At 39.4% G+C, this 72,089-nt stretch overlaps 1 protein-coding gene across 1 annotated transcript; it reads left to right on the top strand.

Annotated features, from left to right (window-relative positions):
* The first annotated feature begins 25,276 nt into the window (after window positions 1–25,276).
* Window positions 25,277–55,228, top strand: LOC127660975 (E3 ubiquitin-protein ligase FANCL-like). The gene is made up of 14 exons (XM_052151488.1): window positions 25,277–25,573; window positions 25,702–25,760; window positions 25,881–25,941; window positions 26,248–26,304; window positions 26,508–26,605; window positions 32,146–32,242; window positions 36,454–36,522; window positions 41,484–41,634; window positions 41,814–41,897; window positions 43,277–43,322; window positions 43,707–43,788; window positions 44,718–44,834; window positions 47,274–47,345; window positions 53,755–55,228. The coding sequence occupies exons 1-14, from the start codon at window positions 25,484–25,486 to the stop codon at window positions 53,788–53,790; spliced, it is 1,119 nt and encodes a 372-aa protein (XP_052007448.1). The 5' UTR covers window positions 25,277–25,483; the 3' UTR covers window positions 53,791–55,228.
* Window positions 55,229–72,089: the final 16,861 nt, after the last annotated feature.

Here is a 72,089-nt window from a genome sequence, read left to right as displayed (position 1 = left end):
TTGTTTATCCTTTTGATCTTTCATTCAAAATATTCAATGGATGTGAAATGATTGCAAACACAATACAAGTTTTATAAAAAAAAGACAAATATTATTTGTCAAATATATGAGCGCCACAATTATTGGCACCCTTTTATTCAATACTTTGCAACTTCCTTTACCAAGATAACAGCTCTGACTCTTCTCCAATAATGCATAATGAGGTTAGCGAACACATGGCAAGGGATCTGAAACAATTTCTCCAAACAGAATCTCACTGATCCTTCAAATTCCGCTGGTGAACTCTCCTCTTCAGTTCACCCCACAGGTTTTCTATGGTGTTCAGGTCAGGAGACTGGGATGGCCATGGCAGAACCTTGACATTGTTTGATGTGTTTTAGATCATAGTACTTCTAAAAAGCTAAATTTTTGTTGTATCTGACCATAGAACCTGGTCCCATTTGAAGTTCCTGTAGTGTCTGGAAATAAATGCCACACATATATTTGACAAAAATATTTGTTTTGTGATAAAAACTTGTGTTGTATTTGCAATTGTTTGATATCCATATATTATTTTTTTGTGAATATTTTGAATGAAAAATCTAAAGGATAAACAATAAAGACATATTTTTCACAGCCTTCTTTGATCATATTTACCAAAGGTGCCAATATTTTTGGCCACCACTGTATAATTGCTATAACACAGTAACTAATGAATTTGACAACGTTCTCAACACCAAGCGCTTTTGATAAAAAAAATAAGCTAAAAAGCTATCATTATTATTATTTATCTTAATACATTATTATTGTATTATTATTAGCTGTTTTCACAATCAGTCAAGCAAATGTGTGAATCTCACAAAACCATGCCAGGGATATATTTCACCCCATGATGAAAAAATAAATAAAACCAAAATTTTATTTTGCTATAAAAAGAAACTTTTTTAACGGCCATTTAGATGTACTTTTGCATTGTGACATTATTTTCAAAACTATTTTCACCCACCATCAATCCTCATCAATGTAATGCAAAACATTATCATTACAGTAATGTGAATAATTTTTATTGTAAAGTATCTGTATATCATGGTATTTGTTGGTACTTTTAATTTATGTTGATTTAAACACAAATAAAATCATTACACTATATTGTACAGTAGAACGTTATTGTGTTACAGTAATAAGAATCTAATCAGAATCACCTTTGAGAATAATGAGAATTACATACACACTCGGCGCATTAAGATATTGACACTTTGGGGGATATGTGCTTAACTGTCAAAATCTCTTCTAAAAAATCTTAATGGTTCTAAAAATAGGCTTCATTTTCTTTACGAAAAACATAATGTCTTATTCATTCCATTTTGGAGTGATACTGTACGTGGTATGGATATGTTTCCATGAAATTCAGTCATTCTTATGTCTTTCTAATGTTCTTTGAATCCAATGTCCATAATCCATTATTGAGATCAGTTTAATTCAGACAATTGAGTTAAGAAATTAATGATTTCTATATCTATTTTAAAATTTGCATTCACTTTAAACTTTGTTCATGCATTCCTGAATGTTGAATGTGAGCATGGAAATACACCTTGCAGAGAGTCATTTGGGATAATGTAGATCCTCCCTATAGCTCTTGTCATTAACTCTATAACAGCTGCGGTTAAATGCACTAAATTATACTATAATGATCAAGTGAATTGCAAGCAATTACACATTTATATTGAATAAATCCTCAGAGAAATAAATTGTCCTTTCTCTTTACATCAGATTTAATTGACGCATATCCTTATTGATGCATATTCTTATTGAGACCCACATATAATTATCATGGAAACAAAGGTATGCGTCTTCAACTTTCAATGTAGCAATCTGTATAAATTTCAAATACCTTAAGCCATACCATACACATCATCGACTGACATAATTAATATATTGAGCATATACATTCACAGATTCCCTGTTTTAAAGGTGTCACATCAAAAAAAAAAAATACATATATATATATATACATATATATATATATATATATATATATATATATATATATATATATATATATATAGAATGTTTGTTAAATAGTTGAACAGTTTAAGTCAGAAGTTTACATACACCTTATCCAAATACATTTAAACTCAGTTTTTCACAATTCCTGACATTTAATCGAAGAAAAAATTCCCTATCTTAGGTCAGGATCACAAATTTATTTTAAGAATGTGAAATGTAAGAATAATAGATAATTATTTATTTCAGCTTTTATTTCTTTCATCACATTCCAAGTGGGTCAGAAGTTTACATACACTTTGTTAGTATTTGGTAGCATTGCCTTTAAATTGTTTAACTTGGGTCAAACTTTTTAGCCTTACACAAGCTTCTCACAATAATTTGCTGGAATTTTTTCCCATTCCACCAGACAGAACTGGTGTAACCGAGTCAGGTTTGTAGGCCTCCTTGCTCACAAAAAGCTTTTTCAGTTCTGCCCACAAATGTTCTATCGGATTGAGGTCAGGGCTTTGTGATTGATCCAAGATGGCGGCGCGGTAGCACGCAGCGGCCACTCCGGATCCACAATGGTGCTATTTTTGTTAAAAAAGCCCGACTTTTGCAACACATGGACATCGGAGCAACCGGTGTTCGTGTCTACCATCGCCAGACACTACTGAAATATAAGACTCATGCAAAAACCAAGCTGAATGATGACCTGCAGGAGGCGCTACGCGTACTCATCTTGCTGCGGAGACCAGGCCTCCAGCCCTCGGCGTTGCCTGATGCCGGTGGCCGGGGGAGAGGACGTCGTAAGCGGTGTGCAAGAAAGCGGAAGCGCGGAAAGAGGGTGGGGGTCCATGCTAGGCTAAAAACAAACCCTAGCCGGCCGGCTCTCCCGTCTATCCTGCTCTCAAATGTTTGCTCCCTGGACAATAAACTGGACTATATCCGACTCCAGCAGGCTACGCAGCGTGAGTTTAGAGACTGCTGCGTCTTTGTTTTCACGGAGACGTGGCTCAGCGACAGAGTTCCGGATGCCGCCATTCAGCTAGATGGGCTCGCCTCGTTTCGTGCCGACAGAAATACAGCTCTCTGCTGTAAGACTCGCGGTGGTGGCTTGTGTGTTTACATCAACACGGAATGGTGCAAGAACTCTATGCTAGTCTCTAGTTACTGTTCATCGCTGTTGGAGCTTGTGACTGTTAGATGCAGACCTTTTGATCTACCATGGGAATTCACCACTGTTTGCATAACCGGAGTTTACATTCCCCCCAGCGCTAACGCTAAGGAAGCGCTCTGTGAACTGTATGGGGCTATGAGTGAACTGCAGAACGCTCACCCCGACGGACTGTTTATTGTCGCCGGAGATTTCAACCGGAGATTTTCTCAAGACAGTGCTCCCTAAATTCCATCAGTATGTGGACTTTGCAACGAGAGGGGCGAACGCGCTTGATCTTGTTTACACAAACATCCCAGGCGCGTACCGGGCGGAGCCCCGCCCCCACCTCGGCTACTCAGACCACATCTCTGTTATGTTAATTCCAGCATACAGACCGCTCGTCAGACGCACAAAACCGCTTCAGAAGCAGGTGAAAACCTGGCCAGCAGGAGCCATCTCTGCTCTTCAGGACTGTTTTGAGTGTACTGACTGGCACATGTTCAGGGAGGCTGCAACATATGGCGATTCTACCAACTTGGAGGAATACACAGCATCAGTGACCAGCTACATCAGCAAGTGCATTGATGATGTCACTTTCTCCAAGACCATCACCACACGCTCCAACCAGAAGCCGTGGATGACTGCGGAGGTGCGCACGCTGCTGAGGTCCCGAGACTCCGCCTTCAGAGCAGGCGATAAGGCAGCCCTAAGAACAGCTAGGGCCAAACTGTCACGGGCAATCAGAGAGGCAAAGCGCGACACACCCAGAGAATCCACAGTCACTTCCAGGACAGCGGTGACACGCGGCGCATGTGGCAGGGCATCCAGGCCATCACCAACTACAGGACAACATCAGTTGCCTGTGACAAAGATGCCTCCCTTCCAGATGCGCTGAACGACTTCTACGCCGGTTTGAAGTGCAGAACGACGTGATGGCGAGGAAGTCCACCCTCCTCCCAACGACCAGGTGCTCTGTCTTACCACGGCAGATGTGAGGAAAACTCTACGTAGAGTCAACCCACGGAAGGCTGCTGGACCAGACAACATTCCTGGCAGAGTGCTCAGAGGATGTGCAGACCAGCTAGCAGATGTTCTTACCGACATCTTCAACATCTCTCTGAGCAGCCCGCCGCTCCAACGTGCTTCAAGGCCACCACCATCATCCCCATGCCAAAGAAGTCTTCAGTGTCCTGCCTCAACGACTACCGTCCCGTCGCGACTTACACCCATCATCATGAAGTGCTTCGAGAGGCTCGCCATGAGGCAGATTAAGACCCAGCTGCCCCCTCACTAGACCCACTGCAGTTTGCGTGATCGCTCAAACCGCTCAACGGATCGATGCCATCACCACAACCCTCCATCTGGCCCTCACCCACCTAGACAATAAGGACTCATACGCTCGAATGCTGTTCATAGATTTCAGCTCAGCATTCAACACAATCATTCCCCAGCACCTGATTGGAAAGCTGAACCTGCTGGGCCTGGACGCCTCCCTCTGCAACTGGATCCTGGACTTCCTGACTGGGAGACCTCAGTCAGTCCGGATCGGGAACAGCATCTCCACCACCACCACACTGAGCACTGGGGCCCCCAGGGCTGTGTGCTCAGTCCACTGCTGTTCACTCTGCTGACTCACGACTGTGCAGCAATGCACAGCTCGAATCACATCATCAAGTTCGCCGATGACACGACCGTGGTGGGTCTCATCAGCAAGAACGACGAGTCAGCATACAGAGAGGAGGTGCAGCGGCTGACGAACTGGTGTAGAGCCAACAACCTGTCCCTGAATGTCGACAAAACAAAAGAGATGGTTGTTGACTTTAGGAGAGCACAAGGCGAACACACTCCGCTGAACATCGACGGCTCCTCTGTGGAGATCGTCAAAGCACCAAATTCCTTGGTGTTCACTTGGCGGAGAACCTCACCTGGTCCCTCAACACCAGCTCTATCACCAAGAAAGCCCAGCAGCGTCTCTACTTTCTTCGAAGGCTGAGGAAAGCACATCTCCCAACCCCCATCCTCACTACATTCTATAGAGGGACTATTGAGAGCATCCTGAGCAGCTGCATCACTGCCTGGTTTGGGACTTGCACCGCTTCAGACCACAGAAGCCCTGCAGAGGATAGTGAGGACAGCTGAGAAGATCATTGGGGTCTCTCTTCCTCCATCAAAGACATTTACAAAAAACACTGTATCCACAAAGCAACCAGCATTGTGGACTGACCCCACACACCCCTCACACAAACTCTTTACCCTCCTCCCGCCTGGCAAGAGGTACCGAAGCATTCGGGCCCTCACGGCCAGACTGTGTAACAGCTTCTTCCCCAAGCCATCAGACTCCTCAATACTCAGAGACTGGTTTGACACACACGTGTCCTGAATTGCACTTTAATTACTGTCACTTTATAACTGTCTGCTACCTCAATAACTGCTATGTGCATAGAACATTATCTCATAGTATGTTATGTTTACATTTTTAGAAACTGTCATCTTTTTGCACTACTGAGTACTGGTCGGCGCTGCACTGTCTATTGTCCTGTTCATTGTCAGAAATTTGTTGTACTGTCCTGTACTTTTTGCACATGTTTGCACGTGCACTTTATATAGGTATATGTAGGTTTTTTTTTATATAGGTATTTTATTTCGTTGTGTTGTCTCATGTGGTCCTGTGTTGGTCCTTTGTTGTTTTTATGTAGCACCATGGTCCTGGAGGAACGTTGTCTCGTTTTGCTGTGTACTGTACTAACTGTATATGGTTGAAACGACAATAAAAACCACTTGACTTGACTTGACTCCAGTACCTTGACTTTGTTGTCCTTAAGCAATTTGTCCACAACTTTGGAGGTATGCTTGGGTTCATTGACCATTTGGAAGACCCATTTGCAAACGAGCTGTAACTTCCTGTGAGAAGTTGCTTCAATATATGCAGATAATTATCCATCTATTTTGTGAAATGCACCAGTCCCTCCTGCAGCAAAGTACCCCCACAACATGAAGCTGCCACCCCATGCTTCACGGTTGGGATGAAAGTTTGTCTGCTTGCAAGATTTACCCTTTTTATTCCAAATATTACAATGGTCATTATGGTCAAACAGTTCAATTTGTGTTTCATTAGACCAGAGGACATTTCTCCAAAAAGTAAGATTTTTGTCCCCATGAGCACTTACAAACTGTAAGTTTTGGAGCAGTTGCATCTTCCTAGCTGAGCAGCCTTTCAGGTTATATTGATATAGGATTTGTTTTACTGTGGATATAGATACTTGTCTACATGTTTCCTCCAGCATCTTCACAAGGTCTTTTGCTGTTGTTCTGGGATTGATTTGCACTTTTCGCACCAAACAATGTTCATCTCTAGAAGACCGAATGCGTCTCCTTCCTGAATGGTATGATGGCTGAGTGGTCCCATGGTGTTTATAATTGTGTACTATTGTTTGGACAGATGAACATGGTAACAAAACTTGTGGAGGTCCACTTTTTTGTTTTTATTCCTGAGGTCTTGGCTGATTTATTATGATTTCCCCATTATGTCAAGCAAAGAGGCATTTATTTTGAAGGTTTCACTATATATTATTGTGGAGCGAAGGGGGCGGGGATAAAGGCGGCCGGTGATTCGATGGTTCGAGAGAGAGAGAATTATGGGCATGTCCGTCATGTGTGTGTTTATGTTGTCTTTTAAGTTTATCATTAAAACTATTATTTATATGGTTAAGCCGGTTCTCGCCTCCTCCTTGCCCATCATTAACAGTGTTTCATTGGTGCCTAAACCCGGGAAGGAGGAGGTATGCCCGTTGCAGAGTCCTCGACACTGCCGTCTACCCAGGGGAGCGCCGCTGCCATCTGCCGGGTGACGGAGTAGCCCGACCGCCCGGATGTGGGGAACGGCCGCCGTCTTTGGGGCAAGTGGGGACTGGATACCCCGACCGCCTGGAGCGGGAGAGCCGCTGCCAGGGGCGGAGGAGTGCCCTGCCGTCCCCAGTCGAGGGAAACCGCCGTCTGCGAGGGGAGGAGGGATGAAACTCCCCGACCCGGAGCATTAGGGCCGCTGCCAGGTTCGGAGGAGTGTCCCCATTTGCTGCCAGAAAAGCGGAGGGGCGTTCTGCCCGCTGGGGGTCGAAGGTTTGACTCCGGTTCGCCGGGGTTGGAGCGGCTGTCGTCCCCCTGAGTGTGGAGGAGTGTTCGAGGACCACGCGACGGAACAACAGAACCGGTGAGTGAGCTTTTTCTCTCTTTCGCACCGTGTTGGCCTTTTCCCTCGCCTATTTTATTTTTTTGTTGTTGTCGTTGTCTTCCCCTCCTGTCTCCTCCCAGTGCGAGGAAGGCGGGGATGACCACACGGGACGCAGGATACACCCCGGGTCGGAATATTGCACGCCCGGTCCCCAATTGGCCTGATGAGGCGCCAGAGGGATAAAGGCGGCCGGTGACGATGGTTCGAGAGAGAGAGAATTACGGGCATGTCCGTCATGTGTGTGTTTATGTTGTCTTAAGTTTATCATTAAAACTATTATTTATATCGTCAAGCCGATTCTCGCCTCCTCCTTGCCCATCATTAACAGTGTTACAATTATATATTTAAGTGGACAGACTTTCACATATACATATATACACATATATACACATATATATATATATATATATATATATATATATATATATATATATATATATATATATATACTACACACACACACACACACACACACACACACACACATACACATTACTGTGCATAAGCACATAAAATGTTTCACAAAAGCATTTGTCTTCAGATGGTTATTTATATCTTCAGCTTTAGTGTGTCAATAGGAAATATAAATGTTAAACTCCCAAACATTACTTTGAAACAAAAAATCACTGGTGCGATTCAATGTGATTTAAATAAGACAAATGTAATGAACAAGAGCACTGATTTGAAAAGTTCAGTTCATAAAAAGTAGCTTCCCAGCAATCTTTCATGTACATTCTTTTCTAACTCTTCTCCCGAATTCATCTTGTTTAAACTATCTCTCTCCCAAACGCATACAGAGAGAGAGAGAGAGAGAGGAGCTTATAATGTATTGTATTCCCTGGCTCTGATTCTGTGTAAGGGACAAACTATGTTATGTGTGTAATGGGGAGTGTTGTGCACCTGAAGGCACTTGTCAACAAGGGATCCCAGGAGCTGGAAGCAGCCTGGGGCCCAAGCACCACACATCTGCTGTACCAACTTCCACTGGGCGCACATATCAAACACACAATCCATTCAGACACACAGACATGTGCAAACACATAACCTCTCTTTTTGCCAGTGTGAAAGATAACATGGCATAAAAACTATACTGTTTTCTATCGCAGGTGAATTTACTCAAGTACAACACCAAAGGTCACACAAAACCATACTCAAAAATTATTTATATATATATATATATATATATATATATATATATATATATATATATATATATATATATATATATATATAGGTAACTTCTGGCACTTCATTTAAACATTTACTTAATCTACTTGCAAATGTCCAACATGTGCATACACCACAGGAGGTTTGTCTTATTTTATTTTTTTTCTGAGAGCAATGGAAATTCCTATCACAGTGTCATTTCCACCACATCAAAAAATCTGTATTTTGTTTAATACAGAAATCATCCAGAACAATTAATCAGCCGATATTTGGCCATATCACGATTATCAGCATCAGCTGATAACTGTGTTTACTTGGCCAATTAACAGAAGTGTTAACTTTAAAAATCTACCAATATAGGACAGAAGTTTTTTATTTCAATGTCAAGTGAATGATTAAATGTTGTATAAAATAAGTGTTCATTTCACTCATAAATTTTGGCTTTTAATATTTATTTTTTTATTTTACAAAATGACTAGGTCTTACTAAGGCAAATTTTATAGCTAAAATTTTTTGGTTCAAACCGTTCCATCTTTTGGTTCAAACCGTTCCATCACAGGCCCCATTTACAACATGCGTTTCACATCCGGATAGTATCTATTCTTTAGATGGATTGCATTTATATATTGCAGTCAAATGTGTCTCCACTGTGATCGAATAGAGATTTGATCAAAGTTACACACGCAAAATTGAAAACGCTACTAACATATTACAACAGAGGCTGTGGTAACTGAAAATTGGATATGACATCTATTATATCTATTATGATATAACGTCTGATTTCTATTGAATATTTCTGTCTATTAGAAAGTTTTGAAAACATTGATGGATAATTCAAAAGCTTTCCACACTTTGACATTTTTTCTTAAATGTAAAATAATTTGAGGGCCGCCAAATCTTAATTTGTGCAAAATTAATTACTTATGTAATTGTATGCAAATAACACCCATATGCACTTTCTTTGAATGTGGTCAGAATTCATCCCATACCTACCTCCGAATGTAGTTTCAGTGATCCGATCACAATGCTTCTTGGGAGCATTTACACCTGGCATTTAATGTGGACAAGTGCTATCCGATAGCTATCTGATCAATGAAAATGTATGTTAATGCAAGGTGTAAATGGGGCCTAACACCTTGTCCTAACCAAATGGCCACAATATTCATAGACTAAAATGATGGTAAATGACAAAAAACTTTTCTTACTGAATCTGCATATAGGCAAATGCTTTCTGGGATGAGACACGTGTAAGAGATTTTGATATTGACTGAATTTTGACAAAATGCGTAGTTACTGTGTTTTGTATTTGCAAGGAAGTACAGAGAAGCAGAGAAGCGGCAGTCATATTAATAAGCATGTGCTGAATAACCATTAGCATTTTTTATATGTGTGTAACAGGGACATGCTTGGCTGCAGCTCTCACCGGCTGAACATGTAGCATTTAACACAGCATGGGTGCGCGTTTGCACATCTCAACACCTTACATTACTCTGCTCATCTGTGCAATTGCATTCCTGAGACAGCTGCAAGTTCCTGCACATTTTTGCTTGTGCACATCCCAGTTAACTTTCTCTCTCCTTCATTGTCACCACAATTACACAACAACACAGGAGCGGGCCAGGTCCAGTCTGCATGAGGTAATAATTGGGTTGTATTTTATGGTTTGTGTATTTTAAGATTGTGAGAAATGGCTCTGCTGAATAAATCATTCATACATTTAGAGTGATTACCGGAGCGAGAAGGGGGAAGCTGGATCGCACAAGATAGATTACCCATAATGCATTTCAAGAAGGCAACTAATTAGCAGAAGAAAGGTCAAGTAAAACCAGAAAGTGATTAGAGAGAGAAGACAGAAAAAGAGAGAGAGAGAGAGAGTTCTCATCTCACATACATTTAGCCACTTTTGGAATGTAGCCAAAATGCCCCCCTCCTCCTTCCATCTTTGCCTCTGTAACTGAAAGCAGTTGCTTCAATATTTAATGAAATGCTTATGTTGTGGCACCTGGACATATCTGCATCCATGGCGACCCGTTGCCTCCCAAGTGGGCCATTACTGTAGCCATTTGCAAAGGGCACAGGCCTCTCTCTGCCTGCAATGATGCCAGTCTTCAGGAATCTGCAACAAAACAGCAAGGGATGTGGGGGCGGTGCTCTAACTAACAACTGAGAGGACAGAAAAACTGCATAGAAAAACAACAGCCCAGCACTGCACCCAGAGCAAAGCTACTCCCACAGAGCCCTGCAACACTACAGCCTGCAGCCAGGCTTCTGCTGCCTTCTACATCCAGAGATTACAGCGTACTGCCAACACAGACACAGCGGATGCACTTCTTCTGGCGCATCTCTCCTGTCAACACCAAAACACAGCCTTTCACTGGCAACATCCACTAACCGCCCCACTGTCCCCCACCTCACCCTTAATGATCTAATGCATCAATACCTTCAGCCATCAACATGAAGCAGATGTCCTACGCTACAGTATCCTTGGCTGGGATTGGGAGTGCTGCTTTAAAAAGCATTCATTTCTGAGTCCTAGATGGCTGTCTCACCGTGGCCTGCCACCCGCTTCCACTGGCAAGTGATCCCAGGGCTTAATGGAATTTAATTACTTCAGCTACATTAATCACGGCTACAGTGAAGCACCCACTATTTCATCTCCACTCTTAGGGGTTATTAGTACAAATACACAGTCAAACTACATTGTGGAAGCAGCATTTTAGGTGTCATCACCAGTACATTTATTAAAACCTATCAATATCTTTTGGCGGGCATGGTTCTCTCCCCCGGTCATCTCCCGTGTGCATTAGGGTTTTAGACAAAGTTTCCTGGCATCAAGTGACATGGGGCCTGAAAAAGTTTTCCTTCATTAATTCTTCCCTGCCACTCTTGCCTGTCATATGACGATTGATTGGATGTGGCTGGCAAGGACAGGAGAGCAGCACTCTGAAATAGAGACTTCATGCCCTGATTCTACAGAGGTGTCAAAATCATTACTCAATTCATTATATTATTAATGGTCCAACAGAGAAAATCTTTTCTTTTCTTTTTTTCTTACAATGGTACAGTTAATGTTCCATAGATGGCGTCTTGTCATGTTTTTACTTTGAAATACAAAAAAAGAATATTAGTGGTACTATGGTACTGTGATGGTTTCACAATATACCATGGCACTTATATATCAATGCACTAGGGCATTTATATTGTACTCCAAGGTACTTTCAAGAATATCATGATACTATCATGGTACAGTACATGTCTAAAAAACATGGACAAAATATATATGTTAATACCATGGTACCATGTTAAATGCAATAAATTGTATACTGAGCAAGTGAATTGTAAGCAATTACAGAGTTAAATACAAAAAAAAATCTTCAAAGCAATAAATGGATTCTCTAAAAATCAAAGATTTAATTGATGCATTTTCTTATGAAAACCCACACATACCATTTATGGTGGGGTTTTTTTTTGTACTGTAAATGTAAACCCTAAAAATAAAACTTATTTTTTAAAAAATATTTTCAAATTTTAAGTCTCATTCTGTAGAAAGGCTCAAATAAAGCTGTTATTAAACTTGGAAGAAAATAAGAACTTTGTTACATTCACAATAGTGTTTCATTACAGTTCTAAATTACTATGATGGATGAATACTGCAAAACAGGTATGAGTTTTACCACCTTCACACGTAAACCCATCAGCAAACCAGTACATGTTCATTCTAACAGGGCAACTGAAATAGCACTTTAAACATACATTTATTTCTGAATGCCACTGACCCAAGGACCAGGTCCTAGTTTGTTCTGTATTAATGATTATTTCTAGCCTTGAAATAAAAAAATCAATAAGCAGATTCCCTGAGCCCTCATTATGCTGTTTTATGCATTTCATAGTATGTATAAAAGAATAGCCACAATAGCAAAATTTGGAAATTGAACCCTTCTGCTCTGGGTACTCAAAGGTCAGGGAAATTAATTGACTGTTGAGGTGATGAGGGAGAAAAAAGCATAAACACAAAATAAAACTCCTGCTCTACAAATTATTTCAACAGCAGGTTATTACATTTTTTGTTCCAACATCTTCCAATTTTACTACTCAGCAAAGTAAACACTGCATTTGAAAGTTTGAGTGTTGCAGAGACAGATGAATTAGAAGACTATTGTAATGGCAGGTTCACCTTCCTAAACAAGTTCACAATCTGAAGCCCATTCTTTCTTTTCCAGCAACTTTCCGGTTTTATATGTTATGTATGTCACAAACTCTTTTAAAATTGCCAAGCAGATGAATCCATACCTGAAAAATGTCAAACATATTATTTTGTAGACATGCTGTGATTCATAAATAACACCAGCTATCACAGCACAAAGTCCACTACATATGCACATATGAGGATTAAAATAAAAATGGGCATTTTAAGTTTGAAATATAAAAAGATTTTTAACACATAAAATATGTCTGCAATCAAAGGAAATGCAGACCAAAAAAAGAGCCTAAAGCTCTGCTTTGATTAGGATACCCCTATCAATAAAAACACATAATATGATGTGGATCCGAGATCAACAAGACAATGCACTAGTTTTAAGCCTATGGCATCAAAAAGACAGTGTAGGCGCCTTTAACAACGGCATATGAACAGTTAGGTGTTGGGGTATATAGATTACTATAGATTACTAGAGCCTTTGCATGTGTATGTGTGATGTTGTTGGGGTTGTTCATGCTCAGGTGTGAGAATGTGAGTGAGTGGTGGAACCCTCTGGATCGCTGGCACTCATCTGGCCACTTTCCTAAGCAGGGCATAAAATCAAACAAGTAGGAAAGAATTAAATAAAAGCGAGGAGAAAAATGATTTCTTATAAATAGCAGGCTTCGCCAGAAGGCATAGGAAATGAGAGCAGTGAGGCGCAGGAGAGGAGCTTGAGCTTGACATGGGTCTTAAAATTGAGAGGAGGCGGAATCGGGGACCTATTGCGCAAAATGGCTCCAACCAAAGCAAGGATTAGTGTTTCTGCCTCCACAGCCAAGATTCTCCAGAACAACTAATCACCTTCAAGTTCTCTATTTTTTTCCCTCACTGTCTCTCTCTCGCTCTCTCTCTCTCTCCTTCTCAATCCCTTCTCTCTCTCTCTCTCTATCCTCTTTAAAGTATCATTTTACCCCTCACCACCATTATGGCTAAAATTAAGCAGAGAATGTTCTGCCAGTCCCGATTAGACCCATCCATGATCCATAGAGGAGAAGGTGTCATGTCAGTTACGGCTCTGAGAAGAGAGTATTCATTGGCAGATTGGAAACATGACACACATCTATGCCACACCCAGCTAAAAAGGCTGGTGTCAAGAATTGTTTTGATGTGGTTTAGAAGACTAAAATAATGGTCAGCAATTAGAAACAAGAAGTAATGTCGTAGAAAGACTCAGAAAACAAAGCTCACATATTGTTTCATGTGAATGTGCTAATAGATGCCTAGCCTTTAACTTGACTGAAGATGTGTTATACAACTATAAATAAAGATAGATTAAGTACTTTCAAGTAAGCACAATTAAAGCTGCACTGCAATAATAAGAATTTACATATGTTTACGACCATATGAATAGTCTACTTGAATTAATTTACAACACAACAACAGTTTGCATATCAGTCAAAAACATGCAGTGATCAATTAGCTAAATGCAAAGAAACAAACAAGCACTTCTTTGTTGTTGCTTTTAAAATAAAAAATGCAGGCATCAGCAAATCTCCTCACCAAACATTCACACTTTAACTCAGTTACATTACAACAAAAAAGGCAGTTCTGTTTTTTAATTAGTTAATCACAGAGCTGCACAAAATAATGCATGTTTACGTGGCTTCTTAAGCAGACAGAGTGTTTGCACACACCTGTTTAATGTGACATTCTGCAAAGAGATCTCCATCTCACAAGCACGACTGCACCCTCAAAGGGCAGAGATGATATTGATAAAATGGTAATTTCGTAATCAGAATGATCTTGAGAACTGCACCGGCACAGTAAGTTAAAACGAGGCTCAAATAGGTCACCTTCATCTTTAAGAGTTTTGTCTGGCCTTTATTTCTTTAATGTCAAGCCACCGATATCAGGCAAAAAAAAAAAAAGCAAATAAAGAAAAAGACGGATAGATGTACGATTTCTCTAAAGTCCTTTCAGAGAGAAATGAAATGGGCCTTGCATACTTGCAAATGACTGAGAAATATGCAAGTAATTTACCGTTAAATTCCATAACAGAAAAACCTAATTGTACAGCATGTCCAGCCTAATTTAATTATTCTACAAGAGCATTACTGTTATGGAAATAATACTGACAGGAGTGATAAGAGATTTAAAGCAGAGACACTGAATGGATAAAATAAAAAAGGAGCACACACACACACATGCAGAAAGTAATTCAGTAAAATGTAACAAACAAATTAAAAAAATTAATAAACAGTAATATAAATTATTATTAAGTATAATAATCATGATTATCCTAATTTTAACTAACAACAAAGATCATATTTTAATAAAAAAGGCATCCACATTAGCACCAACATTAAGATATCAATCATGTAATCTGTTTTCTGAAATATTTGTTCTAATAACAACCATATTTATAAACTAAAAAAAAATTATAATAATTTTAATAATGTGCTTATATGCAAAAAACAAACAACAGTTCCACACACACACACGCGCACACACAACCGCGCGCACACACAGGCACGCACACGCACACAAAGCGCTCTTGAATGGCAAAACTACAAAGTCCTCCCCCTCTGCTGGTCAGAGACTGAAGTGTGAAATATACACTTATTTCTTCTACACTTTCCTGCAGTGGCCTCGGGCAACTAACAAAGTCTGTCTCGAACTAGGCTGTCAATTTTGTAAAAAGAAAGGTGTGTCTGTAAGTGAGATGTGGATGGCATGGGGTAAACACATATAAAAACAAATCTGCATTCACGCTTACATGCAGCCCCATACAAACATGCCACAATGTGTCCTCTTTCTCTCTCACAAACAAGCATGCAAATATGCATATATATGTAAGAATTTATATGGTTGTAATATATTTATGTGTATGACTATATGCACACCAATGCAAATAATAGAAGACTTAGCAACATATCTACAGATCACTAATATTCTATCAAAATAATCAGAGGAAATTTGAGGTTTAGAAGCATTAAGAAAAAGGACAGCCTTGCCCTAAACATTTTGCAGTGAATATGATATTTTCCTTTTGATTGATGCTGAGCACATATCCCATCATTTTGAAAAGCTTGTGAGTGATAATATGGAATCAGGAATGTAATATCGCCAATGTTTCCAAGAATTTCTAAATCAACATTTTTCTTACACTGACTAAATAGAAAAAAATCTAATTAAATCGCATCACTCTGAAACACTGGAATAGCCTAAATATAATGAACCTTATGATCTCTGGCTATCTCTTGACAGCACGTTGTTTCAGCAATGATAGGTTAATGTAATTTCTCTTTTGTTTTCATTCAGTCATCATGGTGGCGAGATCCTTTCATGATGACACTCTGATGGTGAGGAACTTCATTTCAGACTGGAATATCTCACAGATGTGACAACACCCTCCTTTGTTGCCAAGAGTGTTGAACTGCTTTGAACTGCAGACTGACAGAGTAGGGAATCCATTCCAAACGCAAATGTAAATTATTATTACTTACACATTTAACCCTCTAGCCACTATGCTGTCCTAGTAAGTGGAGGAATTCTGAAATCATGTTGCCCTCTTTTGGCTGGCATGTGACACTGCAGATTGTTTTCTGAAATAATTGAAAACATTTCATGTGCAAGAGTATGAAGATTTATTTATTTATTTTTTATTTTATTTAAGGTACATATCGTATATACAGATGCTAGAGAATTTATGAATACATTTGACCTTGTGGTGGCCCTGCAAATTATGGAACAAATATAACTAACTGGATTTTAGAAGATTCATTTCACTATCAATGAAACCTGGAGAAAACACCTGGAGAGCAACTACACAAGATTAAAGCCTAAAGTATCAAGGCTAAAATAGTAAGTGACTCAGATGCCTACAGTATATAACACATAAAGCCCTGTAAGTGCCTTACTAGTTCAACCTACCTTGCAAAGGTCTTTTATTTTTATTCTTACTTTTAATATATACTGTGTGGACATATTTATATTGCTTATATTTTAATACTTGTTTCTCTTAACTTTCTTATATTTAGACACGTGCCTACAACACCAAAACAAATTCCTTGTATGTGTAAAAAACGTACTTGGCAATAAAGCTTTTTTCTGATTCTGATTCTGATTCTAATGAATGTTTCTAAAAAAAAACTCTAACACACATTTCTAACACATTCCCTTCTGTCTTCTGTTTGTTACCTTCTCATTTAATACTCACTCTCTCCACCTTCTCTCTACCTCTCCCTCTCTCCACAGATGTGCAGGTCACTCCATCGGGCACAGGATGTATCCGTCTCCTCCGTTCCAGACCTCACCCCTCCATCAGTTTCCTCAGCTTTCTCCCAGCATTCCAATCTTTGATTTCCCACTCGTCTGCAAAAGATAAGAAACAAACCCCAGCAATGGGAACTTTCACTGAATATCCTTTTCAGCCTCCACACCTATCATTTTTGCTTTCTCTTTTTATTTTTTCCCTCCCTCGTTCATCTCCGAGCTTGGGGAAGTGAAGAGGTGGGTAGTTTACTCAGTAAATGCAGAATGGTTGATCTAAATAAAGATGCTCTTCAAATTCCATTGTATGTCTAATGGTCTATCACATAGGGGAGGATTACTGATCTGATTTAAACTCAAAACAATGCTGAGTGGAAAGGAGGTGTAGAAAAAAACAGACTTTTTGTTGTGACAGATCCACTATCGAGGATTTTGTCGGCTCATATTTCAAGCTGTTAAAATAGACTTGTTTAAACTGCCTGTACTGCTCAATATATGGCGGTAAATAACCGATCAGAGTGCAGCGATAAGCAACACTGCCTTGCGTATACACGCAAGCTCTCTCTCCCCTGAGCTGAATCAATACGGCCAATGCCGTCATCATTCATCTCATAAGTATGAGTACTTGTGTTATTAATCTCATCTTTATACAGGGGTAATATGATAGTTAATTCAGCTCAGTTGAAATGAATGAAAATAAGTTAATCACAAATGCATCGCTTAGGAAAATCAATTTTTGCCAAGATATTCTAATAACAATATGTATAGGCAACGAGCGCTAATTCTATCATGCAAAGAAACCGATATTTCACTCTGTTCCTCTGACTAACATATAAATTGTATATTTCACACTCTTTTCTTTAGTGAAAACAATATAGATTTTGATTTGCTTGCGCACAATTTTAATAAAAACTATTGATAGGATATCGATTGGTTAGCTCGTAGCACAGCTCGTGAGCCCAGTGTGCAACAATCATTACATGCTAAGCTTTTGGGTTCATTTGAACTCATATGGTCAATGAAAACTCCATATGCTCTTGGAATTTTAAACACATCAGGGCATTTTATCTACACCATTTTCTAAATCAAACTCTACTGTCAAAGACAAGCCAGGAGAACTGCTCCAGTTTAAAAATATGTTACACGTTTTGTGAAGCTGAATAGTTTGTCAGATATCAAAGGGATGAGGTGCTTCACATTGATCTAAACTAAGGAACAAAACAGCCATTATACATTGGTGCACACTGTGACTACAACTATTGCTGCAACTAAAGTAGTACATAAGTAAATCAAATGCATTTTTCCTTCAGTTTTCCAAGTATCACTTTTTGTATTTTAATGTATGTTTTAGTGTGTTTAAGGTTGTAGTTTCAAAATTTGTGGCATCTCTCAAGGCAATTTGAGTACTTCCTTGATTTCTCTCTAGTATGTACCTTCCTTTAAGAATGTGATCTGTGCACTCCAAGGTCTTATTTATCCCTGTGTCACTTTGTAAAATCTTTATTTGTGTGAACATATCTTTTAAATGAGAGAGTCACTGGAGAAACGGCAATAAAAGATTGGAGAGAGATCAATGCTGAACGCATTATGCCTTGGCAGAGAGACTTGGCTTTAATAATCAAAAAATTGATCCATTAAGCTCAACCTAATTCTTTGCCAAAATGGTAGAGGTACTCTGTTTTCTACACATGGTTATGTGGAGGATTGCAATTTTGCAGAGACTCTGGTCTAATGAAACAATATTGAAGATGAAATGGGCTCATTAAATCGATATTTTATATAAAATATAGATAAATATACATACACATATATACATATACATATATATGTGTGTGTGTGTGTGTGTGTGTGTGTGTGTGTGTGTGTGTGTGTGTGTGTGTGTGTGTGTGTGTAAAATTACAGTGCAATGTAATATACATACTTTACACTGAACTATTTGTTGGCTCAACAACCAAAAAAAATCACTTCTACTCATAAACATACATATTTATACATTTTATTAGCTTTACTTCATTTGCATAAATGTCTGCAACTAAAAATATTAATTATAATATATATTACATAATTAGAATAGTGATACATAAAGTAAAATAATAATTGCGATTTCCATGAACATCTTTGGCTTAAACATCCATAAAATAAATATTTTAAGTACTAAAAACTCAAACAAACAAGTACAGAACTGAGATTGTGATGAATACCCATAAGTCCTTGCACTTAAATAATTTAAGCACTGTTATTTGGTCAAAAGGAACTTATTGGGGCATTAAATTCATTGTTTTTAAGAATTCACAAGATATTTAAGATATTTAGCTCTTTTTTTAGTATCATTGATGTAGCTTTACTGTAACTAGTTGTTTTGTGTAAAGTCACTATTAGGCTGATAAGTGTTGCCTTTGGTGAAGTTGGATTCTGTTCAAGCATGTAATTTATCCTTGCACATGTGAATATGAGTAGCTAAAGTGCAGCTTTATCTGCACTTCTTTGGGGAATCGATTGTTTAATAACTGACCTTTTCCATTTGAACCATATAATAAGTAAGAATTAATAATATTAAAGTTCATTTGAAACAGTGTGCTATTATTTGTTAAATTGTATTTGTCTGAAATACTTTTGAAGTAAAAAAAAAAAAAAAGCTGAATGAACTGATACATATTTAACAAAGGTTTTCTAGTTATGCTAACATAAAATGTACTTAAAAAGTGTGACTCAGAAATGCTGCCTATATGCTTTAAGTAAATCCCACAAATATTTTTTTTCAGTGTACCACATGGCATTCATGTCAGCTACACCAAATATTATGCTGTTTATTACATATTGCGTTTAACATTTACCTACGTCTGTACATTACTGTTGCAATAGACCTAATCTAAGAGTGAAATGTTGCTTTAAAATGTTTAAAAAGTGATAGTTCACATCACCTTCATATTTTCCTGTATGACTGACTTTTTCTGTGGAACAAGAAAGGAGATGTCCGGCAGAACATTAGCCTCAGTCAACTGTCACTCCGTTAACTTTAATTGTAAAGGAAAAGGAAAAAAGATGCTATGAAATTTAATGGTGACTGAGACTAAACTACTGTCTAAGATCTCCATTTGTGTTTCACGGAAGAAAGTAATTTGGGTCTGGAACAAGGGCGAGTCGACACTTCATTTTTGGGTGAAGTATCCCTTTAAACGTCATTAATCATTAATCTAAAAAAGATCACAAGCTCTTCAGGACATAATTGTGGAAAGTAGCCTACACTTGGTGGCTGCATTGTGCAAAACACAACTGATCTTTACTTCCAATAGACACATACTTGCAAAAAACATCTGCTGGAGAATGTAATTGAATTTTATTTAATAATCTCAAAAGAGTAAAGTCATACCTAACATTTACAACTGCTAAAAGCCACCACTCATGTATAGAGCATATATTCCTTAATTGTTTTTGTATTCTTTTTTCTGAAGTGACCTAATTTTTACTGAGCCTTTCTTAGATGACTGTGAGTGTTCTCCACACACACATCCATTAACGGATGTGCCTAATTCGAGGCTGTAAATGAGAGTTCCAACTCTGAATTTACCAAAAGAGATGAAACCAAAAGAGATATCCTTATCCATGCCACTCTGATGAGCTGGAGTGTGTGTGTCTATTCCACAGTGTAGCAGCAAACAGACAGGTTTAAGAGTGCAGTGTGTGAGTGTGTGTGTGTGTGTGTGTGTGTGTGGGGGGTATAATGACAGGACCCATGGCAGAGCTGATTGGACCTCAATGGAAGTGTAGGTCGAGCATCACAGCACAGAGACATATCTTCTGCACCGGGTACCTGGGATGCCGCCGAAACTCAACACTGTCAATATCGATCAGCTTGCTACAGACTCCACCAACCTGGTCAAACCCAAGTCCTTTCTGAAATGTACCCACAAAAGTATTAACTTATGCTAGCACTGCCAACCCACAAGACACAGAGGGGGAAAAAGTCAATTATATACAGCGTGCTTCGTTTCCCCTCAAGGATGGAATCCACCCTTTCTAATCCGATCAATTCATGTCAGACAGGAGGCTGGATTCAGCGCTATCTCTAAAGTCCTGTAATCCAGGCTAAGTCTTCACACTGCCTGCCTCACCTCCACAAGAAAAGGGTTTGGTCCAGAGCGTGATACAGCAAATTAGCCGTAATGTACATTCACATACACTGCAGTGGATGGGTGCCAGTGTGCTAAAAGCTAAGCATAATTGGATAAGGTACATTCAGTTAATTCATACTACAGTCAATAGCAAAGTGGCAAAAATACAGGTCTATTATTAAACGCAAATACCCCTTAGAATCTGAAAGATTTTTAGCATTAAAAAAGGGATCGTAGAATTTTATTATTTTTTCCTATTTAGCATGGTCAAGATGTAGATATTTGACATAGATATTTACTTATATTCGACAAGACAATATGATTATTGCATTTACCCAAATTGTATGGTTTAAAAGTTTACACACCCTTCGTTCTAAATAGTGTGTCCTCCTTGAGCATAACTGATGGTTTTCAGCATTTTGTGATGTTGTGCATGAATTTTTTATTTGTTTTTGTAGCTGTCCACTGATTTTTTTAGGGGGGAAAAGCCTTCAGGAACTGTAAGTTCTTTGCTGTACTTTTGAGTTCTTTCCTACATTGGCTAAATGATCCAGCTTTGCATCCCAAGACAATTGAGGGACTCATACCCAACTATCACAAAATACTGACACTTTCTGATTTAATGATGCTCAAAGAAGCAACGCATGAAATTAAAAACTAAAGGTGTCAACTTTTAAACAGGGTCATTTGAGTAATTTATTTTGTCTTATACATTATACACCTTCTTAAGGACAGTATTAAACAAAAAAAGGATTTTTTTAATGAATTCTCTTTGATTATATAAAATGCTAAGCATCTTGCAGATTATGCAAGGGGGGTGTAAACTTATGAGCTGTTTTCTATGAGGTGCAATATTTTTTTTTAAATCCTCCTATTGACCTCATGGGTCAAAATGAAATGCATGCTCACGCAAAAACATCAAGTAAATTAGTCAGAACATGTTTTGGATGATAAATATTAACTAGTTCGTACATTTAATTCAGGATCAGATCCTCGTTGGACTTTTTTGTATATAACTTTGAAATATTTGATTGTTGGTGAAACACGGGATGGTGTCCCATTACAGGCATGCAAATACTAATGGTCAGTTGCATCACTGTGTACACAGTAAATGAGCAGGAACAAGAGAGTGTGCTGGGACGCTTTAATTTCCACTGACATATTGTGCCTCGTGCACAGTCTGAATGGCTCCATAAAGAAAGTGTAATGATGGTCCAGGACGCTGGCCAAATAGCTGACATGCACTGCTTTCCTGGTCAGCTCTGTACCAGAGATTGATCCGTCTCATTACACCAGTCATTCAAATAATGGGCAGCTATGGGATCTCTGGTAAAGCCGCAACTAATACACGTGCCAAAGTCCACATAATAGTGTTTCACTCTCTCTCCCAGTATTAACTACACAGGTGTAGAGGGATAAAAAAGAAGGCAAACACCTACATCTTTCTTTTTTTTCTTTTCATCTTTTGTTAAATAATATAATTATTAGGTATTATATATATAATATCATCTAAAATGTATGAATAATAAAATTGATTAAATACAATGATAGAAAATTAATATAACAAATTTACTCTTATGTTCTAATATGCTTAATTAAAACAAATGAAAAACTGCAGGAAGCTTAGATCAAGCAACAAATACTGTATTAAAGGTGGCCACTGTATATTAGCAATAACTATATATGCTTAAAATTATTAGTTAACTGGCATTAAATCTTGTCTTGCGAGATCAGAAAAGAACAATAGCTCCTTATTCTCATTCAGATGAATGCATGGCAAGGAGAGAGAGGCGCGATAAATTGGCCACCCCTGCTCTTGTCTCACTTCAAAAGAAGGGGAGGGGGAGCAGGGAGCAAGACCCACACAATGTAGTTCCAGCCAATTGCATTCCACAAAAGTGACCATGGCTGGAGATAAACAATGCACAATAGATCACTCTGCTCAAAAGGTATAAAAGAAAGGCAGATGCCATCAGAATCAGGCAATAGCAGGGAGAAACAAAATAATCCACATTTCTCCTGCAATGCTGAAAAGCATAATTGTTCAAATCCTTTATTCAGAACTGCCATTAACACTGTGCAGTGCATAGCAGTAACAATCTGCATGTGAAGGGAAGAGAGGAATCTCTCTCTTTCTCACTCTCCCTATGTGGGGCTGCCAGGCTCACCCTCTTCAAACCACAGCCAGAGCCAAAATCGCTTTAAACTGTCCCCCACTGTCACAAACAAAAAAAAGCATTTAACACTCACCCATTGTGCAGAGACTGATCTCCCAACCACTCTAGCACCCCATCAACACAAGCCCAGATATCCTTCCACAGAAATGTAAACAGCCCACTAAGATTTCTTTGTTTGTATTTTGAAGCTAGGTAGGTTTGCCTTTGCTGTGCTTGCGTTTACAGCTTAGAAGCAGGTGGATGACAAAACATCAATCTCTCCAGGCTCAATGTGTAGCACGCACGCTAGACACTTTACACAAACAATATACAATCACACGCTCCAATACAGAGCTCACAGCTGTAATGATGTGTATTTGCTTAAAGGCAGCTTTACTGCACAACTGAATATTTGATAATTTTTGGACAAAGAGCTCTTTGTGAATATTATAGCCAGTTAGTTTTAATGGGTGGAGTTGTAAACACAATTCAAAGACATCTGCATCCATATATATATATACTACATAGTATATATATATATATATATATATATATATATATATATATATATATATATATATATATATATATATATATATATATATATATTACATTTAAAAAAGATAATTTTTTTTAATTATTATTATTATTATTTTCACATTTTAGAATAATAGTAAAGTCATCAAAACTATGGAACAACATAAATGGAACTATGGGAATTATGTTGTGACTAAACAAAATCCAAAATGAATCAAAACTGAAACTTGAAATTTTCTCAAGCAACTTCTTGAGTTATCACCCAGGGATGCTTTTTAAACAGTATTGAAGGAGTTCCCATCTATGTTGGGCACTTAATTGCTGCTTTTTTTATTATTTGGTCCAAGTAATCAATTTCAAATCCTTTTTTTTATTATTAAATATTAGTTTTTATAATGAAATAAGTTAGTATGATAGCACAATTATATTTTTGTCTACAAAACTAATTAAAAATATTTAAGCATACCATACCTCCTTTAGATCAAAAGATTTAGAAGTTCATGAGAAACATTTCAGTCAAGTGTTGTGTGTGTGTGTGTGTGTGTGTGTGTGTGTGTGTGTGTGTGTGTGTGTGAGAGCGTGTATTTATCACTTTGTGGGGACCAAATGTCCCCATAAGGATAGTAAAACCCGAAATATTTGACCTTGTGGGGACATTTTGTCGGTCCCCATGAGGAAAACAGCTTATAAATCATACTAAATGATGTTTTTTGAAAATGTAAAAATGCAGAATGTTTTCTGTGAGGGTTAGGTTTAGGGGTAGGGTTAGGTTTAGGGGATAGAATATAAAGTTTGTACAGTATAAAAACCATTATGTCTATGGAAAGTCCCCATAAAACATGGAAACACAACATGTGTGTGTGTGTGTGTGTGTGTGTGTGTGTGTGTGTGTAGGCCTATATATGGCCCACGGGAAGAGTCCTGGTTCTCCCAATGGCCAGTGTGTATACAGGGTATGTATATATATATATATATATATATATATATATATATATATATATATATATACCCTGTATACACACACACACACACACATACACACACACACACACACACACAAGCAAGCAATAAAAAGTGATATAAATAAATAATAGCGGTTTAATTATATTTATTAATATTTGTTTAATCGTTTTAAGTGTTTTCGAATAATAATAAAGATGCATTAAAAGAGAGTCAGTTTTAGCCTACTTGAAAGTTTGGAACTTTATTTATTGTAGTTTTGGTTAAATACTTCCTCTTCAGTCAAAGCAAGCAAATTAAAACACCCTTTAATAGTTCTAAAGCTCAGAAACTAGATGGTAGACTTATTTTGAAAGATTTAAATGTTACTATTCAATTCAACAGCGTTTTGATTCGATGAGTCCAATTAAAAATTGTAACGTTTCCACGGGCTTTATATGTACAAACGAATTCGGTAGCAATTGTGTTCAAATAAAGTTCGGCCATTCAAATTTGTGTGACGTAAGCGACACTCGATTCTATCGCGGGAAGTTACTTTCGCTTAGCTTGTTGACAGCAGCAATCAATTATTTTCTTACCCTAAAGATTTTGTCTGAGCTTTATATGACTTATATGACTATCGAAACATTTAATTAAATCAAACTTTTGTTTTTCCCCTATTAGCTAGCTATCAAGGTTGGTTCTAGCTGGTTTTCATCTTTACAAACAGCTCTAAAAAGTATTTTTTTGGACATATTATTGTTCATAATGACGAACTGTTTGCTGATGAAAGAGAGCCCTATGATAATTGCGCTTAATAAGGAGAAGACAGTCTACGACGGGTTCATCAAAGTGTTGGTAAGGAAAGTTTACATCTCAGTAGACACGGTCATGTTAACTTAGTAAGTATAAGTTGTCAGTATATGTAATATGTCTTGTCCAAATATCCCACTTCTTATCATTAAAAGTATCATTCTTATTGACAGGAAAAAGACTTCAGGATAAGAATATCTTTACCCCCTGATTATCAGATGAAACAGGCAAAGTATGAGTGTGATATCAATAATTGTATTATTATCAACTTTGACCTCGTGATTTTTAATATGGTCTAATGTGTTTTAAATGTGTATTCATATTATTTAGCTTTTCTTTGGTTGCTTTGCAGATTGCACAGTTGTTGGCAATTGAAACGGTTACTTCATGGTTATCAACGTATTGTGAAACAGGTACAGTTATTTACTGGGAAATAGCTTGCAGCTATTTCTCGTCATACTAGAAATATATATTAATTACTATGCAATGTTTGTGGTGTAGAAAAAAGGAATCAGATATCTCAAGGGTATAAAGATTATATTTATGTTTTACCCTGCCTGTTGTACCCTGACTAGTTCATTATTTTCATATGAATTTAAAATTATTAATTATTAACTCTGATTGTCACCATCATCAGTCATATGAACAGGTAGGCTACTGTACATGATTTAATATTCAGTAACAGTTTAATCATAGTTGTATTTATTTTATTTTAACAGAGATTACAGCATTCAGCTAATTTGATGTGTTTTATCTTGGAACTCAGGACTGTATTGGTAAATATTGCTTAAGTATTTATTATATATATAGATATAATATTATTTTTTTTTTATCCCTTTGGTTGAAGATTAACATATTCATGATGGTATCTTTAAATGTTGTACATCATGTAATTATTAGCATCAAATTGCATAATAAGAACATAAGTCTTGCATATTGAATAAATACAGTGTGTCTCATTGTAAGCATGTCTTATCAGGAAGTGGCGATGAAGAACCAACCAGGATGTCAGTCCTTTTCACCACCTCACTATTACTCCCAGCTGATAACAGAGATGGAGATCTTAGGATGGGATAAGTATGATGATTCTAGTTGTGTCCTTCACGATTCTCTTGTTTCGCATTGTATAGCGTTCACTTAAAATTGCATGCACATAATTTGCATTTAACAGTGCAAAGTGTAGGACATGAATGGCAATGTCTGTCATCAACATGCTACGATTTCATGAAAACATTCAGTGTGTCTGTCTTTTCTTGACTTGTAATAGAGGGGGCTAATATGGTGTCTGTCAGCCTTGTATCAAGCTGTGATTTCAGTGTTCTCATTTTCCACTTTCTATTAATGTTCAAAGATATAATTATGATATTAGCAAATGCAAATTGGTCTAATTGGAGACCCACTCTCAAGTTTAATGGGGAATTGTAGAAGTTCGGCTGGAAATAAGGTGCACGTTTCAGACCTGAATTGCGGTCAGAAGTATTATACACTAGCGCTATCTGTAAATGCACTTGAGATTAATTAAGATCCTTAATTTGTGTCTGTGTTAATAGCCTCAAGTCCGGCATAGCTGTGGACCCTGATTGGTTTAGGAAGGGGGAAGTGCCTCAGAACCTGGTCATTTTAATGAGTTTTAGTTGCCTTGAAGAAGCCACATTTACTGTTAATTACTGTATAGATGGGGTCAGGTCCGTTTCCTCCTCTTATCCTCAGAATAGTTCAAAGAGTCAGATATTTAAGAAAATTACAAAACATCAGTGTCTGGCTTGGTAGTGGTGGGTAAGTGTGCTATTTTGAGTATAAGAGAAAACCATTAGGTCATAAGAAAATGAAAGTAGAATATTTTGACTTTGATCCCATTTTGCTCCTATTTTACTGTGAGATATTGCATTTGATCTGACATCGTCATCTAAAATTGTTCAGAGTTTTTTAGACAATTGGTACATGGGAGCTGTGGTGAGAGGTTGTCACACCTTGCACATGTATGAGAGAGAAGCATAGGGACTCTCGCTGTGGTCTTTTAACACCCCGCCAAGATAATGACACCTGAGCAGCTTTCCTATTGGCTAGTCATCTCGCCATCTCACTGTAGCTAGCTGTTATATTTTAAAACCCATGATCCCTGGTGGCACCTATGAGAATGGAATAACTGTACTATTTTCAAGAGCTGGGTTTTTGCATATCTGGAAAGCTGTGATGAGAAGTCTTCACAAAAGCACCCTGGCAGTAATACAGCGTCCCCCCTTCGTCTTTCAACAAACATATTTTGTACAGATTTGTGCTTTCATCTATGGCCTGTTTGTATGCACACATGCCAAATGTTCCTCCACCATTTATGAGGCGAACTGATTTTCTAGTTGCAAATGTAATGCTCTCATCAATCCTCCCAGCAAGACATCCACCGTCAAGCTGTTTCAATCAACTGAGGTGAATGCCATCCAGGCCTGATACTTTTGCAAGAGATCCCAGTTGAATGCAGAGTGACTGAATGGGATTCCAGCTCCTGAAAAGAGATGATTGATTAATTGATTGGTGTGATTTTGTGCCTAAACCTCATGTAATGTCACGTGATGCACAAGATTCATCTAATTGATTTATTGGTTATGAGAGAAAACGATTAGCAAATAATTTTTGGGTGTACTATCCATTTAAATGAATCCACTTATTTGACACATTTACTTTTAAAAGTGCACTATCCACTGGCTGTTATAGATTGTGTTGTAGTCTTTGCAACTTCAGGCAGAATGACCACTTCTATTAATTGGCTAGTGGGCACAGTTGTCGTTGATGCCGGCGATCTCAACATTGCTAAATATTAGCCAATTAATCGGCCTGGCAAATATCTCAGTCTGTCTCTACTCTCATCTCTACCAAAGAATTTCACTCTACTTTCTAATGAAGAGGCCAAAACATAAGTGAGGGCTTATTCACACAGAAGTATAAGTTGCAAACACTCAGGGCACTGAGTGTGCGTGCACTGTCTAAACGCGATATGCTGTTACACGACTCGTAAGTAAGCTGTTGAAATACAAGTGTGTAATGCTAAGTGCTGAAACAAAGCAAGGCCTAAAGACATGAATTGTAATTTTCCAATATAGAGGGATAGTTCACCCAGAAGTGAAAATTCTCTCATCATTTACTCACCCTCATACTATCCCAGATGTGAATTACATTTTTTCTTCTGCTGAATGATGATTTTTAGAAGAATATCTCAGCATTATAGGTCCACACAATGCAAGTGAGTGGTGATCAGCACTTTGAAGGTCCAAAAAGCATTTGAAGGCAGCATAAAACTAATCCATAAGACTCCAGTTGTTAAATCCATATCTTCAGAAGCGATTTGATAGGTGGGTGTTTCACTTTCACATTCTTCTTTTGTTTTTTTGGCATAATCATAATCATAATCACAAGTATTTTGGTCAATATTGAGATCACGATTATTTAACATGATTGACTACTCATTGACTTTGGAAACATCATGCATTTATTGAACTTGTCTGTTTAACATTGGATTTCCTTGAACTTGAAATGTTAACTGCACTGGGTAGGGGATGAGGCTATTGTCATATGATATTTATTGTATGTCACATATGGTAGTCAAATAAAGGAAAGCTTCCATCGCCATCATTTACAGCAGGGCAGCTCACACTTTTATGGAATGAGATCTACTTTTTCATCATGATATTCAGTAAGATCTGCCATGTACAATAAGGGCTATACATTATCACACAGTAGTTGGTTGTGAAATTTGACAATTCTCAATACCAGCTTCAAAACCACAACAAATAATAACACTAACAAATATGTTAATTATGGAAGAATGGTTTCAAGTTCATAAGTATTAATTCAAGGCTTGTAAACAGGAATAAAATAACAATAAAAAACAGCAATGAATAGAAACAGATAAAAAATAACAACAGAAAAATACAAATTAATACAATTCAGTGTTTTTTTTAACAGCTTTAAACGTTTTTAACAGCTCTAGACTATCAAGCATTCATGTAAATGTTCAGAATGAAATGCAACATACAACTATTACTGGTCTTCATTGTATGCTTATAATACATTAATACTTTTTAAAGCTGCTAAAGTTATCCAGTCAAGAGCAGTGAGTGTTTACTCGTTTTCTTGTTATGGTTGTTTGATTATTATAATGACACTCTAGACAGCAGCAGGCCTATTAGCTTATACTTACAAGTAGAAAGTTAATACAATCCACTTTTTTCTCTGCTGTTTATGTTCACTTTCGACATCACTTTCTGTGATTACATGAATACCTCACCAAGACAGGCATTTTGGCGGAATTTTTAGTGTGAGCATTTTCAGAACACAAGCATATTTAGCACAAACAAATCTGATGCCTGTCAATAAAACAGGGAGCAGCTGTTACTACATTGTTAGCGAATTATAAAATTACTTTCAACAGCAGAAAAAAAATATTACATTTCTAATAAGTGGCATAGGCCAAGGCTGTCAGAAATGTAGCTGGTTATTTTTTTGTTATTGACATTTTAATCAGCTTGTGAGGTCGGGCAAGTAAACTTGCCCCTTCAAAAATCCACTTGTCCTCGACAAGCGTTAATGTCGAGCCCTGATTAAATATTCAAGTCAAGATTAATTTTTAGAGCACATTTAAAAGCAACAGAGTTGCACCAAAGTGCTGTACAGTAAAATCTAAAACATCATGAAAAAAAATCAGGAGCAAATACGCAAGTGACAACATTAATAAACAACATGCGGCAATCAAAATATACAGCGCAATAAACAGAATACAGTCTGTGTAACTAAACCATAAAACACTTAAGCTAAGAATTATCAAAAGATACAGAATACATACAAGATTTAACAACAGATTTAAAACTAGCTAGTGAAGGAGCAGACCTCATGTGAAAGGATAGGCTGTTTCAAAGTTTGGGAGCTGCAGCAGAGAAGGCCCGACCACCCTTAGTTTTGCAGCGACAACGGGGGACAGATAAGAGAAGTTTATTACATGATCTAAGTGCTCTTTGAGGAGAGAAAGAAATCAAAAGGTCACTGTTGTACTGCGATCCAGTATCGTGTGCTTGTAACAGGTTATTACTGACCTTCAGAAGTGCAGTTTCAGTATTGTGCAAAGATCTGAAACCAGACTGAAATGTATCTAACATATTAAACATGCTAAGATAATAATTAAATACACAACTCTCTCCAAGAGCCAGTTCAAACCAGTTCATGAACATATCATAGGGGGATCAAATTGTGATGGCTTAATAGAAGCCATCAAAATTGTATTCAATATTCTCTGATAAAAAAATAATTATTCTGCAGTGTAGCTCCTAAAGTAAATGTATGTTGTTTTAAATGAGTTTTAGATATTATTTTGGCAAACAAGCCAAAAAATCTAATAAAAAAAATATTTTGTTCCTTTGTATAAAGGGCTGACAACACTCTCACTTTTAATTTCACTTCAATCCATCTTTAACTCACAAAAAGTAAACTTTCTCTTCTTAATAGAGCTGCGTATCGCCGATTTTCTTCATGATAAGATAGACACAGTGAACGTGACTCATTTATTATGATTCACCACATCACGATCCATAACATTATAATCTAGCTGCAGCAAATGCGCACGGGTGACGAGCGTCCCCGTCATCAGTGTGCATCAGCCGGGACAAGATTTAATCTCTTCCCCAGTCACTTCACGAAACTCATAGGCGTGCCGCAGACCGCACAGAGAAATACCAGTTTCTGAGTTTATTTTCATAACCCGCTTCCGTATTATTTGAACTTTAATTAAGGATGTTTTAAAGATATAATGCTGTGGTTTTTCACTGCAAAATGGAATGTGGCACATCGTTTTATCTCTTTTGTCTGTTTTCAGAATCGTTGGAAGCCAAATTCATAATTGAAAATAAAATTTGAGCCCTAGTGTATGTACTCTTCTGAGTTCAACTGTAAGTATTGATCATATCACTTCAGAAGACGTGGATTTAACCACTGGAGTATTTTGGATTTCTTTTATTCTGCCTTTATGTCATTTTTAAAGATTCAAATATCTGGTCAACATTCACTTGTGTTGTGTGGGCCTACGGAGCTTAGATATTCTTCAAAAAATCTTTGTTTGTGTTCTGCTGAAAAAAGAAAGTCATAAACTTCTGGGATGGCATGAGGGTGAGTAAATAATGAGAGAAGTTTCATTTTTGGGTGAACAATCCCTTTTAAGTACTCAGAATTGACTGCAATTATCAGTCATGAAAACAGAAAAAAATAATTTAAATGGAATGGAACAGAGGGGTACAAAAATGCACTTTCAAAATATGAAGTATTTTTAACTTTATAAACCATCTTAAATGTGTGATGCACATGGCACAAATTGACAGTATTTGTCAAATGGCCAAATAAAACCATCTGATGCATTTTATTTTTCATTAAAGACATATAACAAAAGAAAAGCACATCCAGAGCTCACTCCATCGCCCACCATCCCACCCCAACAACTCTGTCAAATAATTGAGCTGTCAAAATTACCTTCATCTCTATAATGGAATTATTTGTTTGAACTAAAATGATTTCTGTACTGGTCACTGTTGACCTGTCTAATGGGTGTTGTGTATGTGTGCTATTATTGATCTGTTTGGCAGGCTGATCTTCATTGATGCAGAGTTCAGCACACTGAAGCTGAAAGCAGAGGACTCTGCTGGTCGTCAACATGTAATTAAAATCAAGCTCAAGTCCAAGGTGAATCCAAGGGTCAAGCCCTGTTTTTAGTTTCTCATATTTATACATTATATATATATATATATATATATACACACACACACATATATATATATATATATACACACACACACACACACACACACATATATATATATATATATGTGTGTGTGTGTGTGTATATGTATGTTTGTGTGTGTGTGTATATGTATGGATGTTTACACACACGTATATTGTATATTTATAGTGCATATACATATATAAGATTTTTGTGGGTCACTAATGTTTCTAGATGCTCCTCTGTGACTGCAAAAAAAGAGCAGAACTTTGGTTTTAGTATCTAACTTTAAGCAGGTGGCACTAATGTACTGTGACTGTAAGATTTTGTTGAGAGATGGAGCAGTGAGATTGTGGTGCAGCCTGAAGGAGAGGCGAGAGAATGTGCAGGGATGTAGTGGCAAAGATAAGACCATGAGTGATCTCCATAAGGTGATTAAAGGGGCCACAGTAGAAGCATGTAATTGTGGCCAGTGAGTGGTTTAGTCAGTTGGGCTGTGTGAGTGAGCTTTGCCTGGCATTGGAAGTGGTGAGATGGTATAGATGCCAATGGCTTCTTGCGGACACTGCACGGGGTCCTGATGAGATTCAGTAGGGCGTGAGAAGCCCCCTGTTCCCACCTGCCCACCGTCCTGCTGGGAACTAAAAATAGCTGTGATCTTCCCACCTCACATCTGTTTATCCTCTTAGAGCCGGGCACCTCTCACAAGGCCCTCTGTCACCCAGCGGCGGCTCACTCAACTGGAGCCAGTCAAGGCATCTCAGCTACTGGTGTAAATGTGGGTTGTGGGGTCGTATCCGAATATGTATTACTGGTTGTAGCGTGGAAGAATATGTATGGTAATTTTAATCCTAAAGAGCTTGAAATTGTAGTCGCCAAGGCCTTGGGGTGAGGTAAGTTCTAGTGTTCCAGCGTGGAGATTGGAAGTGCTGCCAGTTGGAGGGGTTTTGTGGTGTCGTAAGTTATATTATCTGGTCAGGTAACAAAAGGTTGCAAGTCTTGGAAAACCTAGAAATATCAGGGAATTTAAGTTATTGATTTCATTTCATTTTGTTTTGTTGAAAATCGCAAGTGGAGAAAATGAGCTGCTGATAGAGAAGCCCCCTGCATTTCTCCTTTCTGGGAACATTTTGTTTTTGCATTTAATTACAACAGCGATGGTCAAAAGACTTTTACAAACCAGGCACTGTTTGCAGACAACGCTCGGCACGAGTGCTGTATACTGATCACATATGTCAATAATGCGTGAAGGTTTATTTAAAACACGCACGCAAGTTCTTCCTGTTTCCTCGAGCGGCTGTAATCTATCTAAAGAAATATTAGTCTTTACTTAAATCTCTTTCTGAATCATCGTCGAGGCTGTCTTTTTTCAGAAAAGCTAGCAGGACACTTTGAATGCAGCCTTTGAATGGGAATTCGGAGGATGCTTCGTGGGCACTCACAACCCACATTTCTTTGCTTCAACTGAAATGTCCAAAAAAAATGGAAGTACCTCAGTAGATGGGTGCAGATGATATAATATTTATAATTATAATAATATATAATTAAAATAAAGTATTAGACTAAAAGTACCTCTGCATGGCATCCTGTCATAGCAACCATGTAACGTTCCTTTTCTGTTTGTCCTACGAAGGCCGTCTCATTTAAATGAGACTTGTTTAAAGGAGGAAACTCTGTATACTGTAGCCTTCAAAGGACACATCTTACCTGGCACGCAGCCTTCGAAACGAGACACAGCCGCAGAGAGAGAGAGAAGAACTTGCTGACCGGCTCCCGGAAGCGCTGTCGTCAACCGCTCCTCTGCCCTCTAGCGGATATTTGCTTGAGCAGCAACCGTGTTGGTCCGCAATCAGTCTGAAATCTTTAAATACCAACCAAAGAAAATTTTATTGAGCTGTACTTTAACCACAATAACATGGAGAATAATAATTTTGAGTCATAAATGTAACAGAATTGTCCTTCAAAATTGTCAGAGATGTAGGCTAAAAAAAAGACGTGCATAAGTTACCTGGTTGTTTACAATAAAAATTTTATAAGAATTTAAAATAAAAACATCATAACCAATTAAATTAATCTCGTAACATGAAGTTTAAACATACACTTCATACACAAACTTTGTCATCGAATAATTCATTTATTTTACAGCCTATAATTAAATTAAAAAACAAAACATTTCACTGATGTTTTTTTTTTTTTTCACTAAAATTATATTGTGCCTGGTTGAATGTTGTGAATGGTGGACAAATGCTGTAAAATAATGTATTTTAAGCAGCTTGTCAATGCTTTGAAAATAGTCAATCAGTAATAAATAGGTGCTGTTTATCTGTTTAGAGTTGCTGTCTGCTTTAGCAATTGTTTTCCTGAATATTTAACAAGGTACACAGTTAATTCATCAAGCTATTATGGACCAGTTCAAGCTGACAACACTGCATGAACCTCAAGATACTACAGAAGCCTACATGTGTAGATACATTACATCTAAAAAGATGTAATATCCAATATTAATACTATTTATTTGTATTTTTATTTTGATATGCTGTTTTTAATAAACTGTGAGAGACACATTGTGGGTGTGACTTGACTAAATTAATTTCTTGATTTTAAGTTTTTAACCACAATGAAACTGCAATGCGGGCACCGTCTTGACTGCACAAACGGCACGCAATTGTACTTGTTTTCAGGTCCTGTGTCGTGTGAAACTGCCTTGTTTAGTTTCTATTACATTGGAAATATACCAGTCTTTATGTTTTCGTCATGCCAGCCACCTCGGTAGTCGATGTTATAAAGTAGTTTCTGTAGTAACATTCAACCATATTAGGTGACTGATGAGTGGGCCTGTGCACGTGCGTATGTGTGTGTACTTGTGTTTGCTTAAACATAGTGAAACAACTCTGGCTATATCTACGACTTAAGGGGCTAATACAACTGCATGCAGACAGAGATGTGTTCATTCATTTCTGTTTTGTCATGTATTTATGCATTTCTTTTCATTGGATGACAAATGTCATGGACTCGGCTGAACTCAATCCTGTGTCCCAAAGGCTCAAGTCCGAGTCAAGACTGAGTAAACTGCATCCGAGTCCTTGACAAGTCCAAGTCCATTAAAATTGGACTCGGACTCGAGTCTGAGTCCAAACTCGAGTACTCCAACTCTAAATAATGCTCTTTGATTAATAGCATTATGATGCCGTTATAGTAATACGTTGATACATGATTAATTGCTTACGCCAAAACTGCACACTCTCCCTTCCATTTTTAAGCAGACAATAAAGTGCTAATTCGGAAAGACATGAAACAATAACTAAAGTGCTTGGGGTGTTCATGTGGGTTTTCCACATATTATTAAAATACTCATTATCACAACATCCCTTCTCTTATGCATTTTAATAGCAATTTTATTCCTTCTATAATGATGTACAGCTTCCCAATATTGAATATATGTTAAGATGAGTTTGAAGTCTAATTCATGTTGATGTTTGTAGCGTATTATTGCAGGTATTAAGTTAAAATGTTGATTTAGTAATTAGAGAAAATGTTTTTTTAGTTAAGGACGCTGACATAATTAACCATGGTTTTACTATAGTAATATTGTAGTAACCATGACTGCTGTCACCATAGTTTACTGAGCAGAAATCATTGTTTTGATACAATTAACCATGGTTTTATAACAGTAATACTGTAGTTTCTATATAGTAACCATAATTTTACTATATATTGTAATCATGACAGTAATCATGTTTATATTGTGGTTACTATGATTTTACTACAAATGCCATGGTTAAACTATGGTTACTGTTGTAAAACAATGTTATTTAAGGGCAAACCTGTTTAAGTTTTTACCAAATAGATTATTTGTATGGATTTGGCTGTAATATTTTTTTTACGGAACAAAGCAAATACTGAACCGTATCGAAACCATGACACTTAAACCGCGAGAAATTTGAACCTTTACACCACTAATATTTGCAGTTTATATTGTTTACAGTGTGTATGTATACAGAATTTGTTTACATAAAACTTACATTTTGTTTACAAAATGCGTTGCTTGTCCGGCTGTAACTACAGACTTGGTGAACATTTCAACAACATTTCATTCCACTGTATACTTTTTAATGGCTGGAATGACAATAAACCAAAATTGACTTGATTCTCTTTTATTTTACTCTGTTGTCAGTATCCAGCGGAGGCCCCAGACTTTTCTGCAGATCTTCCTGTTCCATTGGTCATTACATGGACATCACAGGTACACCGTCCTCCTCACTGTAAAACTTTTAAAAAAGCTATTTTTATATTACCTATTTTTTTAAGTTATTTAAAGATGATCTGGCTTTTTTATCACTTTATCCACTGAAATGGCCTCTTGATTTAAAAAAGAACAACTGAAGTACAATTATTTTAATTACCAAAGTTTTTTTGGCATTTGAAGGTGCATTTTGTTGATGAAAGGTGTTCTGTGTTGTATTGTCGCTTTGATGTTTCTTCCATAAAAACAATAACAGCGCTCACAAAGGCTCAAACTGTGCCAAATAAACTGACAGGATGGCGATCTGGAAAGCTACATATGTAAGCGCCCTCTAATGAGCCTCGACAAGTTTCCTCTTACGTATAACAATTAAAAGCGAGACCCATTTTTCACTGATATTTTCTTTTTATCATCGTCCTCTGTTTTCACCTCCTCTGAAAAACAGGCTCCTCTTCAGTCATACGTTTGCTGTAATTAATTTGAGGTGGATGAAAGCAACTTGGCATATTGCACAGCAGTGGTGCGAGTTACGGGAGGGTTCTGCGTTGTGTTGGGTGAGGGATGGCAGTGAAACATGGCTCTCTGACAGAGAAGACCAGCTCAGCACACTGCAGCCTTCTGTTGGTTAAAGCCCTGCTGTGCTGCTGATGTCTTGATGCATTTCCTCTGTTCAGGGAAGAGAAAGGCCTGTCTACCTGCCTCTCACATACATTTGAATGAGTTATGATTACCTGCGCTGTTCAGTGTGGGGCTGAAGTTGCGCGTGCGAGTGTGTGTGTGTGTGTGTGTGTGTGTGTGTGTGTGTGTGTGTGTGTGTGTGTGTGTGTGTGTGTGTGTGTGTGTGTACGTGTGTACGCGTGTGGAGTCAGTGAGTTTGTGAGTAATGCATAATATGGATCAGCAGATTTGGCATGGTGTGCTCTTTGTTTGGTGGCGGACACAGCAGTGCAGGTGTGTCTCAGCGGGATTTACTCTCATCCAGCCACCCGGCCAGATTCCTGGAGTGCAGAGAGAGACACAATGCTCATGCCTGAATTTAACCACTCAACCTATTTTTAAATAAAGTTACAGTATACCAAAACTTGTAAAAATCATGGAAACTATTTAATAACATTTAGATTTTAACTACACAACCTCTCTCAAAATTTGACCTTTAGAACTTTTACAAAAAAGTACTTTAGTGGCACCATGGTAGAGTGGTTTCAGATGGTAATACCATGGTTCTTTAATATATGTGCAGTTGACACGTAACGCGTCTAAGGTCTTTTTTTAATCAACATCAAGACTGTAGGGTAACATTTAATTCCTTGTTCTTCATTTGTAAGTTGCTCTGGATAAAAGCATCTGCTGCATGAAAGTGTACATCTAATGCTGTGTAACTGGTCACCAGTTTTTCCTCTTTTAAATCACCTTCACTGTTCTACTGTGTGACAAATAAATGTTTAAAAATATCTATGTTGGCTCAATATGAGGTCAAAAAGCTGCATGCATAATAATGATTCAAGAGTGCTGTTTTTTTATGATTTTAGGTGGAGTATAGCATGTCACACCACATGTCAACTTTCCAAAAATATTTAATGATAACTGTCCGTTCACTGTACAGTGGTACTGAATGATTACCATATTCATGGTATATTGTGCTCCGTGGAATTTAAAAGAATTGCATGGTAGTACCAAGATACTATATCCAAAATAACATGGTAGTAAATCTGTTAAACCTAGCTTTGCTGCTCTATATGATGGGTCCTTCAAAATTATAGACAATGAACATTAAGGAATACAAAATGTTACGCGTCCAATTAAAGATTTATTTACTTGACACTTGTTCACCGACTAAATAACTGAAAATGCACCATTGAACATTATGAGGAGGAACCTAATTGGTAGAATTAACAGAACAGTAAGCATGCTGTCACCTCACTGAGGATGAATCCATTGTGCCATTCCACATTTCTTGGACATGGAAATTCAATTATGAGGATATATTGGCAGCACCATATATTTAAATAAAAGCATAACTATAATCACACAACCGGCATGAATTGATAAATAATTGCTTTGTCTTTGCACCTGTGCAATGCTAAATTGCGTGCGCTGTATTGGCACAATGACCCATCATATTTGGTTCATGCTCTCCATCCTATGTCGGAATATCTCATCCTGTGTGACGTTAGAAAAAGCTCATTCGCATTAATGTGGTCTGCTAGATCTCAAATCCTTGTCTAACACAGTTTTTCCTCATTCAGATTACTGCATTGTTTTTGTTGCTCTATTCTGTGTTTCTCTCTCTCTCTCTCTCTCTCTCTCTCTCTCTCTCTATAATTGCTGTCTACATATGCTTTGCCTTCGTGCTGCTACGGTCTAAAAAACAGAAGTCATTTGGTTTGTTTTGTTGTGTTCAATTACCAGCTTTGGCTGCTCCATTCAGCTCTTCCTCTGCGCTCTCCAATTTAACATGTATGGAAACGTATCAGAGAATCAAGCACATAATCAACATCAGCACACACAAATTATATGAAAAAATAAAAACACAAGAATATCATCTTCTAAATACAGGCAGTTCTGTCTCTCTAAATCATCTGAGATGTGGTTGAGGTGTTAAAGTGGTATACCATTACAGTTGACAAGTATGATTTAACAGTTTAGGATCAAATATTCAGCAATTTTTACTTCAGATCACCAAAAAGTACACTGACCAAGAAATATTCACTGTGTGTGTGTTTATATAGACATACTGTACAGTTTTTTTTTTTTTTTTGGTGTAATATTCTCAATTGTTTCAGGGTCGAACGTGTTAATTGGGTTATTTTTGTATCAGGATAGGCATTTGCCAAGTTTCACTAACCTTCCAAGAATGTTTAAATTTTCTACAATAGGTTGTGGCTTCCGTTGACTTCAGGCAGTGCAAATGGTCTAAATCAATGGTGCATTTATAAGATATCATCAGTATTTGAATTTTTATTTTTTTTGTGTGATGCTGCATCTACATCAATAAGTGTTAGCGCAACGTAATCAAGAATATTACTGTGTTCACCCTTAAATTTGAAATAATAATGAAAATATCTGTTCCATCATCATCTAGTCCATGCTGTGAATTGCTATCAGAAAGTTGACCTTTAGCAGTACTTGGGGACTTCATCGCGTTCAGTAGCATAATTTTAGACATTCAAAAGTTTGGGTTTTTATGACACACTATCACACAGATAAAATTTCAAGTTTTTATTTATTTATTTATTTTGGTCTGTTTTGCCTTCTCTTTGACACTAAATATGCCACAGTCTTCTTGAGCTGCACTAAAAAATAAACTGCTGGTTTTGGCTTAAGCGTAGAGGATCTGGTGTCCAGACTAAAGCGTTCTGATTCTGTGCTGAGATTAAAGACCTTGACTTGACAGCTGGGTGGAAAGCGAGGAGAGTGGGTCTGAGGTCAGAGCGGCACGGGCGACCTGCGCTCCTTTACTCTGACAGCACGGAGTGAAACGGGGCCAAACCCCATACGCTGTCAATCATCGGCTGTGATTTATGAGTGGCCATACTCAAACCATTAGCCATGCCTCACCACTGGACAGCTCGAAAGGAAACAGAGGCCTACTGTGATTGTGTATGTTAGAATTAGAGGAAGCTGTTATGCTGAACCGTAGATGGCTTGTCTGTGGTTCTCTGTGATCAAATGCTTTTGCTGGATTTTTCTTGTTTGCTGATGTGTGAGTATCTTTTTTCTGTTCTGTCACTTTTTATATTTGAATTTACTCATGGTTGGTGCTTTAATCAGTGGTTTGTTGACCGGTAGTTGATGAAGATTTGGCATGACTTCAGTGGGAATGTTTTCTTTTGTCCTTCCCAAATTATGATGGCAGAGGCCCGAAGAGTTTGTATAAACCAGTGATATGAAACCAGACATGTGGACAGTATCAACATCTTCCATATGCAGAAATGTTCAGTAGTTATTTAAGAACCCAGCCAATGGCAATAATAAAAAAAAAAAACTCTGCTGTTCTGGCATATCAAGAGCTGTACAATTTAAAAGAATGCTTTTTCTAGCATCTACACTCACTTAGCACTTTATCAGGAACACTATAGTCCTAATAAAGTTACCAATGTGGTATTCTGCTGTTGTTGCCCATCTGCCTCAAGGTTCGACATGTTGTGCATTTTCAGATGCTATTCTGCTCACTATAAATTTAGAGTGGTTATCTGAGTTACCGTAGCCTTTCTGTCAGCTCAAACCAGTCTGGCCATTCTCCATTTCTGTCCGCAGAACTGCCACACATTGGATGTTTTTGTTGTTGTTGTTGTTTTTGCACCTTTCTAAGTAAACTCTAGAAACTGGTTGATGTGGTTGATGTGAACATTAACTAAAGCTCCTGACCCATATCTGCATTATTTTATGCATTGCACTGCTGCCAAACGATTGGCTGATTAGATAAATGTTTGAATAAGTAGGTGTACATGTGTTCCTAATAAAATGCTAAGTGAGTGTACATACCTTTGAGAGTCGACAACACATTTTTTTCTATCAAAGAGCTTTTATATTTTTACCATTTCTACATATTTTCCTGTATTTAAATCTAAAATTTTTGACTTCATATCTTTTTCAAACACTTGGATGGTCCTGAAAAAAAAGCTACACAAAACGGTTTCCCGATCCATTCTAGTGCTCGTTGATTGTGGAAAATATGGAATTTTTCACTCTGTAACCATGTTAATCAGTGCTGCAAGAAAGCTTTGAAAATAAGAGTCTTAATCTGAATGCTCACGATGAATATTGTATATACAACATGGTGAAGTGAGCATTGCATATTTTCATTTAGTGCTAAACTATTGAATGTTTTGGTCAGTATTTGAATCCTTTTTTCATATTTACAATTGGTCAAACTCGCATACAAAACACAAAAGCAGGAAATTACCGATTTACTGTATGTTTTACTATGACTGATCAATTGCTCTTTCTTCGACATCCAGAGCTCTTTGGCTCATGTCCACAGTCAGTTCCTGTTAAACGTGGAAGCTTTGTCCGAGTTCTGGATGGTTTTGGATGAGATAGATGAGCAGACGTGGGTGTTGGAACCGGAAAAAGCCACTAAAGCAGACTCCATGAGGAGGATAGCTATCGGTAACTGGATTGAGCCATTCTTCTTGTTAACTCTTGTTGCATTACATTCATATTACGACATTTAAATCTCATTATTTGCAATCACCCCATTTCCTGTCATCCTTTCAAACTATGCATATCTGCAATCATTTTCCATGATATTAAGGCAACTGTGCTTCCATGTCACTGCTCTTCCCCAGGAAACAATGTCTCAATAAAGGTACAAATTGATCCTAGACACCCGAAAATGCTGCCGGAGTGTTGCTTGCTTGGGGCTGAACACGGTAGGCATTTACCATATCTGCAAATCTCTCTGTATATCTTCATACAGCTTATAATACTACTTTCTATATCTGAGAGGCAGCTTAGATGTAAGAAACTCACACCTCCCTCACATGCTCTTGTTTTTCAATTACCTCTGTTCATAAACGTGCATGTTGTAAATGCTTTACTGCATTTAGACAGGATTGCTACAGCAGGACCAGCCAAGTTGACAGCCCACAATATGTTTGCGACGCAATGTGCTTTTAGATTTAGAGTGAGATGGTGCCGGAATGGAGGTCAGTTTGCACTATTTAAGCCGCCGTGATTGTTTCTTTAAATCCAAGGTCATGCTTGGCTGACAGTGGTACACAGAACACGTTGTCGGTTGCCTAGCAATGTTATTCATTGATATTAAATCCACACTTCAATAGTCAAGACTGTGGCAGTCACGGACCCTACGAGCGTGGGGTCAGACAGAAATATTGCTTTTTGCATTTACAAATGACAAACAGAGAGTGCGGCTATCACGTTCATGCCAGATTGATCTCTCGGGTGGAACAGCCATGATGAGCACGATTTATATGAATTATTTGAATATTTCCCTTTCTGTCAGACTGTTTGTCACAGTAGGAAGTGCCCGGCTCTTTCGCCGCTCTGCTGTGGCATTTCTTAGAGAGAATAGAGATTAGGGGTAAGAAATGACGCAGCGTTGCATTGTCTGTCAGGTCTCTGCGATCAGGTTAGGAACACTGAATGAGAGATGAGGTAGAGTTAATTGAAACTGCTTGGATACATTAGGGGGGATGAGCACTGTTCTTGCCTTCATATAGAACTCTCCCTCAGGCTTGTTTTTGCCATGCAGATTGATTAGTATGGTTTATGTTGATGGCATTTTTGTCCCCCATTGGTTTGCAAAGATTATGAAGTCCAGCGTGTATTGCTACTACAAATATATATTATTATATATATATTATTTTTTAAATTTTTCACTCTATTTTTATATATTTTGGCTTAACCAATACTGTTTTGGCATAGGAAAACCTTGAAAAATCAGGAAATATAAAACAAATATATGGGATATGGGCCCAAAACTATAGTGTGCATGTATATGTGGTCGGTGCATGTGTCAAGCACTTGTGTTATTGCATAAGAAAGACAGTCATATGAGTTTAAGATGGCAGAAGTAAATGATGAGAGAATGATACTTTTTGGGTGAACTATTTATTCCCTTAATGGTTCATTAGCCAATGGATCTGAAATTGATTTTTTTGTATTGTTATTATTATTACTGTATACAGAAATCACAAACAACTGGATGGAGTAGTAATTGAAAAGTAATGGAAATTCATCTGTTAAAAAAAAGTGTGTTAATAATTCTACAGTTGCTTGCGTTTTGCAGTGGTCACACCCCTAAGGAACAAGTTGAATGCCAATATGCACTTATGGTAAGGATTTCTGTTTTCCCATCATAAAACATGACACAGATATTGGCTTCTCATTGACCACCTTCAAAATAGTAGTTGCTAGGACTTTTTGCCTTAGCAACTACTTTTTTTATGTGGTTTATTGCAAATTTGCTCTTTCCTATGCATGCCACAGGTATTTATTTATTAAAATTTTTTCAATGGATATCTTTAATATAGTGTTAAATTAATCAGAATTCCTTAAACCACACAGTGGGGATGTCATTGGCACAGAACGTATATTCATGCAGTGATATGATGGATTTTGTGGACAGTAATTGTTCAACTGTATTCATTATACCATCACAGCTTCATTGTATGCGTTTAATTAAAGTATGGAGGTTTGATTTCCTCCCCTCCACATAGGAACCCTGACTGCAGTGTCCTACAGAATATGAAGGATGTGTTGGAGATAGAATTTCCATCGCCTACCACCCACGAAAAATCTGTACGTTGCAAATTTTCATCTCATACGCTGCCACTTACAATTAGTTCTACAGTGCCATCACATTTAAAGCTCGCAAGTGTTTTTTGCTGCTTTTCTATTTATATTTGTATCATCGGGAGAAGTGGGTATGAATTTCCTTTAATTGGGTTGTTTACAGATAAGATCATTACAATAACAAAGGTGGCAGAATCTTCAGCACTATCAAGAGCTGTTTAATCATAGCTCCACCATTTATCTTTTTTTTTTTCCTGTCTGCATTTAAAAAAAAATGCTTTCTCTCTTTCAGCTTGCAGGTTGAAAGGGCGCAGTGTTTATTCACAGTCTGTACTGCAGATTAATGCTTGACCATCATTAACATTCTGAAGCGAGAAAAGTTTACTTGACCAGATGTTAAAATGCTATCTTCAATCATTTTAATGGATTGCTCAGGGAAAATAAGCCTCTAATTATCTGAACAGCAATATGTAAACATACAGTGGAGGAGAAGAGAGCAGAAAAGTGAGAATGGGGGATGTATAACAATTATCCAGCCTGGCTGAGTCTTCTTGCTAAGACAGGATTCTGTGAAGTGGAGGCCAAGCACATATAGAGTTCATAAGTCCACCTGAAACAAACATGAGCCACCACACACTACAGACCCTCAAAAAGCTAGGGGAGTGAATTACAAATGCAGAATTTTATATCAGAAGAAATAATAAATGAAATAATAATTCACCAGTTTTATTGCAATTATAGTTAAATTACAAATATTTTACTCACCCTCATGTTGTTATAAACCAGAATGACTTTCTTCCACAAAAGATGTTAAGCAGAATGTTAGCCTCAGTCACCATTCACTTTCATTTATACTGAGGGTCAATATATGATGACAACATTTTCATTTTTGAGTGAACTACCCCTCTTCTTTTTTTTTTTTTTATGTACTCAAGAGTTTCAGTGTTGAGTGTGGCATCTGCTACTCTTATCGGCTTGAGTCAGCCATTCCAGATCAGGTCTGCAATGACCCACGCTGTGGCCAGCCTTTTCATCAGGTCTGCCTTTATGAGGTAAGAGCTTTAAGACTTGGCAATCAGAAACTCTGACCCTTGAATAGGGCTGGGCGATATGGCCATTATTGGGGAAGGAAATGCATTCCTTCAAGAAGTATACTTAGTTTACGATTTAATATTACATAAGGTGTGTAACCTCTTTTTGCCACAATTTCATCATCTTCAGTAGATGTTGGACCCTTCTCAGTCATAAAATTTTCTTCCTGGTTATGGCCTCAGCTATGTAAACCCATACATGATGTAATTGCTATAGCCTAAAAGTCATTACTTCCACTGAAACACTTTCTTGCCTCTTGCCTGTGTCAAAAAATGAGTGGACATGACAGCACTATGGATCTTAAAAAACATAAATGGTACGTAGTACATAAAAAGCAAATGGTGTTGATGCCAGAGTTGCTGTCTTGTTCGGTACACAACAATTTTATATTAACCGGATAGCTACTGTATCTAGGGCTACCTAGCCTCATTACTGGTTTACATGACAGCAAGGCTAGATAGCTGCTGACGAGCTAATACTTCCTAACTTGCTGATTTCATGACTGTGATTCAGTTAGCTAGGCGTGTATAACTTTCCCAAACTACTTCCATTTTTAGCATCAAGCACCTGATCATCTAGATGTAGAACACAAGCTAAATATCGAAAATTACTCAAACGTTTATCATTGACTTTTCTTCCCTTAAAATATCGAGATTGTTAAAGACCAATAAACACTAAGCATTTTTGGAAATACCTTACAATTTCAACTTGTTAAAGGAATAGTTCTGAAACATTCTGAAAATAATAAAATATATATAAAAAAAATAATAATAATAATAATTTACTGTTATGTCATTCCAAACCCATATGACTTTCTGTCTTACGAGGAAAACAAAAATGTCACAGGCTGTCTATTCAATACAATGGCAGTGGATGGTATCTCACTTGCCTTTTTATTATTATTTTAATATTCCTTGAAGTTCACTTATAATATTAGTGAATATTTGTAAAACATGATCATTTTCCACCCTTATTCTGACCCTTGGTATTGGTGCTGCTTCTCAATTTAGACTTGACAGTACACGCCCACTGTTATGATTGGCTCTCTGCTCTTGACTGACCTGCTCTCTCTACTTGCCATCTCACTGCTCACCGCGACTGGGCAGGCAATGAAATTTTATGATTTATGGAAGTGCAAAAAACCCCAGACTCCATTACATACCTAGGGTCTCTAATGAAAATACAAACCTTTGGTACATAAGTTATTATATATATATATATATATATATATATATATATATATATATATTTTTTTTTTTTTTCAATATTTATAAGAGAAAATTGAGGAATACTAGGTGCGGCACAACTCCAAAACATTGATGAGGTACAGAAGGTGGACTGAGGTCCTGGGTCACTAAAGACGCAATGTATGCATTTAAGGGTTAAAGCAAAGCATCATAAATGTAGTCCATCCATCTCCTGCATCATATTGCCACCAATAGCTGGTGTGTAGTGGGTGTTCTGGCACACAATAGCTGCTGTCGCATCATCCAGGTAGATGCTGACCACTGGTGGTGGATGCAGAGATTCCCCTGCAACTACATAAAGCGTTTTGAGTGCCTAGAAAAGCTCTATATAAATGTAAGGAATTATTATTATTATTATTATATACAGAGTCTTTTGAAGGTAGGCAATAGGTTTTGGTGAGAAATCACAAAATCAGTCATTTTTCAGTTACAACCTTAACGTACATTGTGCGTTCATTAGCGCTATAAGAGAGGCTTGTTCACTGTGGTATGTTTACTTGAGAACTAGTGTTTAGCGCTAAACATGAACAAGGAACAGACAACACAATTTTAACTGAAAAGTTACTTTCTCTTTTTTTATTGAATACAAAAATTGTTATACCTTCAGAATACATATTATAATATTTTGGGTCCTTTTTTTAAGCTGTAAAGTGAGGCACCATCCACTGCTATTGTATTTAATAGATGGTCTGCAATATTTATTACAACGTGTGCGTGCGTGTCTGTGAGCATGTGAGCATGTATTCCCTACGTTGTGGGGCCCGAATGTCCCCACAAGGATAGTAAGACCTGAAATGTTTGACTTTGTGGGGACAATCAGTCTGTCCCCATGAGGAAAACAGCTTATAAATCATACTAAAACTGTTTTTTTGTTGTTTTTTTATGTAAAAATGCAGAAAGTTTTCTGTGAGGTTAGGTTAAGGATAGGGGACAGAATATAAAGTTTGTACAGTATAAAATAAATTATGTCTATGGAGAGTTCTCATAAAACATGAAAACCCAATGTTAGTGAGTGCGTGAGTCGTGAGTGCGTGAGTGAGTGCGTGAGTGCGTGAGTGAGTGAGTGAGTGAGAGAGAGTGATTTTTGGGTGAACTATTTATTTAATGTTTGTATCACATTTAAATCCTTTTCTGATCTATTTGTTACTGCAGTGGCTGAGAGGTCTGCCCACCAGTCGACAAAGCTTCAATATTGTATTTGGAGAATGTCCTTATTGCAGCAAGGTAATATTCTACTCCATGACTGATTCCAGTACAGCTCACAACACCACAGCATTCAAATGGTCTATTTAGAAAATTACTTTATTTACAGTTTTGGCCAAAAATATAGGAACCCTTGGTAAATATGAGCAAATAAGGCTGTGAAAAATAAAATCAGCTTTGTTTATCCTTTTGATCTTTCATTCCAAAAAATCTAAAATATCTCACTTTAATTAAAACAATTGAAACAGGGTAAATATCTCATTATTGAATAACAATTTTTTCCTCTCAAATGCATTGGCCAGAATTATTGGCACACTTTTATTCAATAGTTTTTGCAACCTTCCTTTGCCAAGATAACAGCTCTTGAGTCTTCTCTTATAATGCTTAATGAGGTTGGCAAGGGATCTGAGGCCATTACTCTATACAGAATCTCTACAGATCCTTCAAATTCAGAGGTCCATGCTGGTGGACTCTCCTCTTCAGTTCACCCCACACATTTTATATTTGTTTCATGTCAGGGGACTGGTATGGCCATGGCAGATTCTTGATTTTTTTGGTCATTGAACCATTTTTGTTTTCATTTTGATGTTTGTTTTGGATCATTGTCCTGCTGGAAGATCCAGTTGTATGCTTTCTGCCAGAGGCAGCCAAGTTTAGATGTTGTATCTGTTGGTATTTAATAGAGTCTGTGATGCCATGTATCTGATCAAGATTTTCAGGACCTCTGGCAGAAAAACAGCCCCACATCATTAAAGATCCTGCACCACATTTAACCATGGGAATTGGGTACTTCATCTCTGAGTATGCCAAACCCATCTCTCCTGTTTGCTGAGAACTCCTTTTTTTTGTTTCATCTGACCATAGAAGCTGGTCGTATTTGAAGTTCCAGAAGTGTCTGGAAAACTGAAGATGCTTGAGTTTGTTGTTGGATGAGAGCAGACTTTTTTCTTGAAACCCTCCCAAATAACTTGTGGTGATGTCTCATGTTTTTTGAGACTTTCTGACCACAAGACCCAACTAATTTCTGCAATTTTCCAGCTGTGGTCCTTGGAGAATCTTTGGCCTCTTGAACCACCCTCCTTAATGTGAGACCTGGAGACAATATAGACACACGTCCTTTTCCAAACTGATTCTTAAGATCTCCAGTTGATTGGAACTTGTTAATTATTGCCCTGAGGTGGAAATGGGCATTCTCAATGCTTTGGCTATTTTCTTATTGCCACTTCCCATTTTGTGAAGCTCAACAACCTTTTGCCACATATCAGAAGTTTATTCTTTAGTCTAGCCTACTGTGATTGATGATTAATGGAATTTGGCCTGTGTTTTACCTTATATTTATACCCCTGTGAAACATCTGGGGTTACATGTGTAACCCTTGTTCCCTGAAAAAAGCTTCACTATGATGCTGCACTGCTAAGCGCTACGGGGGAACAACTCTAGCTGTGAACCGAGCTGAAATAGTGTGTGTACCCTATCGCAACACAAACTTGTCATAAAAACTGATGAATGTGAGCGGAGAGGACCAGCCTGCCGCATCACAAACTTGTCCAGACATGAGCTTGAGATGTCGACTCAAGGGCATAAGAGCCCGGAGTGGCAAAACATCCAAACTATAAAAATCTAATGAATGTGTGCGGAGAGGACAACCTGCCGCATCACAAACTTGCTGCGGAGGAAGACCTCTAGCCAAGGTTTTAGAGGAGGAGAGCCCTCTGGTAGAGTGCGCCCTAAAACCTACTGGCGAAGCTTGACCGCGCGCCTCGTAGGCCCGGGCAATAATGAGGATGCCTCTTTGAGGGCACCCCGCCCACCAAGCCGTGGCAAACTGCAGTGGCCACATAGAACCTGGCAGTGGTGAGGCAAGTGCCTGCTGACAGTTCTTTCTACAGAAAATCCAGAACTGAAGCAAACTGGCAGTAAGCTGGTTCTGTAATAAGAACTTTAGTAGAAGGAAACGCATGCAGGCGCATCTGTGCTATGTATGCGTTACTACGATCAGCCCCTCCCGAGGGGGGGGTGGGGGGGTGGGGGACTGGGCGACTCGGGGAGAAGTAGAGGAGACATTGCGCTATCAACAGAGGCGAAGAGGTCCTCTTCTGCCCTGTAAAATCTACCCAGATCAGTTCCAAGTGGAGGGAGCCCTAGCACTTGAAATGGTCTCGATAATCTCAAGAGAAAACCCTGTGAACCTCATTTGGTACCCTTAGGGGCCAGACATGAAAGGTTTCACAATTCGGGCCAAGGATGAGAAGCTCCTCCCTGTTCGGGATCGCCCAAGGCGAGCCGTCGAGGAGAGGAATTAGCTCCGAGAAACATATCCTGTTCGGCCAGCGCAGCGCCATTAATAGGAGGCAAGACCCTTGCTGGTGAACATCGCCAAGACTACCGAGAGCAGAGAAACCGGGGAAAGAAATGCATATAGACGCATTCTGGGTCATGTATGTGTCTTAACGTCCAGACCCAAGGGGGCGCTATTCATAGAGGCGAAGAAGTCCTCTTCTGCCCTAAGATCTCACCCAAACTTGTTCCATCTTATTGCCATTGGTGTTGACACTGATGTTTTCCAAAAAAAAGCCCGGCATTTAAAAAGGTCTCGATAACCTCAGGAGAAAGCCCTGTGTCCCTCAGTTGGTACCCTTAGGGGCCAAACATGAAAGATTCCACAATTCGGGGCAGGGATGAAATATTGCCCTGTGCCTGAGGTAGAAGATCCTTCCTGTTCGGAATCACCGAAGGCGAGCCGTCGAGGGAAGAGATTAGATCTGAGAACCAAGCCCTGTTCGGCCAGCGCAGTGCTATCAGTAAGAGGCAAAAACCCTTGCTGGCGAACTCTGGGCAACTACTACCTTAGGGTGGAGTTCTTAACTCCCCCGTTGGTATTTTCTGTCTGGACCGTAAATCTGCTCCCGTATACGGGCATCCAGGGATATAACTGACCTGAGTGACAGGAGCTTACCCTGGGCCCTAAGGAGAATCCGACGTGTCAGAAATACAGCTGACAAGAACGTGGGTCTCCTTGATGATTTGTGTAAGAGGCTACCGCTGTATTGTCCACCCCCACCAAGACATGGCAGCCTCAGGAGGAGGTATTTCAGGGCCAGAAATACAGCCATCAACCCGAGACAGTGACTGTGACAACCGAGCTGACGACCCTCATATCCCCTTAAGCTGGACGACCACTTAAGGCCGCTACCCCGCCCGTCAGGGAGGCGTCTGTCGTTAGCAGTCTGCAACAACAAGACGCACCTAGAGTGGGACCCAAGGCAGAAAACCGGGGTCTGAACCACATAGAAAGGGAACGAAGCCTGAGGCACGTTTAGCCTAGGGGTTTTGGCCCTTGGAAGAAATCCCCTGGCTTTTGGCCACAACAAAAACGGCCTCATGAGCAGAAGGTCCAGAGGGATCACCGTGGACGCGGTCGCCCTGAGACCTGGAAATCGTTGATACTGATAACAGTGCAACCTTGACCTAGCCTGACTTTGCTCAGGGTGATCTGAATGGACTCAATCCTAGCGGGAGACAGTTGTGCCCGCATTGTGATTGAACTCCATATGATGCCCCGATAGACAGTGTTCTGAGTGGGAGAGAGGACTCTTTTCTTGGCGTTGAGCCTCAACCCCAGAGAAACAGATGAGCTAAGATGAATGTCCCTGTGCTGAACTGCCAGTTCCTGGAACTGCGCTAGGATCAGCCAGTCGTCTACATAATTCAGAATGCAGATTGCCCCGGAGTCGCAAGGAGCCAGCGCTACTTCATGCATTGTGAATGTGCGGGTAAAAAGGGCTAGGCTGAGTGAAAGAACCTGACCTTGGAAGACTTCGCCTCCGGAATTGAACCTCAGGAACTTTCCATGTTGTGGCAGAACTTCTAAATGAAGTATAGAAGTGCATCATAAGATCGATGGTGACTAGCCAAACGAGTTGTAGGGCTTGAGACATGACCGTCTTGACAGGCATCATCTTGGACTTGAACACCCATGGGTAGTTCAAGCTTTAAGATCTAAGCCAGATGCCACCCCTCACCCTCCATGGGAAACAGGAAGTATTTAGTGTAATAACCTAACTCTCTCTCTGGAAGGGGAACACATACCATGGCCCCTTTAACCAGGAGATTGAGTTTTTTTGTTTTTACATAAAAAGAAATCCGGTTCACGGTTGTGAGAACACGCCGTTGAAACACGGAAAAGCAACGAGTGAATTAAATCCTGACGCCCTTATAAGACCCACAGAAAAGAATATATCCGGCAGAAGTTTCCAAGCTGCCAGGATCTCTGAGATGGGTATTATATTTTAACACTTCCTGTTGAGGGGTTGTCGAGTGTTTCGCGTCCTGAATAAAATGCAGGAACCGCGAAAACACCCAATTTTGACGGAAGCCTCTGCAACCCGAAACACCAAGAGGTGGCGGGAATGGAGGGGCTTCGAGGGGGTACCGGGAGGGGTGAAGTGAAGCATGCGCCCCGTCCCGAGGGGAGCTACCCCCTAATCTAGGCGCAAGACCGTCAGGGTTTTCTCTTACTAGAATTTATAGTCCTGAGGTCTTGCTTCGGGGGCTGGCGAGGGCGGCGAGACTGTCCCCAATCCCTGGGAGGAGAAGCACGACTCACCACGCTTTGCTTTTGAGCCTCCCTTCAGTCAGGACCGAGGCGGGTCTGAGGCTTGTCGCAGAACCCACACTCAGGTCGTCCAGGCGCCTGTAAAACAGCATAGTGTGCAGAGTAGCACCAGCCTGACCTGCTGCTTGATAAGCCCTTCCCACTAAAGTGGAGGTTGTCCAACAAGGCTTTGAGGGGAGAGAGGGCTTCTTAAGTGACGATGCCGAGCCCGGCAAGAGATAGCCCGCAAGCGTCTCTTCGACCGGCGGCATCACTGAATACCCCTGTGCCTCAGCACCCACGATAGTCAAATATAATGACGTCAAGGGTATGTGAACACGGCAAGAAAAAAAAAAAAAATATATATATATATATATATATATATATATATATATATATATATATATATATATATATATATATATATATATATATATAATTCTTTTTATTTTTTATTTTTAATTTTTATTTTAGGGGTTCTCCATGAGCGGAAAGCTCTTCATGGAGGTTATCAAAGAAGGGAAGGGACCCATGAGGCGTTCCCTTTCTTAGACTGGAAGATAAAATCTATCCCCTAATTTGGAGCGTTTGGGGGTCTCTTTTTCGTGTGGCCAGTCCAATCTGGCAACCGCACGAGTAACAACATCGAGCAATTCCTCTGTAGATTTCCTATCGCGGACGGAAAGCTCGGAGGCGGGAAGAGAATCGCGATCCACCTCATGGTCCGAGAAGCGTCGGAACGCGCTTCGAGATCATGTGAAGGACCAGCTGGATTTGGGGAGAAAGTGAGAGAAAGGGAACAACCCGTCTCTTGCTCCTCAACCAAATCCATGCAAGACGATCTTTTTTTTTTTTTTCGTGAGTGCTGACTCCCGGAAGCAAGCGAGGCGAACACGATGCACTCTGCCTGTTAAAGCAAATCGCAGTGCTCGCACCCGCCCTGCTGCAACGCAAGAGCAGCTGCTCTCACCCCCAAACAAACAGCAAAAACTGATGTGTGTCGTCTTCAGCTATAGAGCGAGAATAGGGGAACACGCACCGTTTGCGGCTTTCAGTCATTCTCTATTTTTTTTCTTTCTTTTTAGAAATATATATAGGCCTATATAATATTTTCTAAACAGAAGAGAAAAGAGAACAACGTTCACTGCACACTGCCTAACTGATTCTAACTCCTAACAGAGGAAAGAAAGTTTTGACAGGGTTTGTGAAACACACAGAAACAGAATCGCTCTGAAAAAAGAGTTTGACGACACCTGGTGACGTATCCATTTATAGCCTGGCCGCAGGTGCATCTAATGATTACATCAGCCGAGGCTATAAATTCTGGTCAATGTTCATTGACGTGTTACACACACTATTTCAGCTCGGTTCACAGCTAGAGTTGTCCCCCGTAGCGCTTAGCAGCGCAGCATCGTAGTGAAGCTTTTTGTAAAGGGAACAGGAAGTCATGGCTGAACAATTTCATGTTCCTAGTCACTCAGGTGCACTAAAAATGGAAAAATAAATATGGGAATATACTTCTGATGTATTTTACTGGTAGGAATTTCTAGGGGTACCAATAATTGTGGCCAGCGTGTTTTGGAGAAAAATATGTATTCATTAATGAGATATTTACCCTCCTCCAATTGTTTTACTGCAATTAAATGTTAGATTTTTGTGAATTGTTTTAATGAACTATCAAAAAGATAACCAATGCAGATTTTATTTTTCACAGCCGCCTTTGCTCATATTTACCAAGGCTGCCAATATTTTTTGCCACCACTGTATATGCACAATAAAATACTTTTAAAAAAAATTGTCTACAAATAATTAATGCTGATTTCTCATTTCTTTCAGCCCATCACTGTGAAAGTGATCACACGAAACCCATAACTACTATTTTTTCATTCAGAGCAATGCTCATGTGGCATGATTATTAAACTCTTTTACATCTGCAAATACTGAAAAGACATTTGAGTTATCGGGACAGTCCAAGTCGAAGGACAGTACCAAAGACAATCAATATAATGATAACTAAGAGGATTAAGATTAGTTTGTCTTTGCTTGTCCTGATATTCCATTTTGACTGATTGTGGATTTCTGATACCCTGAAGTCACCCCCCTCTCTGTGATTGTACTTAGTCGATTAATCTTCCCATCCACCGACAGCACTTCCCCAGCAATCTTCACCATAATTAGATTCCTTCCAATGGTTCTGATTCCAATTGTGTTTCCTATTGTAGTTCCTCCAGTAGTCGTCTTCACTGCTGGGTATTGTGTATATAAGTATTGTGGTATATGTTTGCCGATGCTCACAGTGATGGTTTTCTCCCTCCCATCATGGTCATACAGGCCTCACCCTCATGAAAGTCCATATTCCTCACAATTTTTATGTTTTCACAATATTAAAAATGTTAACGAGAAGGCGCTATTATTAATAGTGCACATAAGAAATAAACATCTGCTGCAAATCATCTGTTTTTCTACAGAAAATATTGATCAGTTTTGTTGACTAGGAAAAGTTAATTATTGATTTTGGGCATTTTATTTGTGTTCTGTTGCTGGCATTACTTGTTTGAGTGCCTGTCGCTGCCATGCCCCTGCTCTTGTTCTGGGATGAACTTGTGGAGGCAGGGTCTCTGCAGTACTCATCTCTCTCGGAGCATAGGCTTTTGTCTGGAACGTCATTTAGCAGCTACATTAGCTTTGTATGGTCTCTGTTAAGATGACACCAAAGCATCATTTAAGGTGAATGTATTAAACCAGTGATTTTCAACTGGTGGGTCGTGATACAAAAATTTGTTGCAGGTCTGTTATGATTATGGACACCAGAAGGCGTTTGATGCTGACATCAAAGGCTTTGCATCCAATTAAACTCTAAGGCATTTTTGTGCAAATTCCTTCACTGTCATTGTTCACTTGGAAGAAACTAGTCAAATTAGGCAATGCCAATATGCACAAGTTGTGAGATGCCCTCAAAAATACCCAAGGTAAAAATAAATAGAGGTTTGGTACTGGGTTGGGTCGCCACATGATTTCCAATTTAACTGGATCCTGAAGCAAAACCAGTTGACAACCAATGTATTAAACCTCAGTTTGATAGCACCATCTATTTTGTATGTGTATAAGAAAAAAAAATTTGAACAACCTGAACAGCTACTTGTATATTGTTTTTAGAATTATAACCATTCATTTGAAGTTGACCCAAAAAACTCTTCATCATCACCTTCCCTCACTGTCACCACAGGCTTTGATCTGGATGTTTTTTTTTCAAGTAGGCTTGTGTTGGCTTGCGGCCTGTGGGAGAAAATTTAGTGAAGTGCATGTTAAATTAAAAGAGAGGAATTCACTTGCTTTTGTCTCTGAGCTTTCTTTCTCTAGTGAATGCACAATGCTCTCTCCCTGACCTGGATCCTGAGAGGAGAGGACCTGTCCAGATTTATGACATTAACTGCCCTCCCTAAGGTGGCAACTGTCCAAATTTAATTTGGCCACAGATCACCACAGGTCAGCTGTAGGCAAAATAAGCTCCATGAGTGTTGGAGTGACACAAGGAGCTGCTCACATCACACTGCCTGATGTGGTTTCAGAAGAGCTAAGTCACAAGGAGGACATTGATGGTGTTGTTTTAACTTTTATCCAAAGGAACAGCAGCTAGGTCATCTAGAAGGAGATGAACTGAACCGCAGAGGAAAAATATGACTACAAAGGAGGATTCAAATCTTAATGCCATTGGTGTTGACACTGATGTTTTCCATCTGTGCAAAATGTATGGTCAAGGTTAGTAAGAAAAATACACTTTGTACATTGCTTTGTATGGATCCTCCAGACACTTTTCAATAAACACTGATGCTGTAACTGTCACCCAAACTACCGGAGGATCAAAACGAACATCATTGTGCTCACTGAAGAAACAATCTAATGTTGGACTGTAGAAGATCAAATTTTAGGTTCTTCTGAACTTCGAACTTGCAGCATAATCTAGCCCGAGCTACACCAACATACTTTTTCCTTTGTCTTTTGAGGAAGTCTGCATAGCCTAATGCATTCTAGGGCAGATCATTCCAAGTCAAACTCTGGGCATCATTTGTTTATTTGAAACTAGAAAAAAAAAACGTTTCTGAAATTTGACCTGCATTATTCAAATCAGCATTTGTATGATTCATGCTTCATTTTCAAAACACTTGAAAATGCAAAGGTCAATCTATAAATGCAGAACTGAGACATGTTCTGCAGAAGGTCCATTGTAAATACACATGATACCTGTGTATTTACTACCCTTCTCAAAATCCTCAAAACAACGCCCTCTCTATTTAAACACCGTTCAAACTGCTGGCCAGCTCCACATAAAAATGAGAGGCAATTCTATCTGGCGAACTTTTGGCCTTGGCAAAATGTGTGTATTCAACAGCCCTTAATTGGGTTGCTTGGGCTTTCATAAAGTTCAGCAGTTCAAGTTAGCAGTGATCAACTGTGAAGTGATTCCAGTGAATTGAGGCCTCTCCACTTGAGCCCTCTTGAGAGCCAATAAGCTCTTTGGCAAGGTCAGCAAAGGTTAACCTTCGACACCGCGGTCAAGATACATAAGCTCATTCCTCTTATAGAGGAAAAGTGCCAGGCTCGTCTCTTGAATCATCTGCAGCTCAGTGTGACAGGGATAGAGTGTAGAAATTCAGCAGTCTCAATGCACATCAAGCCATTGAAATACAAGCATGCATATGATTGAAATAAATAAAGGAACTTTAATTAATAGCTCTTTTGTGCAGTTTTGACACTGAATTGAGCTGTTGCCCCAAGCTGAAGTCCTTCAGTAAAACAGAGTCTGTCACCACTATGTAAATCTTCCTCTTTTCATGTCAGCACAACTTCACGCCAACTCCAATGCAGCCAATAACCCAGCCTAATGGCTCAGAGCAAAAGTGGGAGTCAGTGTAGCTGGGAAGGGGTCAAAGGAGGGTTCCCAAACCTGAGCATCTCCTATCTCCCAGACAGATAAATCTGCCGCAGCCCACAGGCTGTTCTTGCTCCAGCCCTAGCTCATATGGTCTTTATTAAGACTACTGTGCTGCTGTGCCAAAGCATCTCACACTCACCCTTTGTGTGGCTGACCTGGCCACCTCTAATGCTTTCGGCCTGGACAGGTCCAGTGGGTCCTGCAGCCTGGCATCTGACAGAACCTTCCTTTGGGCCTGGTAGTCTGACTTTTCATTGTAGGCCAGGCCTTTCACACTAAGCAGGAACCTGGCAATCTCCTATAATGATGAACCAAAAAGAGAGATATCTGTGGATAAAAGAATCAAAACAGCGTCACAAAACTTGACAAGCTAATAGAAAACTTTACTGCATAATCATATGCTGAGTAGGGCACTTTTCTCATTGTAAAGAACTTCCTAATTCACTAAGAGGTAGTTCACATCAAATGCATTTTTGCATCCAGCTGTACTGTTTTTCAATATTTTTCTTTATATAAACATGCACTAGAATAGACAGACATATTTGATTGTAGTGCCACATCTTGCTGCTTTTTCAGCTTCTTGTGCAGGATTACCAAGTTTTTTAGTGGCCCTGTCAAGTTAAAAATAACTATTTAAAAACTATAACATCAGAATAAGCCTTTTTTTTGTTGGTCTGAATGACTCCTAAAACATTCATTTTTGGAAACTAGAAAAGACTTATTGTCGTGAAGGTGGACTGTGGTTGCAGATTTGCATAATTCACAGATAAACCCCAAATGAGCTGGTCTGCATGCTTTAATGTGGATGCATTCTGCAGCTGACATAGATCCTTACCAAACAGACAGAAATGTCCAGCCAACTGACAACCTGCATCAGCAGACTACATTTTCATTCCAAGGGAACAAAAACACATCCCCCTAACAAATGGACAGTGGCAGAAGCACAATGTAGAAGGACCTCTCCTTTCATACAAGAACACAAATGTGTGTCTAATATAGACACCTTCCATTTTTCACTGTAATAAATATGCTGGGTGCAGTGCTACGCCAGTGTGCATTCTCTTTGTGGCAGCCCAACTGAATGTCTACCATATTCACTGCCTTGATGCATGTTAGAGGTCTTATCTTTCTGGTCCAGCTGCAGCCAGCCTCTCAAGGTTGGGGGAATAAGGCCTCATCATAATCATAGATCACAAAGCCTCCTTTCAGAAGACACGTGCCCTCTCTCCCTGTTGAGGGAGGAAAGATACTGCAGTGACGGCTAGAGTCCATTGATGAAGGAGTGGCAAGGAGACTGTGGGGATGGTGAGGCAGCTAAGTCCCTGTCCCGTTCCTTGTTGATCAATATAAATCTCAACACACACTCACGCATACTTACCCATACTGGAGCTGAAGGAGGACATCTTCATGACAGAGTCTGGCAGGTTAGACATTACCCCTGTGGTCAATAGATGGGGGACAGGTTAACTATTATTACAGGAATATCAGATTATATTGCCTTTTGTTAACAGAGGTCATGTTAAAAAAACACATTTACCAACAGCTTACTGTACATATAAAAAGTTTTTTTATTAAATTTGTTTTGCTTTAAAGAAACTCTTTGTCTTATACACCATTTTCAGAGTTTAAACCGCTTTAACAAAGCAGTTGTGTGAATAATTCAGGCTGAATAAGCACAGAAAGCCTTTGATCCATGGCCACTTTACACAATAGGGCTCATGGCCTAGACGTGAAAAATGGGGAAGGGGAGCATACTTGTCCTTGGCCTCAGCTGGGTTCCTGAGAGAATATAGTGGAGTTCCACACTGCCAATGGAGCAAGCAGTGGCCTAGCATCTCCAAGTCCCCTCATCTGTATGGGGCTATATGAGAAAGAAAAGTTATGAACAAGGGGGAGGGAGATGAGTGCCGAGTTGAAGCAAGTTAGAATTTGGTTGACTGAATGGCCCAGCCATTGGCTGCTGAGATATGCCCTTAGAAAAAAGGGGGAGAAGGGGGGTAGTGATGGAGAGGAGTATTTTGTTTTCTCAGCTGGTGCCCTGGCCTGCCATATAGGCTAACAGGGCTTTCTAAGAGGGGCTAAGTTGAAAGAGTATGTTAGTTTCCTCCCACCAGCATTCAGTCTATCTACTCCTAACTCCTCACATTTCTCTCACACGCCCCTCTCCTTCATCTGGTCTGGCGACTCGTCCTAGTAACCTGAACCTCACGGCCTCTGACATGATCCAGACAGCCTGTGGCCCAGCCTGACACTCTCTCCGACAGAGAGCCAAGCAGTAAAACAAAGAAATAAATGTCTGGGCCTAAATTGTTCCCACATGTTCCTGGATTCCGTGGGGTCTCTTCTGGCCTGAGTCTTGAAGTGTGTGCATGTGCTCCTTAGACCTCCTCTATATGCACTTCAGTCGTAACACATTACACAACTGCCATCTAGTGTAAACCCAAAAATAAAATTCTGTCATAATTTGTACACCCTAATGTCTTTCCAAACCTGTATGACTTTCTTTCTTATGTGGAATGAGATGTTTTGAGCCCATATATTCAATACAATGGCAAGGGATAGTGCCTCGCTTTAAAGCTTAAAAAAGGACCCAAAAGAATCATAAAAGTAGTCCATGTGTCATAATTCTTGCGAAGACGTACAATAGGTTTTTGGTGAGAAACAATGCAAAATTTTGTTTTGTAGTGAAAATCTTTGACTGCTGCGTGTTCATAAATGCATGAGATAAGCTTTTTCACAGTAAAACGCATGATCACTCAAGAACTTGAGTGGTTTTTAGTGATAAATGAAAAAGATATCAGGTTGTTTATCACCAAAACCTATTGTACACCTTTACAAGACTTGGACTATGTTTTGTGATACATTTGAGTCCTTTTGAAATTATGTCAGATTTTCATTTTTTCTCATATTTTTTACACAGCCTCTGAATAAGGCAAAGAAGAAGAAAAAAGATGCCAACATCTTTTTACAATCCTGCCATGTATTTAATCTCACCAAAAACACACTTTGCATCTGTCTTTAACCTTGTCTGGCAACTTGCAGAATGCAATGCAATTGTTCTTAACCCCAGGAACAGAAGAGGTGAATATGTAGAGGGGGGAGGAGGTTTACTCTTCCAATTGGTCCAAGAGATCTTTGGTAAGTCTTCCCAAGAGAACTGATTTCACACATTCAAAAGTTATATGGAACTCTATCCCAGCCCAGTTTTAACAACACCACTGTAAGCAGCACTGTAATATTACTGTAGAATCATCTGCTTATGAACAGGCCAGTGTGAAATAGCCTCACTTCAACCCCTCTGATTAGTCTGATGCCAACCAGATAAGATAGCTGCAGCATTTAGATATGAAATATTCATATTAGTACTGATCTTAGATCCCAGCTATTAAACTAAAATACATATTTGGTCAGACTGACAAATTATGGGTTGACTTTAAACTAAAGGCACTCAATTAATTATTTCAAGCTAAATTTATATCTGAATGGGATGTTTTTTGTCTGTCTCACTCATTTACAGGAGTTAACCTCCCATTAAGCATGTCGCTTCATGAAAAGCTCTAACTTCATCAATATGGGTAAATTAAGTCACATCGTTTGTTTGTGCCTAGAGTACTAACTCAATACTCTAACTGCAGTCCATCTCCCGAGAAATTACATATTGACTGCATTCATCAAAAGGGAAAATCTATGCCTAAATCAATGACCATCATTGATCCTGCCATGCCCATTACACAGTCGGTCTCTCTGCCCGCTAGCCAGCAACACAGTCAGACCCATTATAACGTAAATAGGTTATTTATTTTTCTTCTGCCCTTGACCAAACTAATTTAGCAAACAAAATGTATTTCAAAAGATTTTAACATCCCTAAAACTCAGGCATGACCTTGAAGAAACACCTCGTAAGTACCATGTAAAAAGGGCCCTCCTCCCTAATTATGGGCACTATGAGTAAAGACCAAAGTTCACAAGACACACTCTGTAAACATTTTGCACACCTCAGTAATAGGTAGAGGAAGGGGTGTGCTGCCTGGCCCAGTCCTGACACCAATTCACTTATAAAAAGAGCAATTCACAAGCACTGTGCACTCCGGGCCCTGTGCAACACCTTCCATCAGACAAAAGCTGTTGTTCATAATTACGGCCTATTGTTATTCTGATTATCCAAAGTGTCATGCCAAACTCTTGAACCTCTCCTCCTGAATTTCAGGCCAGCACACTTCAACCCTACAGGTGATAATTAGGCCTTTAGCATGAGGTTCAGCAGGACACAAAGTGCCTGTCTCTGCACTTCTCAACATGGTTCACAACAAATCAAAATTTGTGGGGTGCCAGAGGCCAGAAGAAAAGGAACACTCTGAGATCTGCATTCATCTAGGGGGCAGACGGTGCTAATGACGTACACAACAGCTGTCAGCATCGTCCGTCAAGGCAACTAGTGGAGTGACGTCAACTCAGCCGCTGCTATTGCTGATAGTGGCAAAAATAAGGCTTATCAAATTTACAGCTTCAATGCTTTGGGTTTTGGATGGTTTGTGAGTGGATTACGGCACTGAACTCCCAAATCGGTGCATCAGTGGGTAGGTGTTTTTATGAACTCTAAGCTGTTCTATCACTTGCCATATGCATTATGATTTAAAAAGTACAACAGCCCATACATTTATGGAGCAGTAAGACAGAATCAGGACCATATGTAGAATCATGTGCGTGAAAAGTTAACAAATTGCATCAAGAAAGAACCATGATTTACTTGTGAACTTAAACATTATGTAATATTAAGTCCACGCTGTGAGCCACAGTGAATCAAGGAATTATTATTATGTATTTTTTTGTCCTTTTATTGCACTAAACAGGAATAATACACACTCACATTCCCAGGTTTTCACCTTTTACATATAAATAATATGGTGAAATAAATGGAGAGAACTTGATCCAATCAGGGTTTCCACTATTTTTGACCAATGAATTGAAATTACGTTATATGTGAATACTAAATACGGATAAGTTATAATTGTAAAAAATGCAACACCCTAATAAAACATTAAACTTTAAAACTTAAACTTTGACTGGGCATCTCATCTTTCTTTTTTTTTCTCCATAAACAACAAAATTAACAACAACAGAAACATGAATATTAGCGAGCTTTACCACTGTGTATTTGGTATTGAACTCCTGTAAGGTTCTATGGCCAGTGCAGGCAAAGAGATTTGCTTTGAGCCCCAGTTCAACATAACATCAAAGCTTTAATTAATTGTAAATGCTTACAAGATGCAGGTTATGACTTTGACTAATTAGGGAATTCTTGAATTAAGTCTGCCCAGGTAAGCATGGACAGAACAATCAATATCCAATAAAGAAAGGACTGTATACAATTTACGAGTTAATGTGTTTCCAATAGTGCAACCCAGTGTTAAGGACATGATACTGAGGTGTCCCAGCCACAAAAACAGGGCCTCGTTACAGGGAGAATGATATGCATCGTGAATTCAACATACCTGACCTAGAAGCATCTCTTTTTTTAGGTGAAAATCATTCATTTAAAGGGGTAATTTTATGCATTTTCTGTCAAATTTGATCATTTTCCCTAAAGTCCGGCTTATAATTTGAGTAAGGTTTTTTGCACCTTAAACAAAATTTTACATTTAAATTAAAAGCCCAATGTGTGTGCTTTCCCATACACTCAGTTTCGGGTGATATACCATATACTGAAGCCAGTCACGATAACAAACACACACAAGATGAGTTGAAGCGGCACAGGAGATGGGAGTACAAAGTAAGTTTTGGTACTTGAAGAATTAACAAGTTGGCGTTGATGAGTTTGCATGATGAGGTTAGTGACACTGGTGTAACTCCTCAAATGAAAGATTACAAATGGTGATTTATAATGCAATTTCTCTGTATGTAGGTGTAGGTCTTTTATTCAAGCTGTCAAACCACAAAACAACATCCTTGTATCTGAAAACACATTGTGTAGGCTATTTGAAATATAAATATAAACAATATAGTATCCATTGCTGGCTAGAGTAAATAATCTTTGTCCATTGATAATGATTTGGGTCGAATTTAATGGAAAGAAATGTGAGAAGCTCTGTAGCACTTCAGAATTTTGACGCTGAGCATTGGCGGTGCGTGCATAAATTTAGTAGAAAATAAATAATAGTTTTTAATATTTAAAAACATTTTAGAACATGCCATGTCGTCTGCCAGACACGTCCGGTGTGCGACACCCTTTAATTTGCCCTGCTGCTCAAACTTTATTAAAGTTGTGTTGAGAAAAAGAGACAAAGACTACTGTTCAACAAGCAGTACTATTTAGTATTTATATCTGAAAAAAATCCCAATTTATATTGATAATCATCTGGAAAATCTTCCCAAGCCTTTTACTTATATATGATTATTTTAAGCCCTGTCTCTGGCCCTCTGACTGAAATGTTTGGTTTTTGTGCTCTCTTCCACTTTAAGACTTAAATGTAAATGTCCACTGTTATGATTGGCCAACATTGTACAACCCCTTGAATACAGACATTTTAGTTTGAAACTCATTCAGATAAAAAATCTATTTTTCAGAGTTTGCACAAAGCACATCCAACATGAAATCACAATAGCAACAAAATAATTGAAATACATTGCATCAGAATCTATTAAACTGTTTACTTAAGCCCCGCTGCACCATAAACCATGAAAAATAATAGCCATTACCTCAACGTCATTTTATTCGACTATCGTGGGTGCTGAGGCACGGGGGTAATCAGTGATGCCGCCGGTCGAAGAGACGCTTGCGGGCTATCTCTCGCCGGGCTCGGCATCGTCACTTAAGAAGCCCTCTCTCCCCTAAAAGCCTTGTAGGACAACCTCCACTTTAGTGGGAAGGGCTTATCAAGCAGCAGGTCAGGCTGGTGCTGCTCTGCACACTATGCTGTTTTTCAGGCGTACCAGGCTGACCTCCTGGACGACCTGAGTGTGGGTTCTGCGCTTGACGAGCAAGCCTCAGACCCACCTCGGTCCTGACTGAAGGGAGGCTCAAAAGCAAAGCGTGGCAAGTCGTGCTCTTCCTCCCAGGGATTGGGGACAGTCTCGCCGCCCTCGCTAGCCCCCGAAGCAAGACCTCAGGACTATAAATTCTAGTAAGAGAAAACCCTGACGGTCTTGTGCCTAGATTAGGGGGTAGCTCCCCTCGGGACGGGGCGCGTGCTTCACTTCACCCCTTTGTCTCCCGCTAGGATTGAGTCCATTCAGATCACCCTGAGCAAAGTCAGGCTAGGTCAAGGTTACACTGTTATCAGTATCAACGATTTCCAGGTCTCAGGGCGAACGCGTCCACGGTGATCCCTCTGGACCTTCTGCTCATGAGACCGTTTTTGTTGTGGCCAAAAGCCAGGGGATATCTTCCAAGGGCCAAAACCCCTGGGCTAAATAGGGTTACACGCCTCAGGCTTCGTTCCCTTTCTATGTGGTTCAGACCCCGGTTTTCTGCCTTGGGTCCCACTCTAGGTGCGTCTTGTTGTCGCAGGCTGCTAACGACAGACGCCTCCCTGATGGGCGGTGTAGCGGCCTTAAGTGGTCGTCCAGCTTAAGGGGATAGGAGGGTCGTCAGCTCGGTTGTCACAGTCACTGTCTCGGGTTGATGGCTGTATTTCTGGCCCTAAAATACCTCCTCCTGAGGCTGCCATGTCTTGGTGTGGGTGGACAATGCAGCTGTAGCCTCTTACACAAATCATCAAGGAGACCCACGTTCTTGTCAGCTGTATTTCTGACACGTCGGATTCTCCTTAGGGCCCAGGGTAAGCTCCTGTCACTCAGGTCAGTTATATCCCTGGATGCCCGTATACGGGAGCAGATTTACGGTCCAGACAGGAAATACCAACGTGGGAGTTAAGAACTCCACCCTAAGGTAGTAGTTGCCCAGAGTTCGCCAGCAAGGGTTTTTGCCTCTTACTGATAGCACCGCGCTGGCCGAACAGGGCTTGGTTCTCAGAGCTAATCTCTTCTCTCGACGACTCGCCTTGGGCGATTCCGAAGAGGAAGGCTCTTCTATCTCAGGCACAGGGCAATATTTCATCCCTGCCCCGAATTGTGGAATCTTTCATGTTTGGCCCCTAAGGGTACCAACTGAGGGACATAGGGCTTTCTCCTGAGGTTATCGAGACCTTTTTAAATGCCAGGTCTTTTCCACTTGGAACAAGTTTGGGTGAGATCTTAGGGCAGAAGAGGACCTCTTCGCCTCTATGGATAGCGCAATGTCTCCTCTACTTCTCCCTGAAATCACCCAGCCCCCTTGGGTCTGGACGTTAAGGCACATACATGACCCAGAATGCGTCTGTATGTATTTCTTTCCCCGGTTTCTCTGCTCCCGGGAGTCTTGGCGATGTTCACTAGCAAGGGTCTTGCCTCCTATTAATGGCGCCGCACTGGCCGGACAGGATATGTTTCTCGGAGCTAATTCCTCTCCTCGACGGCTCGCCTTGGGCGATTCCGGACAGGTAGGACCTTCTCGTCCTTGGCCCGAATTGTGAAACCTTTCATGTCTGGCCCCTAAGGGTTCCAAATGAGGTTCACAGGGTTTTCTCTTGAGATTATCGAGACCATTTCAAGTGCTAGGGCTCCCTCCACTTGGAACTGATCTGGATAGATTTTACAGGGCAGAAGAGGACCTCTTCGCCTCTGTTGATAGCGCAATGTCTCCTCTACTTCTCCCCGAGTTGCCCAGTCCCCCCCTCCCCCTTGGGAGGGGCTGAACGTAGTAACGCAAATGCGCCTGCATGCATTTCCTTCTACTAAAGTTCTTATTACAGAACCAGCTAACTGCCAGTTTGTTTCAGTTCTGGATTTTCTGTAGAAAGAACTGTCAGCGGGCACTTGCCTCGCCACTGCCAGGTTCTATGTGGCCACTGTGGTTTGCCACGGCTTGGTGGGCGGGGTGCCCTCAAAGAGGCATCCTCATTATTGCCCGGGCCTATGAGGCGCGCGGTCAAGCTTCGCCAGTAGGTTTCAGGGCGCACTCTACCAGAGGGCTCTCCTCCTCTAAAACCTTGGCTAGAGGTCTCCCTCTGCAGCAAGTTTGTGATGCGGCAGGTTGTCCTCTCTGCACACATTCATTGGATTTTTATAGTTTGGATGTTTTGCCACTCCGGGCTCTTATGCCCTTGAGTCGACATCTCAAGCTCATGTCTGGACAAGTTTGTGATGCGGCAGGCTGGTCCTCTCCGCTCACATTCATCAGTTTTTATGACAAGTTTGTGTTGCAATAGGGTTCTCTTCGCACACATTCATCGAACTTTATGGGTTAGATGCTTTGCTACTCCGGGCTCTTATGCCCTTGAGTCGACATCTCAGCTCATGCCTGAACAAGTTTGTGATGCGGCAGGCTTGTCCTCTCCGCTCACATTCATCAGTTTTTATGACAAGTTTGTGTTGCGATAGGGTTCTCTTCGCACACATTCATCGAACTTTATGGGCTAGATGCTGTGCTACTCCGGACTCTTATGTCCTTGAGTCGACATCTCAGCCCATGCCTAAACAAGTTTGTGATGCGGCAGGTTGTCCTCTCCGCACACATTCATTGAACCTTTTTAGTTTGGATGTTCTGCACTCCGGGCTCTTATGCCCTTGAGTTGACATCTCAGCTCATACCTGAACAAGTTTGTGATGCGGCAGGCTGGTCCTCTCTGCTCACATTCATCAGTTTTTATGACAAGTTTGTGTTGCAATAGGGTTCTCTTCGCACACATTCATCGAACTTTATGGGTTAGATGCTTTGCTACTCCGGGCTCTTATGCCCTTGAGTCGACATCTCAGCTCATGCCTGAACAAGTTTGTGATGCGGCAGGCTTGTCCTCTCCGCTCACATTCATCAGTTTTTATGACAAGTTTGTGTTGCGATAGGGTTCTCTTCTCACACATTCATCGAACTTTATGGGCTAGATGCTTTGCTACTCCGGCCTCTTATGCCCTTGAGTCGGCATCTCAGCTCATGCCTGAACAAGTTTGTGATGCGGCAGGCTGGTCCTCTCCGCTCACATTCATCAAAATTGAATGGTTTAGATGTTTATGCTACTCCGGGCTCTTATGCCCTTGAGTCGACATCTGAAGCTCATGTCTGAGACCTCTCGCGTTTTTGTGAGTACACTGCACAACCGTAGGGGTCCGGACAGCCCCAAGTGCGGCGGCGTGGGTATTGCGTTCCCCGTAGCGCTTAGCAGCGCAACATCGTAGTGAAGCCTTTTGTAAAGGGAACGTCTCGGGTTACATGTGTAACCCTTGTTCCCTGAAAAAGGCGGAACGAGATGTTGCGCTGCTTTGCCGCACTGGGACGTCCCAGGACTGCTCTTCAAAAAGAAGTATCTGACGACACCTGGTGACGTATCCATTTATAGCCTGGCCTCAGGTGCATCTAATGATTACATCAGCCGAGGCTATAAATTCCGGTCAATGTTCATTGACGTGTTCCACACATTATTCAGCTCGGCTCACAGCTAAAGCTGTTCCCTGTAGCGCTTAGCAGCGCAACATCTCGTTCCGCCTTTTTCAGGGAACAAGGGTTACACACGTAACCCGAGACGTTATATGTATAATTTCTGGACCATAAAGGATTTTTTGTTTTGTTTTTTGTATATCACTCAGTGTTGATCTTGTTTGGGTTGTCTGATTTCATTTTATATACACATTGTTAATTCACAGATCTACATACTGTATATGAAGTCCATCAGGACAAAAACCTCACGCCACAAGAACAGTTTCTTCCCATCCACCACTTGCCTTATCAACAAGGCCTGGTACCCACCCTGACACTCTCCACACTCCACCTCTGGCTCTACATGCCACTGTACTTACTCTGCTGTACTGCTCTCTTTTATTGTTATTCTTACTTTTAATATATACTGTGTGGACATATTTATATTTATATTGCTTATAATTTAATACTTGTTTTTATACGTGCCTATACAAATTCCTTGTATGCGTAAAAATCATACTTGGCAATAAAGCTTTTTCTGATTCTGATTCTGATTACACATCCCGACCAATTTAGTACCAAGTCTGTTCTGTTCTGTTCTGTTCTGTTCTGTTCTGTTCTGTTCTGAAAACACATAATCTATACCACAGAACTCTTGGCTTAAAATGACATGTGTAAATGGCAGGATGGCTGAGGTTAATATGATGTATTTATGAATTTATATCTGTAAAGCACATATATGGGATGACATAAGGCATAAATCATATCTTGCTAATTATAAATGTGATTCAATTTTGGGGAACATGTTATTTAAAAAACATTTCTCCCCTTTTTGGAAAGCCCAATTCCTAATGCGCTCTAAGACCTCGTGGTGGTGTAGTGACTCGCTCAATCCAGGTGGTGGAGGACGAATCTCAGTAGCCTCTGCGTCTGAGACCATCAATCCGCACATCTTATCTCGTTGCTTGTTGAGCGTGTTACTGTGGGGATGTAGCACGAGTGGAGGCCCACGCTATTCTCCATGGCATACCCACAAAATTCACCACACGCCCCACCGAGAGCGAGAAACACATATTATTGTGACCACTAGGAGGTTACCCCATGTGACTCTCCCCTTTCTAGTAACCGAGCCAATTTGGTTGCTTAGGAGACCTGGCTGGAGTCACTCAGCATGCCCTGGATTTGAACTCGTGACTCCAGGGGTGGTAGTCAGCATCTTTACTCGCTGAGCTACCCGGGCCCAAGATATGTAAAAAATATTTATCTTCAGACACATTTTTTAAAGCCATGATGGTAAAAACAGCTATTTGTCATTGTTCTGTTGGGGCCAGTGAAAATATTGGCAGGGCCAGTAAAAATCTGAAACACTAGCTCAACTGGGCTAGTAGAAAAAATTCTTAGCATTGATTCCTGAATTTGCTGTTCCAAACACAGACAGTATGACTTTCTCCTGAGAAACAAAAATGGAAATGCAAGGCAGAATGATAGCCTCATTCACCATTCAATTTATTTGATTCAGTTTCTCTACACAATGAAAGTGAATGGTGACTGTGACTGTCAGTGCCTAATATTCTGCCTAACATCTACTTTTGCTTGTGATGGATGATAGCAAATCATACAAGTTTGGAATGACATGAGGGTGAGGGTGATTCCTTAAATTTCAAACTGATACATCTTAATTATCATACCTTTGTTTTCAGACAGTCAAGACCCCCAGTAAGTTGGGATTCCCAAAAACTCCAGTAGTTTCACTGTGTTATGGTCTTTGACCATTTTATAATTTTGCACATGCTTTAAAACACACATTGACAAATCTCTCACACACAAATGAAGAAACACTTTATCCTGTGTAGCTCATAATCTGTCTAGACTGGCAATGCACCAGACTGACAGGTGGTCAGGGGCCCTTTGAAGAAGCCAGCATCATTATCAGCAATTTGGTCACTCTTTCTGAATTAGAGCTCAAACAACCTGGAATTGCACTAATGACCACAGAGGTGCATGTTTGCTTTGGTTTATTAATTTGCCTAGCCAGGCTAATTTACATCTATAGCCACTTAATCACTGACACGCACTCCATATTTGAGAACTCTCAGATGAAGATGAGGGGTCTTCAGCATTTTCATTCAGCACTACTCCAAAGAGGACATCTGCTTCTCCCTCCTTTGACCATTATAAAATCAGTGTTTGTGTGTTTTTTTTTTTTCTTTTTTTTTCTGGTTAATAGCTCTTGTACAACAACATAAATAATTCCATCACAGAAGAGTCAAAAAACAAGTTTAAAAAAACGAATATTTACTAGAATCTGGTTTATATGTGCGTTGATAAAATTTCAGCTCTGAGAATAGAGGTCCATTTTCTTGATATTCCTTAAAATGTGGATAGAAATTAAAACATAATAGAGTCTTGAGAACATGTACTGCAAGTTATACATATTCTAACTACTGTGTGTTATTGATGACCACTTACCACTTTGATCACAAAATCAGCGTAATCTTGAACAGGAAATTCCACGTCACAAGAGGCTGCAGAAATTAGCAGCATTAATTGTTGGTTTAAATCTACTTAAAGCTATCCAATTCTCTTGTCAGTTCTCTCACTGAGTAGGGAATTCCCTGCCAAGTAAACCAATTACTAACCATGATGTCAGAAGTAAGGGCAAGTGGCAGTGCATTAAAAACCAATATACTGTATGCCTGAGAACATGATGGCATGATCTTGATGGCATGAGTAGAAGCCAACATTTGAAGGTCCAAAAACCATATAAAGGCAGCATAAAAGTATAAAAGCAAAAAAAAAAAAAAAAACATATCTTCAGAAGCGATACTGTGGTGTGGGTGAGAAACAGACCAATTTTGAAGTCCTTTTTTATTTTAAATTGTCCTCCCTCCCCAGTAGGTGGTGATGTGCACAAAGAATGTGAATTGCTAAAAACAAAAGAAGAATGTGAATGTGAAAGTAGAGATCTGAAGTATAAATGGACTTAAATCTTGATCTGTTTCTCACAGACACTTATCATATTGCTTCAGAATGCACGGATTAAACAACTAGAGTCGTGTGAATTACTTCTATATGGGTCCTCACAATGCAAGTGAATGGTAGCCAAAATGTGAAGGTCCAAAAAGCATATAAATGCAGCATAAAAATAATCCACATGACAGTGGTTTAATACATATCTTCAGAAGCGATACTGTAGGTGTGGGTGAGAATCGCTTATTATAATGAGAATCACTTATATCGCTTCAGAATACATGGATTTAACCACTAGGGTTGTGTGGATTACTTTTATGCTGCCTTTATGTGCTTTTTGAGTTCAAAAATGTGTTCACCATTCACTTGATTGTATGTACCTATAGAGCTGAGATGTTCTTCTAAAAATCTTCGTTTGTGTTCATCAGAAGAAAGAAAGTCTCACACATCTGGGATGGCATGAGGGGGAGAAAATGAGAGAATTTTCATTTTTGGGTGAACTTTCCCTTTAACCTTGAGATTAAAGATGCTTCTCATATATCTTCTTATATATATATTTACATACATCAATAAAAACCAATCACAAAACGGGAATCCGCTTACTTCACATTCAACCACCAATCAAATTCATATAGGGGCAGTACGAAACAGGGCACATTATATTACAGGGCACAGCTGATGTCTTTCAAAACAAGTTGTGTTCATACGTGGATAAATACAAGATATGCAGTCTGTCTGAGAGTGTTTGTGCATCGCTAGAGGTAAACATTGCAGTCTCTGTTGACTGGTATTGTATCTGCAAGTTTTAATTTTTTTTAGCCAACTAAAATTGAAGATAAATGGGGAACATGATCATATACTTGATGAATAATGATTATTTTCAAGAGTTGTTTTATATAATGGAGTTACAAAACTCTCTGTGTCACATTTTGCTCTAAATCAGGGACACGAGTACATTTGGGCTCTGTGTGGGCTGCAGGGCATATCTCCTTGGCTCTGTTGTAGTCCAGAGTGCAGTGACACCAATCTTGATGGGTTGTGGCACTATTTTGCATAAATGCCCCTTGTAATGAAGATGGCATAATTGTTGTAATTAGAGAGAGCAGCTTAGTATGGCCTTGCAGAGACCCACCTCAGCCCAGGTCCATATGGTCTGAAATAGATAATGAGTCTCTTAATGTGGTATGTATACTCAGTATGGACTGTAAACGGGCAGACTGCAATTTTCGCCAAGGCCATCGAGAACTGACAGATGAACCCTAGTGAAACTGTCTTTACAACCTCAATAACGCACTTTTCCTCTGTATCTCTCTAGGCAGGGGGCATATCTCTGCAGCTGCTGAAATGTCCTGTGTTAACATAAATTGAAAGGAATTGAATTTAGGGAATAAGACAATTAAATTAACAGATGTGAGTTTTAGATTTTGAATAATGCAATTTCAAAGGTGAAGTTTGTAATTTCAATGGTAAAATAGTTTCCCCTAACCTAGCCTAATATAGATAGACAATTATAAAGTCATTAATGGATGTGTAAACACCATGGCTATGTGCTGCTATCAAAACATTGCTCTGTTTGCGCCTCCCAGCCAGCCCAAGATAGCCATATTGGCACCATTAATGGCATGAGTTTAGGTTGGAACTATCTGTTCCCCGTCTGTCGCTCACTTCGACATTGTGTCGAAGAAGTGACACTAGGGGTCTCTCTTGAGCGCCTTTTGCATCTCTGATCTATGAGAAAAGGCCAATGAGAAATTGGCAGACAGAATTTGCATGTCTCGCCCCCGGATATATGGGTATAAAGGAGGGGAAATCCATCTGTTT

The sequence above is a fragment of the Xyrauchen texanus genome, chromosome 20 (genome assembly GCF_025860055.1).
Source record: "Xyrauchen texanus isolate HMW12.3.18 chromosome 20, RBS_HiC_50CHRs, whole genome shotgun sequence".
NCBI classification, from domain to species: Eukaryota; Metazoa; Chordata; class Actinopteri; order Cypriniformes; family Catostomidae; genus Xyrauchen; species Xyrauchen texanus.
Note: the sequence above shows the minus strand (reverse complement) of the source record. Positions and strands in the feature narration are given on the sequence as shown.

What these genes read in the sequence shown, in the direction of transcription:
- LOC127660975 (XM_052151488.1), top strand. Translation starts at nt 25,484, where the DNA reads ATGACGAACTGTTTGCTGATGAAAGAGAGCCCTATGATAATTGCGCTT. An exon ending in ATCAACGTATTGTGAAACAG is followed by an intron (nt 25,942 to 26,247) that starts GTACAGTTATTT and finishes TTATTTTAACAG; the next exon opens with AGATTACAGCATTCAGCTAA. An exon ending in AATGCCAATATGCACTTATG is followed by an intron (nt 43,323 to 43,706) that starts GTAAGGATTTCT and finishes CCCTCCACATAG; the next exon opens with GAACCCTGACTGCAGTGTCC.